General features: G+C 46.0%; 1 protein-coding gene across 1 annotated transcript; it reads right to left on the minus strand.

Annotated features, from left to right (window-relative positions):
* Window positions 1-9,691: 9,691 nt before the first annotated feature.
* On the minus strand, window positions 9,692-60,195 carry LOC118086731 (B-cell receptor CD22-like). Its single transcript, XM_060276440.1, has 22 exons — window positions 58,304-60,195; window positions 54,109-54,522; window positions 53,103-53,375; window positions 51,573-51,842; window positions 50,979-51,386; window positions 49,268-49,561; window positions 44,662-44,934; window positions 42,652-42,921; window positions 41,977-41,981; window positions 29,148-29,205; window positions 28,270-28,683; window positions 25,704-25,997; window positions 25,101-25,361; window positions 23,300-23,560; window positions 21,536-21,796; window positions 20,675-20,935; window positions 19,636-19,896; window positions 18,896-18,995; window positions 17,916-17,979; window positions 15,953-16,110; window positions 15,227-15,299; window positions 9,692-11,426 (listed from the first exon to the last, which is right to left on the minus strand). Exons 1-22 carry the CDS (start codon window positions 58,335-58,337, stop codon window positions 11,262-11,264), a joined length of 4,872 nt encoding a protein of 1,623 aa, XP_060132423.1. The 5' UTR covers window positions 58,338-60,195; the 3' UTR covers window positions 9,692-11,261.
* Window positions 60,196-60,948: the final 753 nt, after the last annotated feature.

The following is a 60,948-nucleotide window of genomic DNA, read 5'->3' on the forward strand; positions in this document are numbered from 1 at the left end:
GACGATATTTTTATTATCTGGACACATGGACAACAGACCCTGGAAACCTTCCACCAGACATTCAATGACTTTCACCCCACCATCAACCTAACAATGAACCAATCTATGCAAGAAATACATTTTTTGGACACTACTATAAAAATACAGGATGGACGTATAGACACCACCTTATACAGAAAACCAACTGACCGACAAACATATCTACATGCTTCTAGCTACCATCCCAAACATACCAAACAATCCATCGTATACAGCCAGGCCTTACGTTACAACCGCATCTGTTCCAACTCTACAGACAGAGAATCTCACCTAAGAGATCTACAGCAAACCTTTTTAGAACTAAAATATCCACCTGATGAAGTTAAACAACAGATCAACAGAGCCAGACAGATACCTAGAGAGAACCTGCTGCAAGACAGACCCAAAAAAGAAAATAACAGAACACCACTAGTCATCACATACAGCTCCCAAGCTAAAACAGTACAACGCATCATCAGAGATCTACAGCCTCTCCTGGACAATGACCGCTCCCTTTCTCAAGCTCTGGGAGGAAGACCTTTCATTGCCTACAGACAGCCACCCAATCTTAAACAACTCCTCACCCACAATAATACAACCACCAGACTTAACATGGACACTGGTACCAGAGCCTGCAATAAACCCAGATGCCAACTTTGCTGCCACATACACCCAGACAACACCATTACTGGCCCCAACAACATCCAACATACCATCTCAGGACTATTTAATTGCTCATCCTCTAACATTGTGTATGCCATCAAATGCCAACAGTGCCCTTCAGCTCTCTATATTGGACAAACAGGCCAAACCCTACGCCAAAGGATAAATGGACATAAATCTGACATCAGGAACCAGAAGACAGAAAAACCAGTAGGAGAACACTTCAATCTCCCAGGACATTCTATACAAGATCTCAAAGTAGCTGTCTTACTACAAAAGAATTTCAGAAATAAACTGGAAAGAGAAGTTGCTGAATTGCAACTTATCACCAAGCTCAAAACCATGGAGGGACCTGGTTTGAACAGAGATATCGGGTTCTTATCTCATTATACATGATAAGCGATCTTCAGCCATCTCAACCCTTGCTTTTTCATGCAAAACCATTTGCAGTCGTTTGCGGTCATCAACAGCTATCAGTCAGTCAATCACCCATTTCCACCACCCTTCTGAGTGATCCCCCATCCCCATCCCCACCCCTCCCCACCCCTTCTCTACATAAGTGCCTGGAAACTTCCATTTCACTGTATCTGAAGAAGTGTGCATGCACACGAAAGCTCATACCAAAATAAAAACTTAGTTGGTCTTTAAGGTGCTACTGAAGGAATTTTTTTATTTTGTTTGGATTAAGTTTCAGTTGCTGCTGTTATTGCTACTTTTAATACCAACTTTATCAATTCAATTTTAGCATATGTTGCCTTTTCAACAATACTATCCCCATCTGAGGTAAAGCCTTCCCAGCACAGCACAGCAGCAAGACCATTATAAAAGCTAGCAACCCACAGGGGCTAAGAGACTTCACAGCTTCTGGAAGCTTCCGGGCTAATCCCCAAAGAGTGTGCTCCACAGAAACTATGTACTTTGCTACACTATATTTAACGTGTGTGTGTGTGTGTGTGTGTGTGTGTGTTCCACCCTGTCAACAAAACAGCTTCTTTAAACCAGTAACACATTTACAGCAGGTCATCATGCTGAACGATTGCATGGCATTTAAAAAGAAAAATGCAAACACAATTGCATTAACCGATAAAAGTGTCTAAAGATCAGGATTGGTTGGAAGGGAAAGAGGACCTCTTAATGAAGTCTCTGACACATGCACAGCCAATGAAACAGGAATATTGACTTGCTGGCGTTTCATGGCTCTCCTGCTCGCAGCTGTTGTTTGTGTTCCCGCCGGCTTGTTGCAGAGGAGATCTAGCCTGCTTCTAGAGTGTTTGTTGGTTTGCTCACTCCTGTCCCTGTGAAAAGCCTATAAAACCCTTCCTTTGACAGGGCCTCCTGCTTCCCCATGCAAGAAGGGTATGAGAACTGCTCCCAACATGCATGTCCCAGTTTGCACACCCAACACTAAGACAGGCCACAAGAGGTAGATGGGAAGAAACAAGCAGGTGAGCTTTGCTGAGAGCTACATCCTGATTAAAGGTAAAGGGACCCCTGACCATTAGGTCCAGTCGTGACCAACTCTGGGGTTGCAGTGCTCATCTCGCATTATTGGCCGAGGGAGCTTCCAGGTCGGCTTCCAGGTCATATGGCCAGCATGACAAAGATGCTTCTGGCGAACCAGAGCAGCACACGGAAACGCTGTTTACTTTCCCACTGTTTACCTTTTTATCTACTTGCACTTTGACGTGCTTTCAAACTGCTAGGTTGGCAGGAGCTGGGACCGAGCAACAGGAGCTCACCCCATCGCAGGGATCTCTCCCTCATCACAGTTGATGAGGAATATGAAGACGAGCAACCAAGTCAGTCCTCTGGAAATATGCAGGTAACCTTGGAAGGGACAGCACATAGAAGAATCCCAACCAAGCCTATGAAGAGGCGTGTAGTGGTGATTGGGGATTCCCTACTGAGGGGTACAGAAGCAGTGATCTGTGGGCCTGACAAGATGTCTCGAGAGGTGTGCTGTCTACCTGGGGCCAAGATCAAAGATGTAACAGAACGGCTGCAAGGAATCATAAAACCCACCGACAAATACCCCTTCCTTTTGGTGCATGTGGGAACCAATGACACTGCAAGCCATAGCTTACAGAAGATCAAAAATGATTATGAGGCTCTGGGCAGGAAGTTGAAGCAATTAGATGCACAAATTGTCATCTCTTCTGTCCTCCCAGTTGAACGACATGGCCCAGGGAGAGAGGGAAAAATAGGGGAAGTGAACAACTGGCTTCGCAAATGGTGCAAACAGGAACGGTTTGGATTCCTAGATCACGGTCTGCAGTTTCTTGAAGATGGACTTCTGGCAAGTGATGGACTGCACCTCACAAAAGTTGGGAGGAATGTTTTTGCCACAAAACTCAAAAACCTCATCAGGAGGGCTTTAAACTGACTTATGTGGGGGAGGGAGACAGTGGTACTGAAGGTAGGAGTCTATCAAATGCTGAAGATGATCATCCAAATGTCAAGGACCAAATGGAGCAAGCAGCATGCAGACCTAGTGGTGGGACGAAAATATCCTTAAATAAGAGACATGGGGGAATGATCAACGGTCTTCAATGTCTGTATACTAATGCACAGAGCATGGGAAATAAACAAGATGAACTTGAGCTCTTGGTACAGCAAACTAAATATGACATAATAGGCATCACTGAAACCTGGTGGGATGAGTCTCATGACTGGAATGTAGTAATAGAGGGATACAATCTATTTAAGAGAAATAGACCAAACAGGAAAGGAGGAGGAGTAGCTTTATATGTTAGGGATATGTATACCTGTGAAGAGATCCAGGATTTAAAACTTCAAAGCCAAATTGAGAGTATCTGGGTCAAAATTAAGGGAGAGAAAAACAACAGTGATCTCATTGTGGGAGTTTACTATAGATCCCCAAGCCAAACTGAGGACACAGATGATGCCTTCCTGGAACAGATGGCCAAGCATTCCAAAGGAAGTGAGATAGTAGTAATGGGGGATTTCAACTATCCTGATATTTGTTGGATGTCAAACTCAGCCAAGAGCATAAGGTCGAACAGATTCCTCACTGGCCTTGCAGACAACTTCATTGTCCAGAAAGTGGGAGAAGCAACAAGAGGATCAGCCATTTTAGATCTGGTCCTAACCAATAGTGATGACTTGGTTAGTGGGGTAGAAGTGGCAGGATCATTAGGTGGGAGTGACCATGCTCTTCTGGAGTTTATTATCCAGCGGAAAGGAGCAACCAAGCATACTAAGGTCCAAATTCTAGACTTTAAGAAAGCCGACTTCAGAAAACTTAGGGAAACGCTGGGTGAAATCCCATGGACAGTAATACTAAAAGGGAAGGGAGTTCATGATGGTTGGGAGTTTGTTAAAAGGGAGATATTAAAAGCACAACTTCAGGCAATACCAATGAGACGGAAACATGGAAGGTGCCTAAAGAAGCCAGGCTGGCTATCTAAAGAACTTTTGACTGAGTTAAGATTTAAAAGGGATATGTACAAAAAATGGAAAAGGGGGGAAATCTCCAGAGAGGAATTCAAACATATAGCCAGCACGTGTAGAGACAAAGTCAGAAAAGCTAAAGCACAGAATGAACTCAGGCTCGCCAGAGAGGTTAAAAGCAACAAAAAGGGCTTTTATGGGTATGTCCGTAGCAAAAGGAAAAACAAGGAAACAGTGGGGTCACTCAGAGGAGAAGATGGTGAAATGCAAACAGGGGACAGAGAAAGGGCAGAACTCCTCAATGCCTTCTTTGCCTCAGTCTTCTCCAAGAAAGAAAACAACGCCCGACCTGAAGAATATGGAGCAGATGATTCAGCAGGGGAAACACAGCCCAGAATAAGTAAGGAGGTAGTACAAGAATACTTGGCTAGTTTAGATGTATTCAAGTCTCCAGGGCCAGATGAACTACATCCAAGAGTATTAAAAGAACTGGCAGAGGTGATTTCAGAACCACTGGCAATAATCTTTGAAAATTCCTGGAGAACAGGCGAAGTTCCAGCAGACTGGAGGAGGGCAAATGTTGTCCCTATTTTCAAAAAGGGGGAAAGAGAGGACCCAAACAATTACCGCCCAGTCAGCCTGACATCAATACCAGGAAAGATTCTAGAGCAGATCATTAAGCAAACAGTCTGTGAGCACCTAGAAAGAAACTCTGTGATCACTAAAAGTCAGCATGGGTTCCTGAAAAATAAGTCATGTCAGACTAATCTGATCTCATTTTTTGACAGAATTACAAGCCTGGTAGATGAAGGGAACGCTGTGGATGTAGCCTATCTTGATTTCAGCAAGGCCTTTGACAAGGTGCCCCATGATATTCTTGTAAAGAAGCTGGTAAAATGTGGGCTAGACAATGCTACCATTCAGTGGATTTGTAGCTGGATTACTGACCGAACCCAAAGGGTGCTCATCAATGGCTCCTCCTCATCCTGGAGAGTAGTGACTAGTGGGGTGCCACAGGGTTCTGTCTTGGGCCCAGTCTTGTTCAACATCTTTATCAATGACTTGGATGATGGGCTTGAGGGAATCCTGAGCAAGTTTGCAGATGACACCAAGTTGGGAGGGGTGGCTAACACCCCAGAGGACAGGATCACACTTCAGAATGACCTTAACAGATTAGACAACTGGGCCAAAGCAAACAAGATGAATTTTAACAAGGAGAAATGTAAAGTACTACACTTGGGCAAAAAAAATGAAAGGCACAAATACAGGATGGGAGACACCTGGCTTGAGAGCAGTACATGTGAAAAGGATCTAGGAGTTTTGGTTGACCACAAACTTGACATGAGTCAGCAGTGTGATGCAGCAGCTAAAAAAGCCAATGCAATTCTGGGCTGCATCAATAGGAGTATAGCATCTAGATCAAGGGAAGTAATAGTACCACTGTATTCTGCTCTGGTCAGACCTCACCTGGAGTATTGTGTCCAGTTCTGGGCACCACAGTTCAAGAAGGATACTGATAAGCTGGAACGTGTCCAGAAGAGGGCAACCAAAATGGTCAAAGGCCTGGAAACGATGCCTTATGAGGAACGGCTTAGGGAGCTGGGTATGTTTAGCCTGGAGAAGAGAAGGTTAAGGGGTGATCTGATAGCCATGTTCAAATATATAAAAGGATGTCATATAAAGGAGGGAGAAAGGTTGTTTTCTGCTGCTCCAGAGAAGCGGACACGGAGCAACGGATTCAAACTACAAGAAAGAAAATTCCACCTAAACATTAGGAAGAACTTCCTGACAGTAAGAGCTGTTCGGCAGTGGAATTTGCTGCCAAGGAGTGTGGTGGAGTCTCCTTCTTTGGAGGTCTTTAAGCAGAGGCTTGACAGCCATCTGTCAGGAATGCTTTGATGGTGTTTCCTGCTTGGCAGGGGGTTGGACTGGATGGCCCTTGTGGTCTCTTCCAACTCTATGATTCTATGATTCTATGATTCTATGATTTTATGAACCGCCGACCTTCTGATCATCAAGCAAGCCCTAGGCTCTGTGGTTTAACCCACAGCGCCACCTGCGTCCCCATCCTGATTAGGCATCAGCAAATTTGCCAATTTCAGTTTCTCTCAGTTTCTCATTATTTCTCATTTTGTCCTTTCTTATGTTTGGTTCTCCACAGCAGCGTGATGGTGGTGGTGATGGTTTTAACAGTCCTCCTGAAAACCCTTTAGTGTTTAGTGCATATTTCTCCCAATGTACACATTTTTTAACCGTGTTTTGCCTAACACACACATTTTTGCAGAGCAATATTCCCCAGTAAAATCTGTGTATGTTTGTGTGATTGTCACAGACATATGCATTTGTGTACACAATACTTGGTCAGAGAACTGCATTGCAAAATTCAGAATCTCAAATGATGCCTGTGTTTCTTATTACAGTATGCTCTTAGTCTTTAAACTGGCATCTCACTATAAAGCAAGGTACACAGCCACCCCAGGGGCGTAGGAAGATGGGGCGGTGCGCCCCAAGCAACGCGATCCCAGGGGTGCCATCGTCGCTCCCCGCCCCCAAAGCGCGCATGGAGCACCACACCCCAAAACGTGCGCCACATCAGTGCGCACTGCCCCCAAAACATGCACCGCGCCCCGCCCCCCAGAACATGTGCCACGTCACTGGGGGCAGTGCGCCTGTTCTCCGCCCCCAGTGGCGGAGCATGAAGCTCCACCGCTGGGCCACCCTAATGTGTGGATTAAATTTATGTTTAGATCCATACCGTGAAAAGTTCCACAGTCTGATTTTTGTATGTTAGATTTCTATAAAAGCGACAGAAGGAAGGCCCTTCATCACGTCCAGCATCTTTGTGCAGGTCCCACAGCCACTGACACCCAATGCCTCAGAGCTTCCTCCAGGAGACTGTGGTAGAATAAAATTTGGGCCCCTACATAGCTCTGATCAGAGTATTTCTGCTCCCAGGTCAGCCCACAGAGGCCCTAGAATGGAAGCCAGTGGCCAACCAACATTTCGAGCCCAGAATTCTAAAACTGTCATGGGCAACCCAAAATACGCATTTCACAGAAGGAATTTTGTGGTTTTCAAATTTCACACACAAAAAACCAAGGAAAATACCTACACACCCCAAAAGAAATACATAACAGACCAAGCAAAGCAGGACATCCCCACTTCCAAAATAGCTCCACTAACCAAAGGAAAAATAAATCATTAAGAGGGGCAAGGGGCATTGGCAGGTGCCAATAAGGTATCTGGGGATGCTGTAGTATTCATGAGTATCATGCTACGGATCCCAGGTGTAGGTGATGGTCCTCTGAAGTTTGGGAGAAGGCCATGGGTGGTGATGGGGTCCCTGCTCACTGACATCCCTAGCTGTTAAGATTTAAAACCTCTACCTGGGGTGGGCTGGGGGAGCATAGCTGTCAAGTTTTCCCTTTTCTCGCGAGGAAGCCTATTCAGCATAAGGGAATTTCCCATTAAAAAAGGGAGAACTTGACAGCTATGTGGGGGAGTGGCAGGCCTGAGTCAACAGAGGTGGGTGCATAGTCTTGGAAAAGTCTGAAGTCATCTTCCACTTGATTTCCCTGGAACCGAGACGTCACAGATTGAGTTATTGTTATTGTTTCATAACCTCTTGCTTTCAAAATACAAAACAGTGTCAAGCTGCTAACTGTACAGGCCAGCAAAGTTGTGAAAGATGGTCTATTTACCGAGGAAGGCAGGCATTGTAATATTGTGACACAGCTAAATAGCTGCAGTTGGGGAAGTAAGTTCCTAGAAGTGAGAGCAATGTTCGGTAACACACAAACACACACGGGGGGGGGGGACTGTAAAAGAGAGGGGGAATCCATTCCGTTCCTTTTCTTGTCATTTTGTAAAATTCCATGTATACATGCAAAGTATTGCACCGTACTATTTGTAGCAAAAATAAAAAATAAAACAAATCACATACTTGTGCAGCATAGGTGTTTGTTTTTAACTCCCTCCACTCCATGACGCTTACTGTAGGTTGTTAGGGGTTTGAGTAGGTCAGTTCTCTCACACACACCCCTCCATCAACTCACCCAGTTTCCTTCCCCATACGTAAAAAAAGCCTGCTGGATCAGGCCAATGGCCCATCTAGTCCAACATCCTGTTCTCACAGTGGCCAGCCAGGTGCCCATGGGAAACCCATAAGGAGGACTAAGTGCAACAACACTCTCCTCTCCTGCATTTTCAGACATCCAGTATTCAAAAGCATTATTGCCTCCATCTATGGAGGTAGAACATGGTAGCCAAGGATAGCCTTATCTGCAATGAATTTGACCAATCCTCTTTTAAAGCCAACCTAGTTGGTGGTATCACCCTTTCAACTGTCACCTGAATATTTTGTAGATCCCAAAAGAGTCATAGTCCTTGCCATATTTTTAAGAGGGTTTTAATTATCCACCACTATTTATTGCATTGTATCGCCCTTCCTTTTGTAGAACATCTTCCATGGGTATGTACCATGGGAACCTCTCAAGTATTTAGAAACAACTCCCTTAGTTTTTGCTGGCCCCAATTTGCTGCCAAACTGATAAGGCTGTCACTCAGCCTTCTATGTTGGCTGCTTCAGGGCAGGAAAGTAGCTGAAGACAAAAACCTGCTTTCCATTTTGATACAGGGGATTATATATACATATATAACAGTGTGTGAATTTCCATTACGTACCACTCAAACAGAAATGTATTTTAAATGAATTGCAGGATGGCATACGACACCGAGGAATGTATGCCAGGTATCTGATATATGCAATTCCCATTTGTTGGAAGCATCATAAGGAAGGAGGCGTTTATTGATATTACGTACATTTGCGGTGGACCTGTCCACTAGCCTTGACATTTTAGAACAAAATGAATGGGGTTATTGAGATATGATACCTGGATTCAAGCTGTTCTGGGAACCATTAGTATTTCCACCATGTGATACAAAGGATATATAAGCGGACTGCCATAAACTTCTTTCAGATACAATCAGTGCTGCTAGGAGAAAGTTTTGCAAAACATTGGAGACAACTGTTTGTTCAATCAATAGATTCAAAAGCAAACTCCATGGATACACTTACATGTCAAAACTGATGGATTACATCTGAGTGACAGAAGGAAGGCAAGGCTGTAGCAATACCATTCAGAACTAGATGTCTTGTCACTGACGATATAGGGCTCATAAGTCCACAAATGTGACTACAAGCTTAGTAATGGCTGTGGCTCAGCGAGAGTATATATGCTTGGTTGGTATGCAGGATCTCTTCAGTACATTTGTATCCTTTGGCCCAAGGAGGACAAATGACCAGTAGTTTAATCATTTATTGATAAAGTGCACACTTAATGTAGCTCCTAAGGGGCACAGAACACAGACACACAGTTTTGGCAACTAAATAGCTGGCATCCCCACCCCAGGCTTGTGCCCCGAACTAGGCTGTTGGTGCAATGGTGTAACCATGCGCCCCTTCAGATTTAAGTACCCCTTGCCTGATAGGGCATGCACAAGCAACTTGCAACCTACACATGATTCCTGCCTCTTCCAGCCCTCCTGATCCTTGGAGACTGTGGGGAAGGGAGCAGTAGGGATTTGGGCCCCCCCCTGTCCCTCAGCAACAGTCTTCTCCTCCACTTCTGACACATCCTGTGCCTCCTACCTCATCTCCAACTGCTCAGACTCTCCCTCTTCCTCCAGCCCTAGTTCATGCCTCTTGGGTGGCACAAAAGCCCATATATCACCCATCCCTTCCCCTGGGTCAGCCTCTGGCCCTCTTGCCTCTGCAAGAAGCTCCTGGCAGTATAGGTGAATGTGTCAGTTTTGGTTTCTCTCAGTTTCTCATTCTTTCCAAGCTCAGTTCTTCACATTTCTACATCAGTCCTCGTGAAAATTCATAACCCATTTTAGTGTGAATCTCCCCCAATATGCACATATTTTTCTGCAATTTTGCCTAATGCACATTTTGCAAAACAACTTCCATTTATATACATTTTCCCATGTTGTTTTCCTAATAGATGCGCACACACACACACACACGCACACACACGGGTGGTCCACTGTGGTCTTTCTCTCAAGGTCTCAAGGTCTTTTTTTGCAGCCCTCAGCAACATTTGATGTTCCTCCACAGCCCTTGCACTGCAAGGCACAGGGCTTTGGGAAGGAGGCACAAGGGCTCTGGTGGGGTCCTAGAGTCCTCCCACCTCCTTCCCAAAGCCAGCACCTTGCTTGCCCAGTTTTGGGAAGGTAGAATGAGGGCTGACAGGGGGTCACATGTTGGCCTTGTCCCCCCCCCCCTTGTGCACGACAAGGCTGTGTGTGGCCCACAGGTTTCATGTCAAAGTACCCTTGTGGCCTACTTGATATGAAAAGTTGGGACACACACAAAGAGATATATATGCCCACTTTGCATATACCTCTTTATACACATTGCATGGTTGGAGAACTGCATTGCAAAATTTGCAGAAGTGAGAATTTTGAGGGACAACTGTGTTTCGGTTTGTGTGCGGCTTTGGGAAATGAGAATTCTTTTAAGTTTACCGTAAAACGTGATCTGAATCAAATATCTTCCTCATCCCCTTCAAGGCACAGGAGGACCCCACCCAGCTTGGGAATCCCTGAACCGAATGCAACCATAGCTGAGTGGAAGGATCCACGCAGAGGTTTGATCTGTGACATGTCCAGTTCAAAGGATCAGGCAGCAGATGATAGGAAAGACCTCTGGGCCTGCAGAGCTCCTTCTAGCCAAGATGGATGATACCAGACTGGATGAATGAATGGTCTCACCTGGAATATACAGAGAGCAGTTTTCTATGTTGCAAGTATGGATTGACTTGTTGGAAGGAAGGAAGGAAGGAAGGAAGGAAGGAAGGAAGGAAGGAAGGAAGGAAGGAATAGCAGATCTTTCCCATATGATTTGATGGGAAAGACAAGACTTGGGGATACTGATCTCGATCACCAATGAAATGTGTTGAAAGGTGGAGCACTGTGCTGGCAGTGATGCACCATATCTATCTAAACCTCAGCCTTGCTTGTCTCCCAGTACAGCCAGATCATATGCACTACCCGCTCAAGTTCTGCTGCATTTGATTGCAAAGAGAAAGCTATAATACAGGCCCAGCCTCAACACAGAGGGGAAAGAGTCTAGGAGTAGTTCCTGATCTCTGCTAGTTTCAAGAGGATCAGTGCTTCAAGGATGCATACTGGATGCTCTCCTCCGATTCAGAGTCTGTTTCAAAGTCTACATAGGTGGGGTGAGGCCGTGGGCCCAGGTTCACCAAAGACGAGTAATGCAGCTCCTCTTCGCTCTTGTTCACCACGTTCTCGTAGTCAGGTTTGGTGTCTCCCTAAAGCAGAAGGAGATACAAGTTTAGGGGAAAGAGTGTAGCTTAGTGGTGGAGCAGAGGGTCTACTCTAAAGGCAAAAGGTCTCAGATACAACCTCTGGCATCACACAGGGCTGAGAAAGAACCCTGGCTTCAAATTCCAGAGAGCTGCCACCAGTAGACCATGGGTAGGCAATGCGGTACCCTCCAGATGTAATTAAACTCCAACTCCCATCAGCCCAAGCATGCAGGACCATTGGTCAGGGATGATGGGAGCTGTAGTCCAACAACATCCAGAAGGCATTCAGCTGGGGAAGACTGCCCTACCATGTTAGAGAGACCCAGGGTGACAATGAAATGAAATTCCAAAGAATGTCAATAAATGCCCATTTTTCAAAATGCAATATTTGGATTGAGTTGTATGTGGGGATCTCAAAATGTTTGATTGGATGACTGACCGACTGACTGACTGACGGACTGACTGAATTATTATGTAAACTGGAGTACATTTCATTGCATGTCATCTACCAACTTTAATACATCAATTGTTGGCTGGTATATTGCAGAAGCAAAACTGGTGGAGGCTGCATAGCAACTGTCCTGTGAGATGCTGTCAAATAGTGACCTCTATTGCACAGCTGAGGAACCTGTAGTCCTTCAGATTTTCTTGGACTCAATTTTCTCCCATCATCCTTGACCATTGGGTGTTCTGGCTGGGGTTGATGGGACCCGGAGTCCAACAACCTCTGCATCCTTGCTCTAATACTTATACAGACTATTTTAAATGGTCAAATATTAGCTGCTGCTAGATTATAGCTGTTAAATCATGCCTAATATCAAACAGTGTCCGCTGCTGCATGTTTGCATTGTCAGGTACTATCTTCTGCATGCCAGATGCTGTCAGAATCCCAACAGCTGCAGAGAATGTCCATTATCAAAATATGTAGAGAAGAAATGCTGAAAACAAGGGTGCTGTTTGTTTTATCTTTGCAGCGCACACATAGCAAGCTGCCTTCTGCTGAGTCAGATCATTGGTCCATTTAGTTCAGTGTTGTCTGCAACTCCTGTCTTTCCAGGGTTTCAGACTAAGAATCCTCCCCAGCCCTCCCTGGCCCTTCATCAAAGCTCAGTAGCATATAATCTGCCTTGCATGGCAGGTTCAATTCCCAGCATCCCCAGGGCTGGAAGAGACTCCTGTCCGAAATCCTGGGGAGCTTCTACCAATCAGAGTAGACAATACAGAGCTAAAAAGGCCAGTGGTCTGGCTAGGTTTAAGGCAGCTTCCACCCAAAGCTTTTGATATTTAGTAGGAAACCACCTACACATTTTTTAGGGTGCTCACTTCAAAATTAAGGACTAACAGCTTGGGGTTTTTTGTTTGTTTGTTTGTTTGTTTTTTGTTTCTCATGACACTTCATCTGCTCTCCCACCCTGCCAAGCTACAACTGGTATCCCTATGCAGTTGATAAAACTTTCACATTTTTGATTTAGTGATTAGGCTTCCTGGATGCAACAAAGCATCCTTCATCACCTCTGTGCCCTCCAGACATCATTGGACTGTAACTCCCACCAGCCCCAGCCAGAATGGCTAACAATCGGGGCGGTGGGAGTTGTAGCTTCATTAGAAGTGCCAATTAATACAGATCTAGGTTTGTTCTCCCCCCGCATCTTTAGGACAGGTCTTCTGCATGCCCCAACACTTTTATTAAAAAGTTGCTTGACCAGACCTCAAGAGATTTCTCTCTCCTCTCTCTCGTCTCACCACTATGGCAAGGAAAACCTCCTTTACCTATTGAATTTCTGCTTCTCATGCAGATAGCAGAAGGCACTGGCATACTGTAATGATAAAAAAAAGCACAGCTAGGAGGAGATGATGTTGACAGTACAGATCCCTGGGGCCGTGTTACGCTCTGCAGAGATTCTATCTGGGTCTTTCAAAGGAAACACATGCTCATCTTTTTTAGAAAAATGGTTTTCACTTCAAGGGTGACGATTTCTTGTAAATTGCCAACAAGGGGGTAGGACAGCATAAGAAACCGGAAGCTGAATCAGGACAGCATGGCCCTGTGCATTAGCAAGCCTGATGATATGAGATTCAAAGCAAATGAAAATTAAAAAATAAATGGTACCCGCTCAGTTCAGTTTTCACTTGTCCTAAAACAGGGGTCCCCAGACTACGGCCCGGGGGCCGGATGTGGCCCAATTGGCCTGCCAATCCGGCCCGCGAGGACCCCCGCCGCCCCCCGCTGCCGCCCGCTCTTACGGCGCGCGGCGCGGCAGCGCTCTTCCGGGTTGGGAAAAAAGCGCCAAAAATCCTTTGTGCGCATGCGTATGGGCCTCTCCCGACCCGGAAGAGGTCATTTCTGGTGCACTTCCGGGTCGGGGGAGGCCCATACGCATGCGCACAACGGATTTTCGGCGCTTTTTCCACCCTGGAAGCGTGCCGCCGCGCCAGTAAGCGCCCGTGCGCATGCACACGGGCGCACACTCCCCCGCCCTCCGGCCCGCTGCGCGATCGGCGCGGTGGGAACCGGCCCAAACGCCGGTAAATCTAGGGACCCCTGTCCTAAAACAAATGCCATGAGCAACAAATAACTATGAAGGCAGTTCATTATCTATCCAGAAGTGGATTCCCTGGGGAGGTTAGGGGTGGTTTACCTTTCTCTGGTGGTTGTGGCAGTAGCTGAGCTAATTCTGGCAACCTTTAAAGGTATCTGGAATTTTATTTTGCCAGATTCAGGCAAGGTCCATAAAAAAAAAACCTTCTCAAGTTGCTTTTCAAAAACATAAGGTGGAATTAAACCTGACTTTTTCATGACTCCAAAGGAGGGTGCTACTAAGGCGACTTCCCTAATCTGATGTTCTCCAGCTGCTTTGGACTACAACTCCCATCATTCCTAGTCAGCATAGCCAATCATCAGGCATGATGGAAGTTTTAGTCCAAAACAGGTGGAGGGTACCCAAGGGTACCAGGTTGGGGGAAATTGTTCTGTTCTTCTCACCACACACCTATTCTACAGCTGACCACAAAGTTGAGGAAAATATTCTAGTGACAGCTTGAATTCCCTGTACTAAACTGAAAGCCGTAATTCTCTCTCTCTTTTTAATATATATTTTGTATTTAATTTTCTGTTTTACAATTTAAAATACACATTTTACACCCTTGAGATATCCATGACTTCCATTCTTCTCTTTCCATGGTTCATTTTAAATATAATAAATCCCTGCACATTTTACAAAAACTATACCAATCGGTGTTCCGTTATTGCATCCATCAAAACTTATTCACACTGTTGAACTTATCTTAATGCTGACAGTGTTTTCAGTTGTACACAGTTATTTCCCATATATTCAATAAACGTTTATTGAAAGCCACAATTCTCTGTGATGCTTTAAAAGAGGCAGACATGTTGCTTTTAAACCTGTATCTCTACAGTGTGAGTCAAACTGCCGTTTGCAGTCTGAATGACAACCAAATTTAGTGCAATACCTGAAACATTGGTCATGCTTGTGCTGGGACCAGACCCCTTTGAAGCCCCTACCTCCACCTCGCATGGACCAAACCTCACAGCATTTTGGAGTTATGTGGAACCCCTTGAGAGAACACCCTCTGTGATCCTCTTTCCCTCAGTAAGTCTACCTCCTCCCCGCAGCAACTCCAGGGTTCTCTGGTCAGTGGAGAACCTGCTAGGATGTGGGCCCCTGGCATACGTCCAACCATATGTCCAGGCATGCCAGCCATAGGAGATCATGGGCTACAATACTGGGGAAGCCAGGTCATTCACACATCCCATGGGATTCTGTCTTACAATGAAGATGTACCTTTGTGTGGAGCTCGGGTTTCTTTACCACACTGTAGATCACGGCATCATCCAAAGGCTGTGGTGCTTTGACACTGTAAAGAATTGAAGATTCCAGTTAGAAAAGCATTTGGAGTGTGGAAGAGGAATTTAGTGCTTAGGCTGCCTGAATGCAATATAGCAGCCTTTGTCAACTTTGTGCCCTCCACAACTCCCATCATCCCCAGCCAGCATGGCCAATGGTGAAGGATGATTGGAGTTGTAATCTACATCCAGGATGCACCATGTTGTAGTAGATTGTTGGTTTTCAGTGGGTGGGTCCCCTACTAACTTTATACATTCTCCCATACACAGGAGATGAGCAACAGAAGTACCAGATGCAAAGAACAACCGGGGCTGCTGAATCTTTAATCATCATGCAAACAATGTGGTTTCAGGATGGGTGGGGACATTCTACCCACCCACCACATGAGAAGCTGTACCAACTGAAATCCCCTCTTCTTCACCAGTGATGAACTCACAGGAGCTCTGGTGACCTCCTATGTATCTGGTCCATCCTAGGGAAGGAAGGAGATGAAAAAATATGGGCACAGGCAGCGTATAGGAAGGGCCTATTCAGTGGTGGCTCCTTGCATGTGGAAATCCCTTCCTACTGCACCCATCACTTGTCCAACTCCCCCTTCTTCCAAAAAAAGGCAAGGTATCTACCACAGTGTCCTGCAACCCTCTAGTCTGCTCCCCATCATACCTTGCATAAACAGTGCGTTCCTCAGACAAACTTGGAGGGAACCTGAGCGCCGCATAAGAAATGGAAGTTTCTGCGCCCTCGTTCAGGAATCCGATGGAGCCATCTGCTCCACTTTCTCTCAGCCTGTTGTTACCATTGCACAGTTTTTCTCCCTTGGCCTAAGAAACAAAGCAGTGTTTATTCTCTTGCCTAGGACATCATTTTCTCTGCAGCGACATAATATCCCACCTACCCACCCACCCCTCCATGCAAAGGATGACAATCTCCTGTGCCTTCTGAGAGGTGCACATGAGAGGGAGTATTTCACTGGGTGCCCCATGTGTCACTTGGGGCTGAGAAAAGCCAGCAGCTCCTGAAATTCTCTGCTGCTTTCCTACATAGCAGTTACATCAAGGGTGGGGAACCTGTAGCTCTCCTGATGTCTACGGAATCCAGCCCCCATCAGATAACTGGCCGTGCTGCTCCATCAACATCTAAAAGACCACAGGGTCTCCTCCTCCTGAAATAAAGTATATCCCTGTTGAATGGATAAATCAGGGGGGATGCACAACTGAATGCCAGTGGGGCATAGTGGCTACAGCAGCCTGCCCTAACATGATGCTCTCCAGATGTTTTGGACTACAGCTCCCATCATCCCTTACCATTGGCCAAACTAGCCAAGGCTGGCAGCTTGTAGTCCATAGCATCCAAAGGGTAACAGCTTGGGAAGACTAGGCATATATTGGACTCAGGGCCAAACTCCATGTTACATGCAATCTGTGGTTATATTAAGCCTGCTTGCTTCCTCTTGGTTTGTTTTAACTGTATATTGTGCTATGCATTTATTTACTCTCAAGATACTTTGTTTGTGGTGGCTGGTGTCCATTGGTACTGGGAGGGAGGGAGGGAGTAGGTGGAGACAGTAGCACAGTGGGGGGGGACAGGTGCGGTTACCCCAGGTGCAAAATTGTTAGGGGGCACAAAGTTTAAACACCTGGTGCTGCCTCAATACAGCTGCACATTTCCGTCGCTGGGCTCTGTTGAAAATGGCTTCTCCGTGCAAACCAGGAAGTGACCTCTCCAGACAATGGAATTGCTCTTCTTTTCTTTATTTTTGTGGCTGCAATCTCCTGGGTGGCACAGACGCCATTAAGCAGTTGAATGTGCATGTGCACTCCGTCCGTTTCCCCACCTTCCCCCTTCTGCACAGCCTTGGGCACTGGCAACCCATGCTACACCACTGGGTGGAGACAGACAGGGTGGATTGAGGGTAACTAAGAAGGCAGGTAGATGAGAGCTAAAGCGAAGGTTGGTGGGACAATGCCCTAATGGACCAGTCTCCACTGCAACTTGTGAAAGGTTACTCAGAAATGTGGTGAGGTAAACATATGAAATAAAATACAGCAGATGCATGAGAACAGAAGAAGAGACCAAAGGTCCATCTAGTCCAGCATGCTATCCTCACAGTAGCCAAACAAATGCTTATGGGAAACCCACAAGTAGACCCTGAGTGCAACAGCATTTTCCCCACCGGTGGTTCCTGGCAAGTGGCATTCAGAGCTACCCTGCCTCTGACTGTAAAGGTGGAACATAGTCATTGTGGCCAGTACCCAATGATAGCCTTATCTCCCACAAACGTGTCTAATTCTCTTTCAAAGCAAGGGGACAGCAACCAAGATTGGGCCCATGGCTAATGAATGAACCATTTCCACTGCACCACAGTCCCAATCACAAGGCTGGGGGAATGACTCCCAGAGGTTGCTACTTGCCACAAGGGAGAAGAAGCAACCACTGTCATCATACTTGGGACTATGGTGCAGCTTCATCTAATTTGTCCTATTAATTCATGCTGATCGTCATGACTGCCAGCAACATCTAGAGAGGTCATTGGCTGGTCACAGAAGCAGCCATGTCACTTGTTATTTGCAAACAGATTCAACACCCTCACTCTCCCACAATGTATCAGTGGAAAATAAAACTTAACCTTCTTCACAAAAAATGAGCCTGATCTCCGTGCCCTTCCAGTGCCAGGGTCTAATGTTTTCTTCCTGCAATGTAGAAAAGATACAGTTCTGTCCTGTTAGTCATTCATTGGGGCAGTTCACCAGAGGGCTACCACCACTTCCAAACCCCTTCACCAAACAGAAGGTGTGTGTGATTTATAAAAAGTTGATAGGCTGGATTTATACTGTCAGACCATTGATCAATCTCTTCTGCTACATATTTTGGAAACTGGTCTGTCTGTCTGTCTGTCTGTCTGTCTGTCTGTCTGTCTGTCTGTCTGTTCTCTACAGGTTTTGCCACCTGTCAAGCTATCATTGATACCGTAAATTCAGCATGAGAATTCCCAAGGTAGGGTAGTAGTTTTTGTCATTGTTGGGATGCCAAATGCCCTTTTGAATCAACATGGCAGACTGAAGTGGGACTTTGCTCATTTTTTGCCCACCTCCCAAGATTTCATCACCAAACTTAGCAAGAGTTGTCAAGAGGTGGGAGCAGGAGGTCTCATCAAAGTTTGGGTGCCGGGAGCCATTGTGAAGCAAGATAGCAGGCCAAAATGTGACTTTGTCTGATTTTGGGCATGACGGGCCCAAACTCATAGACTACACTATCCATTTAAAAAACACTTTTTGTTTTTACAAATTCCTGAGCAATTTACAGTTTGTTGTTGTTGTTGTTGTTTAGTCGTTTAGTCGTTTAGTCATGTCCAACTCTTCATGACCCCATGGACCATAGCACGTATGGTATTACATAGTATGTAATTTACAGTTACATACTGCTTATATGCTTATATGCCAAAATGGCTTCTAAGCAGTTTACAAGCATTAATCCGATTATAAAATCCATACATAATTAAAGGCACAATAATACAATCCCAGCAGAACAGGGAAGCCTAGCTCCTTCAGAAACATCGCCGGTTAATGACCTGGCTGGATCAAAGAGGCTCTGCCCAGAACTACTTACCATCTCTGCACCACATAGGACAGCAACCCCAGGAGGAAAACTGCAAATAGGACACTGCCCAGGCCAATCAGGGCACGCTTCAACACTGTAGCTCTGCTGTCTACATGACACAGAAAGGGAGAAAGCTTAGAATTTGCGACACCAGGCTGTAATGGTGAAGAGATTGTTGCCTGATCCCAAGCAGGCTTTTGTTCAGTTGCACATCAAAGTTCCACCAGGTTCCTCTCCTTCACATCCATCTGCCTTGCAAGCAGTGAGAAGGGCCTGAGCTCAGCTGCAGAACATTGGCTTTCCATGCAGAAGGTCCCAGGTTCAATCTCTGGCATCTCCAGGCAGGGCTGGGTATACTCACTTTCTGAACCCCCCCACCATCTAGTGCTCTGAGTGGCTGGGTTTGCTGCCATATTTATTTCCCACAATAACTCTGACACTACAGCAGATCTGTATGGATTAGCAGTGGGGAACCTCTGGTCCTGGGCTCATATACAACCCTCCAGAACTATCTGTCTAGCTCTCAAGACTCTCCTTTGCCCATGCTCCTTGGTCAGGTCAAAATACCCTCCCAAGATCACAAGCTGTTGGAAATGCATTGGCCATTAGCCACCCTTAGCAGAAATATCCATGGATTGTCCTTCCACAATAATTATCAACATACAATTCTTGACAAAGGATGGCCATGCAGCTACTAAAACAACATTTTGCAGGCTAGAATTCTTGACCTGCCCTTATTAACTACTCACAGGACACAGTGATGTCCATGGCTGCAGAGTCCTGCTCAGAGATGCCATTGGAAGTTTTGCAGTGATAGGATCCTGACTGGTCAACCTGGATTTTCTTCAGCTGAAGTGTCCTGGAAGTTTGCTGGAGCCTCTGTTCATTCCAGTACCATGTGTAAACATCAGCTGGTGGATACGCATCATTATCGCATCTCAGTGAGACACTCATTCCCTCAATGATCGCATCCTGGGTGCTCAGGAGTAAATGGACATTACGAGGCCCATCTGCCAAGAAGAAAGGCAGGGAAGATCCATTCAGCACAGCCTAGTATTTTTCTTAAGGCTCTCAGTACCACTCAGGGGTTGCTGGCGCCCTTCAGAGTTTGTAGGGCAGAAGGCAGAGAGACCAACAGTAGGTGAAGCCAGAGCCATTGAGAGGCAGGTCCAACTTTTAAACTTTTATTTTGTCCCCATCCTTTTTCCCTCCTGCATTCTAGAAAGGAAACAATGAGACTAAGGATAAATCGGACAGCACTGGTTCTAGTTAAAAGGCAAGTGTTGAAGACAAGATCTTGGAAGCTTGTCCTCAGCTAGAAGTAATGCTTGGAGGACAGACAGGGTGACATGCCAGTTGGCGGGGTGAGGATGCTGCCTCAGGTAGCAGAAGCTGCCTAAGCAGACCCCACCTGACCCACTGCCTCTATTCACAGGGGGGAAGTGGGGCTGGTATTGACCCCGATTTCAGGTGAAATCTCACTGAAATTGCACCAGATCTTGTGAAGCCCACTATATCTTGCATGGTTTCAGGCAAGATCTTGCCCCAAATCGGGGAGATCTCCCCTGAAATCAGCACGGATACAAGGGCTGCTTCTCCACCAGTGAAGGAAATGGCAAGGTGGGTGGTGGAGGCAGCAGTGCCAACGGCAAGGCAGAGTGGCACTTCCCATTTTGCCTCAAGCAGTGAGAATGGATGGGCCACCCCTGAGGACAGAGTAAGGGAATAAGATACTCGGGGTGGGGTCCTCATCAGCCATCTTCAGGAGTCTCTCCTTTCCATACTCACAACGGACATTCAGCTGAACTGGTGAGGACTTTGCTGAGCCTACTTGGTTGCTCGCTACACAATAGTAACTGCCAGAATGCTCAGGGGTCACTTTCAGGATGGCCACTGTAGAGTCCAGCTGCAGCTGCTGCCCTTCTTTGTACCATATGTAGGTGAGTTTCTGGGGGTTGGCTTCTCTCACTTCACATCTCAGCTTCACAGAGCTGCTTTCAGTGATCAGCCCCAGAGGTTCTTGCACAGCTTTCACGTCCTTGGGGCCAACTGCAGGAGGAGAGACCAAAGGCAATGTATCACATAAGGTGCTCCACCTGCCCTCGCACCTGAACACACATGCAAAACCCGCCACACACACACAACAATCACTGAATACAGATTCCTCTGCAGTAAATCTGTGATCAACCTCAATTTTCAGCTTGAAAAGCACATGCCTGCTGCACTCAACAGTCCTGCTTTTGGCACTCACCTTTTATTAAATTGTGCCAACAGTGGGTGCTCACCACTTGAGGAGCATCAGAAAAAAAATTCTCCAAAATCTTTCTGCCATAACAGGTCTGCCTGTGTAAGTTGCGACTAACAATGGCTCACAATTTCTGTGGGCAAGCATCCCGGCTTCGGTCATGTATAAGGCTGCCATCAATTTGGGATCAGTCTAGGCTAAGAGGCTCTATATATGCTAAAGAGTACATCATTCTCGTGATTTGGCTAAGTTATTTAAGTTCAACCTGCAATTCTCCAAACAGGTAGTGGAGCCACATAACCTGTGCAGATCAAGTTTGCGAAATGAGTGCACCTGCCTTCCCATAACCTCTCGCTCTGCTTAACTGGTACATGTGTTCCAGGTCTTCCAGTAGCATTACTTACAGAGTGTTGTCACAGAGATGGGTGTAGATGCTGTACAGCTGATGTCATTGCAAACTTCACATTGGTAAATGCTGACCTTTTCAGCTGATGCAGTAAAGGTGTACAGTTCCTGAGTAGAACTTATACGTTTCTCTGACTTGTACCATATATACCATTTGCGACTGGGGTTACTGCTGCCCACAGAGCAGTTCAGTGGGACAGTGTCTCCTTCTGTTATGGGCTGACGGCTATTAAGGGTAAGCTGGACATTCTTGGGAGCATCTGGAAAATCAGATCAATGCTTTTTTTTATTCCTGAGAAACATCATCCATGATGTGCATAGTGGGGAAATGGGCACAATAACCAGTCACACACATTCACCAAAATAGCAAAGAATGAGCATAAATACCTATACAAATACAAATGTTGCACATTGACCAGTTAATATTGATAATATCCAAGTTGTTTATGTGCACAGTTGCTGGTCATTTTCCAGAAGTATTTCATTTCTACATTTATACTCACTTTCCAAAAGTTAAGAGTTATATTCACAATAACATGGAAAAGGTTGCAGCTTACAGATTGTAGTTCAATCTCTGACATCTCCCATGATCTACTGGGAAGAGTTACTGTGCCCACTAGGCCTGGAATCCTGAGCTGTTTGTTTCTTTGAATAAAGAGTTAACTTCACTGACATCATGTGAGTTCTTACTGACCAGCTCCTGGCGCCTGCCCTAACAGAATCGCTTCCCAATTTCCCAGCCCCACTAGCATGATCAGCATCATTCAAATATCACTAGCAGAAGCATGGGAGCAGTCAACACACATGGGCTGCCAGTCTGCAGCACTGTGGATGCCCCCAAGTATAAATTATGTAGGAGCACATGAGCAAGAAATTGCTCATACTGAAAATGCAGTGGTAGGCCTTGCACATTCTGATTTACAGCCTTTAAAAGGAAGGGCCATAGCTCAGCGGTAGGGCATCTGCCTTGCGTGTGGAAGGTACTAGGTTCAATCCCCAGTATCTCCAAACAGGGTTTGGAGCCATGGCCAGTTTAGACAACAGAGAACTAGATGAGCCACCTCTGTTCTTAACTGGAGGATTCAATGGCCTTAATTCACTCTACAGTAGCCAGCAAAGGAGAATCTTCCCTTATACCCCTGCCCAGCATGAACTTGGAGAACATCAATAGAGGAAGGTTGGTGGTGCTCAACTCTCTCCATAGCTCTGGGTCTATGATGACCAACAAGTAGAGGATTCATCCTCCTCCCCAGCCAGCATGGTATCCAAGGGCTGTGCTCAAGCAGGATGGGGACAAAATTCATTCAAGGTGGCTGGTGCTACTATCCCTTGTAGAAATCAAGCAGAGCTGCTCATTTGTACAAACAGCCTTGCTTGACCTCTCATTGCATCCCAAGGTAAGAGCTTCAGGACAGCCCATAGGGATCAGGCCAAAGGCCCATCTCACAGTGGTCAATAACCAAGGTGCTTATGGGAAGTCCCACTTGAGATTTCCAGCACATAGCCTCTGATGGTGGAGGTACAACAAAGCTGTCATGTCCAGCTGCCATTGATAACCTTCTCCAGTGAATACGCCTAACTCTCTTTTAAATTTGTATATGATATGCCACATACTTTGCATGCAAGTGGTCAATATTCCTGGTACCTCCAGGGTTTTTATTTTTAAAAGGATCAGGTGTCAGCTGATGCAGAGCACAGCTATGACCCTGCCAGTCAAAGTCCAAGCTACAGACCCTTCACTTCCTGAAACTGAGGTTACTTACACTGAACGTCCAGGGTGACAGATGAGGATTTTGAATTTCCAATGGCATTGCCAGCTATGCAGTAATAGGTACTGGAATCTCTGGCCTGGATCGCCTCAAAATGCAGCTCCTTGTCGGTTCCAATTATGACAGACTCACTATCTTTATACCAGCCATGGCGGTTGGTGGCAGGATTGCCTCGGGAAGAGCACCGCAAAACCACATAGTCCCCTTCTTTGATTATCCCCGGTGGCACGTCAATCTTCACATCCTTGGGTGGATCTGGGATAGAGATATTATGGACACTGAAATCAGGACTCTTGAGGCCAAGAAAATGTGTCTGCTTCCTTGGGGGACAAGAGAACTGAGAAAGAGTACCGTGTGTATTCAGTGATTGGTGAAGGTAGCAAAACTGGCCCCACCATATGGAAGGGTGAGTCAGCCCACTCCAGGAGGGACATTTTGAGATACTGTTAAGACAGATCATTACTATGCTGATGATGACTGTTGTTGGCATCCATCTGTCTTGAGAGACAACAGAGCGCGCTTCCGGGGGTTTAGTCAAATCACTGCATTAGCAGCATCAAAGTGACCTCCATATGGTGCGAGCCTGGGCAGTGTGTATGGAGGTCCTGGGCTGCCCAGATTACAAGACCCCCTTCTCCGACATGCTGATGTGGTCCACAAGAAAGCAGAGCAATATGTTTGGCACCAGCTTGGCTACAGGAGTTGCCAGAAGGAGGCGTACATGGCACCATCCAACCTTCATAGAGACTCCACTCTGGATCAGAGTTTTCCTTCTCCTAGATGGGTTACCTTCCCAGGTTGATGAGCCCATCTGCCCCTCACTCCCCTCTACAGCAAGTGCAGAAACTGTCTTCTTCACTATTGGACCCACTTTGGTCTTGTCTGTTCAATCTGCCAGAGCCTGTCTTCACACACAGGGGAAGTCAGAGTATGACTACACTTTTATCATCATCATCATCATCATCATTCACCACCTCCGCTGCTACCACCATGTCACAGAATCACTACTGCCACCTTTACTATATCATCATCAGTTAATTAATTGGTGGTGATTATTATGTTTACTGCTGTGCTACAAATTTGGCCAACTATTATTTATGTATATATTTTCAACCCACCTTTCCTCCCAGGAGCGTGTGGTTCTCCACCTCCCCATTTCATCCTGAAATCAACCCTGTGAAGTAGGGTAGGCTGAGAAATGGTGACTAGTCCAAGAATTCCCAGTGAACTGCATGTCTGAGTGGGGATTATAATCCTGCTGCTGAAGATCCTGGTCCAGCATGCCACATTAAGCAGGGTGAGTCAACCCAACCCCAGAGGGAGATTTTGGGATAGCATTATTTTCTCATCATATCTGTTGTTTCTCTTTTGGGGGTACTGAGAAAGTCCATATATACATAAACATGTTCAAACACTGCAGTTCAGCACCTACAGGGTTAAGTGAGGCCATGTCTATGGCCCCTCCAGACCCAACCAGCCGCCAGATCACTAGCATGCCCTGGATGCTACCCTGCCCATCTTTGAAGGTGACCTGATATAATATTGTATTCTAAAGGTGCATTTTATGCAAGACCAGCAATGCTGGTTTACAAACTACATTGGTGAGTGTGTAGAATTGGCATTAAAGAAGCTATTTCTTGCTTCCCGTCCTGATAGTCACACAATGCATGAAAATCAGAAGGGAAAAGTAGTTTTCTTCTGAAATAAGAAAAGTCCCTCAGAAGAGGAAGGAAGAGGCGAGCAATATCTGAAAATTCTGATGGTCATCATTCACCAGCACAACAAAGAAACTCACACTGGACATTGATGGTCAGTTCTGAGCTATCGAATCCAAATGTGTTTTCAGCTTTACAGCGATAGACACCAGAATCTTGCTCTCCTACAGAATCAAATTCCTTTATTGGGCTCGTCCATTCATACTTCCAGGCATCCTTCCAGTACCATTGGTATGTAACTCCAGGGTTGCTACTGTTGACTGTACATGCAAGAGAGAGTTTTTCCCCTTCTTGGACTGTGATTCCAGGTGTAGCGCTCAGCTTAACTCTTTTGGGACCATCTGAAATAAATAAAATAGGGAAGTCGTAAGTACCATAAGAAATGGACAGAAGCTGCAAGGCTGGAGGTCCTAGAATATAAACAGGAACCCTTAATTATAACCCCCTCCCCTCTTGCAGGGATTCCCATCACATTTTGCACTCAATAGCAGATATCCTTCCAAATGCGACAATCACGTGCTTCTTGCTATTGCAAATGCCTAAGCCACACCCCACCATCCCTCACAAGGTTCAGAGTTCAGACGATGTCTTTTCAGAGGAACAGAATCTTGTGTAGTTCAGGCGGAATTTTTTTTTACAGATTTTCCCCACATAGCCCAGTTTCATCCCCCCTGAATACTCACATTTCACATCCAATGTCATAGTGCTCTGGGATATCTCTGTCCCATTGTGGCTTTTCAGAGTGCATGTCAGCGTTTTCCTGTGATCCTCCCAAGTTGGAGTAAAACTCAGAATAGTTTGGACTTTTCCATATTTGTTGGTTGTTTTTTGGGAAGACATACGACTCTCCTCCAAGCCGCTGAGAGTCAACATAATTGGCTCATCAGGGCAGTGGTAAAATACCCAGCAGGTCACTCTCACTGACCTCTGTTCCCGGATTTCTGCAATGCTTTCTATCTTGGGTTTGGGTGGTGACACTGCATGCAGAAAATAAATAAAAAAAGGAAATGGCAAGTCATTGATCAGGCAAAGGTGTAGACCAGAGATGGAGAACTTGTGACTCACTGCATGTTCTTGGACTCCAGCAGCCATCAGCCTCAGCCAGCATGGTCAGGGGTGATGAGGGTTATAATCCAGCAACTTCTGGAAGATCAAAGGTTCACCACCCCTAATCTAAAAGTAAGCTGTTGAGCAGATAAGAGCCTTGATCATCTATCCAAAAATGGCAAGAAGCATCCAGGCCTACCTTTTCCCCCTTCTGTGATGCAGCATGTTAGCATAGTTATACCTGCCTCCAGCTGGAGCACAGAAAAAATGTTCTAGTTACAGGTAGGTAGCCGTGTTGGTCTGTCGTAGTCAAAACAAAATAAAAAAATTCCTTCCAGTAGCACCTTAAAGACCAACTAGGTTTGTCATTAGTATGAGCTTTCGTGTGCACGCACGGTATCTGAAAAAGTGTGCATGCACACAAAAGCAAATACCAATGACAAACTTAGTTGGTCTCTAAGGTGCTACTGGAAGGAATTCTTTTTATTTTGTTTCCACAGAAAGAATGGTCACTTCTTCCAAGTTATGTATTCGTGGAGGCTGGCCAATGAGGACAAATGGGGCACTTACCCGCCGTCTGCAGTCTGCCCTCAGCCAGTACCCCCTCTCATATGCCTCCTGACTTATAACCAGTTGAGAGGGGGCTGACACTGACTGTTACCCTCCTCCTCAGTCTCAGAGATCCCCAACTACAACTCAGAAGGGAGGAGGACAGAGACAAAACTAGAATCAGTTGGCTTTGCCTGTCATTGGCTCTGCTGCCACCTACTATTGGCCTCTCTGTCTATCATCCTACCAGTCCCTATGGGCACCAGCCAGCACTGGTGGCTCTATTTGCATGAGGATCTAGGGTACGCGAGAGCCAGTTCAGCAGAGGGAGGAGATGCCTCTCTTGGTGGAGCCGTCCAGCTGCCAAGTCTCCTTCCCTGCAGAATGGGAACAGTGCTGCATGTGACAAATGCGGAGAAGGGTGGAAAATAAGGACATCCTATACGCCCAGTTGGCTGAAGCACTTGTTTTCAATTACTATGGCTTTCTGAGTTGATATTTGTCAAATGGACAATGGCAGAAATGATTTTATTCTTTTTTTGTAGAACTTGTAGAGGTGGTTTTCTTGATTTGAAGTTCAGATGAATTATTTTATTGTTTTTAAAGCTGAACATGTGTATATACAATCCCCATATTGAACTCGTACAACAATTCAGGTCCTTCAGGCTATAAAGAGGATTATAAATTTGTTAGGTAATAAAATAAATAGGTGGTTATTTTTGCATATCAAAGTGATGTGAAAAACTCCGCACTAGATATTGGCAAGGCAAATAAGAACACAGTCTATTGTATCTATAGTTAATCTACTTAGGTCCATTATTTTCAATGGGTCTCCCCTGAGCCAGCTGTCTGCGGACAAACACTGTCTCCCTCGGCCAGTAAAGCAAGATGAGCACCGCAACCCCAGAGTCGTCTGCGACTGGACTTAACTGTCAGGGGTCCCTTTACCTTTACTTCCCCTGAGTGGACTAACGTTTGATGCAACACAATGTAAGGGGCTGCCTGATGAATGGCACATTAGTTTCGCACAAAGATGTGGTGAGGCCTCCTAGCAAATACATTATTAGTGTCATTTAACAAACCCTTATAAGAGGGGATTCCTGAAATGTTATTCAGTTACCAGTCTACCATTACTCTTAGTCTACTCTTGGGATTTCTTCCAGTTCCATAATTCTGTGATTTGTATAGAATTACAATTACAACCTTAGAAAATTGACCGTTTAGAACCTCACCTGAAGACCTATTTATTGAGCATTCATCTTTATTTGCTTGCATGAAACTTACACAAAGTTAGAGTATATCCTTGTTGAGCTTTTGTTCTGATTTGATCACAGGGCAGTTATGCATCTGTTATTCATCATGATTTCTTTATGAGGCATTTACACATCTTCCCACATTAGTCATTTGCTCACTCCACACATTTCAGTGCATGACCCTGTCTGATTCTTTTTAAAGGTGGATTCTTTTTAGGTGATTCTTTTTAAAAGTGAATCTTGCACTAGGGCAACAGAGCATTTAAAAGTGCATAAATCTACATTCGTGGTAAGCCCTTGAATCCCTCCCACAAAACAGTGACAGCCTGAAGGTGCCCTTAGCTTCCAGACTACTTGACTAGCAAGAGCAGAGGACAAATCATCTCTGAAAGTTGCTTACCATTAATATTAACAGCAGCCTCAAGAAACCACTTTTCTCGTTCACGCCTGTTTATAGGAGAGCCATAAAGTCTTGCTCCATATTTGCCACTGTCATTTTTCTGGAGATGAGAGATCTTCAGGCTGCAGTTTCTGTTCTTTAAATTCCCAACAAAGCTCACCCGATCCAGAAAGTGTGGCATTGTTGGAGTCAGGTACTTCTTTGAGGCCGTGGAGCCATTGTATAACATGATACCAGAATAATCTTTAAGTGTCTCATTATACACGGGGTCAAAATACCAAATCAGGAAGAAGTTGTCAACCCGAACCTTGTTATATGTTACGCCAATCATGCATGGAATAAGAATACAGGATCCTTCCCACGCAGCCAGATTATTCAGGGCAATAGTCAACATCTTTTCATTACCCAAGATACCTAAATCGGAGAACAAATTGTTATATTTTGATCAGCTCCCACCATACATTCAGAAGGATGATGAAAATGATCTGAAGGCTGTGCTCTCTAATCAAAACTAAACTCAACTTCTTACAGCCTCTCCAGCCTGGTAGCTTTTTTGCAGAAATATTCTGAAACATGTCAATAGCATTGCATTAGTGTGTGGGGGGGGGGGTTATACTGGACCATAGACGCATCATCAGAGGCCTTTTGGGGTGGCAGGACTGGTGAGCACTACCCTGCCAGGGGGCATCAAGACAATGTTTCAGAATGGAGCTAGAGAGGTTTGGTTTGTGGAATTTAAGTGTCACACAGGGCACCGCTAAAATCTGAGACCCAACGTCCACTACTGCCTTCTCCTCATTCTTTTCTAAAGACCAAAGAGAGCAGAGGTGCTTAAAAGAGACCAGAAGCCCAATTTGCACAAATCAAACCTGAATTACCTGGAAGGAAGAGCAGAAAAAAGAAACTCCTCATTGTGGATTCATGCAAGGGCCAAGTCTGGAAGCAAGGGGGTGGAAATGGATTATTGATTCATTCAGTTATAGTTATTTACCATCAAAAATATTTTCTCCGAGTCATAAGAATGTGTATGGACCATAGCTGCCAAGTTCTCCCTTTTTTTAAGGGAAATTCCATTATGCTGAAAAGGCTTCCTCGCGAGAAAAGGGAAAACTTGGCAGCTATGGTATGGACATGTGCTCAGAGAGAAGGCTTGTATGCAGCTTGGTGGAAGGGAGAGAACCTGTCACAAGCTCTGCTCCTGTCAGTTGAGATTCTTCTCCCATAGTACTCCTATGGGAACGGCCATGGCTCAGGGACAGAGCAGATGATTTGCATGCAAAAGGTCCCAGATCCAATGCCTGTCATCGCAAGGCAAGGAGAGATTCCTACCTCAAGTCCTGGAGAGCTGCTGCCAATCAGTAGGCAATATTGACTTGAATGGACCAATGAGCCTGTGTGGTGTAATGGTTAGAGTGCTGGACTATAACTTGGGAGACCAGGTTTCAAATCCCCACTCAGCCCTGAAGCTCACTGGGTGACCTTGGGGCAGTCACAATCTTTTCACCTAACCTACCTCTCAGGGTTGTAGTGAGGATGAAACAGGGGAGGGAACCATGTGTACCACCTTGAATGCCTGGGAAGAAAAAAGGTGATATATACATGTAATAAATAAAATTAATGGACTGATTCTGTACATGGCACTTTCAATGTCCCAGGAAGACAGTCGTCTCCAGTAAGTATTAAGGATAGGGAGGGAATTTTTTAAAAAATTACAAATTCAAATCCATTATGTTCACAGCAGCCAGAAAGGTTTGCATGCTGCTGGGAGTTGTCTTTGAATTTCATCCTTGCTTTTATAAACAATAAAAATCACAAAACCAGTACAAAAGAAACTGAATATCTTGTTTCTTTAACCAGATTATTGGGGGGGGGCTGGTTTTCCCCAAAGCAACTCCCCAAACCGTTTTCTACCAATCAGCTAATGTGGCGCCCTTCCTATTTAACAGGAGTGATTCCAGAGATTTCAAGAGTTGTTGTCCAATCATTTCTGCAAAGACCATCTGACACTTTGTCAGAAGTCCTCCGCCTGAGCTGAAATGAGCTCAGCTCCTTATATCCTCTCCAACATTTTGTTGTTTAGTCGTTTAGTCGTGTCCGACTCTTCGTGACCCCATGGACCATAGCACGCCAGGCACTCCTGTCTTGCACTGCCTCCCGCAGTTTGGTCAAACTCATGTTCGTAGCTTCGAGAACACTGTCCAACCACCTTGTCCTCTGACGTCCCCTTCTCCTAGTGCCCTCAATCTTTCCCAACATCAGGGTCTTTTCCAAGGATTCTTCTCTTCTCATGAGGTGGCCAAAGTATTGGAGCCTCAGCTTCACGATCTGTCCTTCCAGGGAGCACTCAGGGCTGATTTCCTTAAGAATGGATAGGTTTGATCTTCTTGCAGTCCATGGGACTCTCAAGAGTCTCCTCCAGCACCATAATTCAAAAGCATCAATTCTTCGGCGATCAGCCTTCTTGATGGTCCAGCTCTCACTTCCATACATCACTACTGGGAAAACCATAGCTTTAACTATACGGACCTTTGTCGGCAAGGTGATGTCTCTGCTTTTTAAGATGCTGTCTAGGTTTGTCATTGCTTTTCTCCCAAGAAGCAGGCGTCTTTTAATTTCGTGACTGCTGTCACCATCTGCAGTGATCAAGGAGCCCAAGAAGGTAAAATCTCTCACTGCCTCCATTTCTTCCCCTTCTATTTGCCAGGAGGTGATGGGACCAGTGGCCATGATCTTGGTTTTTTTGATGTTGAGCTTCAGACCATACCTCTCCAACATAGTCTCTAATAAACACCTTCATTTGAAACAGTTTCATAGGAGTCATATACCATTTTTTGCGATACCTTCAATGCTTGCTCTTCTCATGGTAGATAAAACTGATGTCAACAGGAACCTTAACCACATTTAGTCCAACAATTGTCTTCAATCAAAATATTCCACATCCATTTCAAGCCTTCTGCAGAGCCCATATCAATGCTCAGAAGTAGGATATAAATAGGAGACACCAACCTCTCCTCTTCACCCTCAGAGCTCAGAAATACTAGCTTGAATGGCATGAGAGCAAGAAGACTTCTTAAGAACATTTCCAAAACAATGCCGTTATATTGCAAACAGAACTTACGATTCTAAATGAAGAGAAACCAAAATGGACAGATTTCACCAACCATAGGGAACATGCACTGAGTTTGCCTTGCAAAATTGAAAGCCCCTTTTCAAACTCCTGTCTGTTTCAATCTGGCCACTGACAGCTACTGCTTTTTCGCCATGCTGAGATGCTGCTAGAAGTACAGTGAAGCTTGGATCAGCAGACTGTTCCTGTCTCTATCTCCTCTTTTTCGCAGAGGCAAGACTCAGCAGATTGAGCTGTTCTACTAGAGTTCATCCTCCCCTTGCAATAGACTTTGCAACCTGTATGCTTGCCCACCCCAGTTGTATTGGAGAGAGCAGAGCAACCCTTACAGAGTCAATGGGAAATGCAGCCATACCCTCCAACAGTCCTCAGATGGAAACAGGGACCTTCTATCAGTATCATTGCTCAAGCATTTCCTCCTGATCATGTACAAAAGTCATTAGAGGAAACAAACAAAATTGTAATATTTTAAGCACAGAAATCTTTGAATTTATGTATTGCGTTTGGGGAAGCCGGAGGAAAAAGAATAAAAAACCCCAAATCAATAAATACAACTAACTGTGTGTATATATATACACACACACAACATGAACAATAAATGCAACATTGTAAAAATAAATAAATACATATACACATACACATACACATACATACATAGAACACGGGTGAAAAGAGTTCTGAACGGAACTCAAACACTGCTTGTGGTTAGACCTCCCTAGGGTTGGGAGCAAAGTTTGGTTCAGTCTATATTTTAATGCAGAACTACCTACTTCTCATTTCCTGAAATAAAGTGTTGACCAAAATGTAGCTATTCTTTGATTCTTTGGCCATTATTGAAATGTACAAGACTTCCATCAAAACATGTGAAATGCATGTGGAAAGGGGAGTATGCATTAAAGTGGTGAATTTGCTTCGGAAAATGTATCTATGAGGCAAAACGCCATACAAAGGTGTGCATTTTTTAAAGGAAGAGAGCAAACTAATGTGGAAATGTGGCGAACCGAAATTAAGACAGGATACATGAGAAATGGAGTGAAGCCAACTACCACATGCCCTCCTACCAATCTTTCTAACACATGGGCCAAAAAACAGTTTGTATTACCTGTGTTGCTGTACCTTTAAGTGAAGGGAATGGAAGGGTTTTTCCCCCCTGCATATATTGACAGCACGATACTGGACCCAGACTGGGACCCAAGAGGCAGGGAGGAGTGCCTGTTAGAAGGCTTCAACTGCTTGCTTCAATTCTCAATGAGAATTGAGAGCCCCACACCTACGCAACTGAGATAAACAAAATCTTGTTTTACTATGCCAATTGCCGGTGAAGAGAGGCCACAGTGGGGGGTGGGGGTTAACACTACCTTGTTTCCTGATTGGGTACCCCCACAGTGGCAATCTGTGTAAACAAACACACCTGCATTGAAAGGCACAGCTATGTAACATTTGCATGTCGTTTAAGGAGTTTCTTCCAGCAGGGAAATGATGGGAAATGTTCCCCCAACTAAAACCCCTGTTCACTGGGCTGCTGTCTGGAGGAGACAGTTTGCCCAGGGACCTGCCAAACCTACAGCCAGCCCTCCATGGATCACAAATGCTAGTTGCCTTGCTCACGCAGACGACTGAACAGAGGTGCCAGCTGCCTCTACACAGTACAAGGGTTTGCATGAAACAGTTCACATGCGTTGATTTGCAAAGCTCAACATAGACTGTACTCCCACTGAACATTAGATGTGAATAACTGCGAGTGTGTACAGCTCAGGTTTTTACCTAGCTACACAGGTACACAGACTGTACCCTTGCTGTGTGTCACCTGTGAACATCCCTAGTGAGACTTCCCCTTATGGATCATTCATTTAAAAAAAACCCTTGGGAGATCAGCGCTCTGGAGTAAGAGTTATTTCCCTAGGAATCATTCATTTGTATTCCTACCTGATAGTGAAGATGCAGGCGAAGGCTGAGGAGCTCAGCTTAGCTGTGTGAAGAGCACCCTTTCAGTGCTGAGTGCAGCTGTTTGCCAGGGTCGGAGTCAGCAAAGCTGTGATGGCCCAAAATAACAATAAACCCAGAAGCAACTAAGACTGTGCATCTGTCATAAGAACTTCCCTCTTTCTGCCCTGAGCAGAAGATCTGGGGGCATCTGCTTCTGCTGCTTCAAGCTTGGCTGAATCCCTGCGGTTCAGGGTGAGGTATTTTTGTCAAAAGAGAAGCCTACCCACATTGCTGTGCGTTTGAGACCCGAGCAATGCATGGCCGGTCAGCAGGAACCCCTGACAGCAGAGGACCATCCAGTGTTTCATTTAAGGAAGGGGTGGGCCCAAACATCCACTGCAGGCATCTGCCGGATTTCATGTGGGTGGCAAGAAAGAGGGAAATGGGTGGCAGAGAGAGGGTAGCAAACGTCATCACATACTGACCAACATAACATTTGTAAGCTTCTTTACATAATATTTGTGTTTTAGCTCATATTATTTGAACTCTAGTTAAGATTAAACTGTTTCTGTGTTAACTGGATTAATCCTCAAGAAGTATGTCATAGTTTGAATGCTTTCTTTTCACAATATTTTAAAACTGATGTGACTAATATAACAATTTTGGAGCCTCCAGGATTTCATACACTCCAAGTGTCCCTATTTAACAGGGAGAGTCCTGGATTTACAGAAGCCGTCACAGTTTCTGATTTGATCCTGGGACGAAATTATGTTATTGCCTGCCTACCAGAGGGATTGGACACATTCCAATTTGCCTATAAAATGAAAATATCAACAGAGGATGCTGTGGCAATTGCCCTCCATGCTGTTCTTGCACATTTGGAGCAGCGGGGGAGCTATTCCAGACTGCTTTTTGTAGATTTCAGCTCGGCATTTAATACCATTCTACCGCGATACCTGATGTCTAAATTGGGAAATAGGGGCTCCTGCTATCACTCTGTGGGTGGATATTGGACTTCCTGTCAGATCACTCCCAGAGGGTCCAGTTGGGCCCTTATACCTCTGATATGCTTAGGACTAACACAGGAACACCACAGGGATGTGTGCTTAGTCCGCTCCTTTACACTCTCTATACATATGATTGTGTCGCTGCTCACCCATTTATTATCCAGCGGAAAGGAGCAACCAAGCATACTAAGGTCCAAATTCTAGACTTTAAGAAAGCCGACTTCAGAAAACTTAGGGAAACGCTGGGTGAAATCCCATGGACAGTAATACTAAAAGGGAAGGGAGTTCATGATGGTTGGGAGTTTGTTAAAAGGGAGATATTAAAAGCACAACTTCAGGCAATACCAATGAGACGGAAACATGGAAGGTGCCTAAAGAAGCCAGGCTGGCTATCTAAAGAACTTTTGACTGAGTTAAGATTTAAAAGGGATATGTACAAAAAATGGAAAAGGGGGGAAATCTCCAGAGAGGAATTCAAACATATAGCCAGCACGTGTAGAGACAAAGTCAGAAAAGCTAAAGCACAGAATGAACTCAGGCTCGCTAGAGAGGTTAAAAGCAACAAAAAGGGCTTTTATGGGAAGAACAAGGAAACAGTGGGGTCACTTAGAGGAGAAGATGGTGAAATGCAAACAGGGGACAGAGAAAGGGCAGAACTCCTCAATGCCTTCTTTGCCTCAGTCTTCTCCAAAAAAGAAAACAATTCCCGACCTGAAGAATATGGAGCTGATCATTCAGCAGGGGAAACACAGCCCAGAATAAGTAAGGAGGTAGTACAAGAATACTTGGCTAGTTTAGATGTATTCAAGTCTCCAGGGCCAGATGAACTACATCCAAGAGTATTAAAAGAACTGGTAGAGGTGATTTCAGAACCACTGGCAATAATCTTTGAAAATTCCTGGAGAACAGGCGAAGTTCCAGCAGACTGGAGGAGGGCAAATGTTGTCCCTATTTTCAAAAAGGGGAAAAGAGAGGACCCAAACAATTACCGCCCAGTCAGCCTGACATCAATACCAGGAAAGATTCTAGAGCAGATCATTAAGCAGTCTGTGAGCACCTAGAAAGGAACGCTGTGATCACCAAAAGTCAGCATGGGTTTCTGAAAAATAAGTCATGTCAGACTAATCTGATCTCGTTTTTTGACAGAATTACAAGCCTGGTAGATGAAGGGAACACTGTGGATGTAGCCTATCTTGATGTCAGCAAGGCCTTTGACAAGGTGCCCCATGATATTCTTGTAAAGAAGCTGGTAAAATGTGGGCTAGACAATGCTACCATTCAGTGGATTTGTAACTGGCTTACTGACCGAACCCAAAGGGTGCTCATCAATGGCTCCTCCTCATCCTGGAGAGTAGTGACTAGTGGGGTGCCACAGGGTTCTGTCTTGGGCCCAGTCTTGTTCAACATCTTTATCAATGACTTGGATGATGGGCTTGAGGGCATCCTGAGCAAGTTTGCAGATGACACCAAATTGGGAGGGGTGGCTAACACCCCAGAGGACAGGATCACACTTCAGAATGACCTTAACAGATTAGACAACTGGGCCAAAGCAAACAAGATGAATTTTAACAAGGAGAAATGTAAAGTACTACACTTGGGCAAAAAAAATGAAAGGCACAAATACAGGATGGGAGACACCTGGCTTGAGAGCAGTACATGTGAAAAGGATCTAAGAGTCTTGGTAGACCACAAACGATGGTAGACCTGGAAACGATGCCTTATGAGGAACGGCTTAGGGAGCTGGGTATGTTTAGCCTGGAGAAGAGAAGGTTAAGGGGTGATATGATAACCATGTTCAAATATATAAAAGGATGTCATATAGAGGAGGGAGAAAGGTTGTTTTCTGCTGCTCCAGAGAAGCGGACACGGAGCAATGGATTCAAACTACAAGAAAGAAAATTCCACCTAAACATTAGGAAGAACTTCCTGATAGTAAGAGCTGTTCGGCAGTGGAATTTGCTACCAAGGAGTGTGGTGGAGTCTCCTTCTTTGGAGGTCTTTAAGCAGAGGCTTGACAGCCATCTGTCAGGAATGCTTTGATGGTGTTTCCTGCTTGGCAGGGGGTTGGACTGGATGGCCCTTGTGGTCTCTTCCAACTCTATGATTCTATGATTCTATGATTCTATGATTCTATGATTCTATGAAATCGGGTTGTCAAATTTGCAGATGACACAGCCGTGATCTGGCTCATCTCTGATAAGGAGGGTGAAACGGACTATAGAGATGAGGTGGAGCAGCTGACAGAGTGGTGCAGAGTTAATAACTTGCTCATAAATACAAAGAAAACAAAGGAGCTTGTGGTGGACTTTAGGAGACAGAAGAACGAGGTTCAGCCACTTTTGATTGACGGAATCTGTGTGGAGAGGGTAACAACGTTTAGATTTCTAGGCACAGGAGGATCTGTCCTGGAGTTTTAATACAAAGGGGCTTGTGAAGAAGGCGCAGCAGAGACTGTACTTTTTGAGAATTCTAAGGAAAAACCATCTTCCACAAAAGCTGCTGCTTGCCTTCTATCACTGCGCCATACAGAGCGTGCTCACGTATGGTTTATGTGTGTGGTATGGAAGCTGCACTTCTCAGGATAGGACAGAATTATTAAAACAGCAGAGAGCATTATTGGCTGCTCGCTTTCCACCTTAGAACAAATCTATACCACCAGGTGCCATAGAAAAGCACTAGACATATCAAGAGATCCAATGCACCCTGGTCACTGTTTCTTTGAGCTCCTGCCATCAGGAAGGAGATATAGAACAATGCAGGCAAGAACGAGCCGCCTCAAGAACAGTCTTCTTCTCTAGAGAGATTTTGGCCTTAAATGGAAAGTCTGGACTTTGAAGTCATCTTATTTTACTTGTTATATTGTATTGTATCGTATTGTATTGTTTTTAATTAGTGTTTTGTAGTAATTTTGGATTACTGGTATGTGGAATATCTGAGCTTTATCTGAGTGGATGTGGTAACCGAGTAATTTTGTTGTTCCTGCAAGGGGACAATGACAATAAAGATTATCTTATCTTTAGAACGTCCCAATTTTCATGGGAGAAATATCGGAAGGCATGGAGTTATGGAACACCCAAGCCAAGGAGATGAGTAACTATACAACCTTAGATGACATCTGAAGGCTGAAGCTGAAGTATAGGGAAGTTTTTTTAATGTTTAGTGACTTATTATGTTTTCATATATGTTGGAAGCCGCCCAGAGTGACTGGTGGGCGGGCCAGAGGCAAAAGTGGGCGGAGCAAGGAATGTAAATTATACCTTTGTATAGTAGGCGAACACTCACTCACCTTTCTGTATTCTCTGTATTCTCCAAGACACATGATCAGAGTTCAAGGACACATTCCAGCCAAGCAAAAACACTAAGGGGGCAAAGTGTGTTTGTGGCTGGGGAGAGCTCTGAGGGAAAGATAAAGACACCCAGGAAGGCTGCATTCAGCCACCGGGACTGACGTTTCACACCCTTGTTAAAGACCACAGTGGCAGACCCATGTCTTCAAAGACAAATCGACAATTTAAGTACAATTGAAGACACCAGAGGGATGCAAGGACAGGGTACACTGGACCCTTTGCCCTAGCCCTCCACCCTTAACTGATGGTCAAGCAGAATTCCCACCCCCAATTCTCTTCCCCAACTCCATTTGGGCTCTAATACTAAAGGTGATCCAAGCTGAAAGGAAAAGCACCTTCAGCAGGAGTGAAGGTTGAGCAAGAGACAGGGAGATGGTGCCCCTTGGAATTGCAGGTCTACCTGAACCATTACTGCTTGAGGCTTGTTTGGAGCAGAGTTCAACTGGAAGACAAGGTTTGGAGTGACCAGATGAAGGTGCAATGGAGGCTAAAGAGGCTCCTGCAATTTCAAAAGCTTTGTAGAAGAGGGGTCAGCATGTTGCTTGTGTGACCCGGTCATCTTTTTGCATCTGCCTCCCCCTTGCTTATAGGCTCTCTCACAGTGTCTCAATGCTGCTGAGGAAGGGAGACTTACAATTCCTTCCCAGAGCCAGCAGGTGGCCCAGAATACCTTGGAAGCTCTGTGTGTTTGCCTAAGAACCTCTCATGAACAAGGGGATTCTAGCTGCTGATGTGACTCTGACCAAAACTAGCCTGATGAACACGAAACTGCTCCTCCTACTGACTCTCAAAGTGATAGCATGAGGGGCTCAAAATTATGTACTCTTTGCTACAGTTCCATGACAGCACCCTGGAGTCCAGACTTAACCTACTTATCTAAAGGAGTGTTCTTTTCTTTTTTTTAACATGAATTTTTTATTATTTTTGAGAAAACAGAACAAAACATACAGAGCAACCCAAAGGAAGAATACAGCATTCAGTTAAAAAAAAAGCAAAACAAATAACAAGCCAAATCACGCAGACTAACAATTGCTTTGTACAGCAGTATGTTTAATATGTAATTTGAAGACACTTTGATCAGCTCAGAAAGGTACAGGAGGAAACTAACAGCTAAGAACAGAATTGCCAAATGAGGATTAAAGTTGGATTAGAACAGATGTGGTCAACCTTATTCATCCCAAGGACTGCATTCTGTTCTGGGCACCAGTGGTGGGTGGGGCCAGAGATTAAGTGGGAGGAGCAATGAATGTAAATTTCAGTTTCGAACAGTAGGCTGGTTTTCACACACAGTCATTAGAATCAAGACAACAGCTGTTCAGAAAACACAACAGTGCAGGGGCGCCAAGTTGAATAAAATACTGTGGGGGCCCAGGTAAGCCCTGCCACACATAATCAGTCACATGACACAGCACACATGTGGACATGTGGATTGACCCTGGACTTAGGGACTTGACTCCTGACTTGCCACAAGGTAGGCCTTGGGTTCAGGACATCAACAGAAGAAGCCGTCCCCCCTGCCAATTCATGGGGATACCTTTATGTTGTCCATAAAGCATTGATACTGGCCATTCTATCATCTTTATCTCCTGGCCTCCATCACTTGTCTTGGGAGGAGTACAAGTGTGTAACCTTTTGCCCTCCAGATGTTGCTAAACTGCAACTCCCTTCAGCCCCAGCAAACATGATCAATAGCCAGGGGTGATGGTGGGAGTTTGAAAAGTGACTTCCATTTTTGCAAGGCAAATTCAGTGCATGTTCATGAGGGTCAGAGAAATCTGCCCATTTTGGTTTCCCTCTCTTTCTCATGTTTTTCAGTCGTACGTTCACCGCATTCTTACATCAATTTGGGGAATGTTTTTGAGAAGATTCAAACACATTTTCATGCACAGATCTCCTAATGTATGGATTTTTTTTGTATGCAATTTTGCCTAATAAGCACATTTTTGCCATTGATATTCCTTAGTGCAATGCAAAATTTGGTGAAGTAGATTTCAAAGGAGAGTTGGGTTTTGGTTTGAGAAGGTTAGCTTAGGTGAGTTTGTATGCAAATGAAAGTATCTCTTCCCTCCCTTTGCCCATCTCCAATGTATGCTAGGGAATACTCTCTTCCTGGCAGTTAGGAACATGGAAAAGTGCTGGATTCTGAGCTCATCCCATTGGTCTATTCAAGTCAGTGCTGTTATTGGCTTCCAGCACCTCTCCAGGGCTTCATACAGGAATCTTCCCCAGCCCAGAGCAAGAAATAGCAGGGTTTGGAACCTTTTCCGTTAAAAGCAAATGCTCTGCCATTGAGCGATGGCCCTTCCCAGACAGTATGCAGAGACAGTTCACAAAAGGGAAAGGCAAAAATGGGGAGATGAGGAGGCAGGAACCTGAGATTTTCCAGACTGGCCTAAGCTTCGAGTCCAACATAGCCAATGTGCTACCCTCCAAACATTATTTGATTCTAAATGCGGATTTAAACCAAGAGATGTTTATCAAGAATTCATTCTCTTACAAAAGGGATGTGAATCACAGGACAACATTTAAGAAAAGAGTGGAAAGCATGGCAGAAGAATCATCACTTGTGAGAAAGGAGTTGGGATCTTGATTCCCTCTCCTCATATGTGGCTTCTTCCAGGTTCTCTCATCCAGACATATCCTTTGTGGCTTTGCTTAGTTCTTTTGTTCTCAGAAGGCGGTCACAATATTGATGACTGCTTGTTTCAGTTCTTTGAAATCCCTACAAATCAGGCTTTGGGGCAAAGAAAGAAAACCTACTCGGCATCATATTTCGGAGATGTCGGAGAATTCTGACAAAAAAACAGAAACAGGAGAAGAAATTGTCTATGTTCACTTAATCACCCCAGGTCATTTTGAACAACCCAGTTCAACGAATATGATTGATTCACTGTTGTTGTTGCTTTCAGACTGCAAATGACGTGTGTTTTGTTTTTGCTCCCATTTGCACTCTGTTTCCTTTATTTTGAAATAAATGAGATGGAATAATGCAGGGGTGGAGACTCTGATCTACTCACAGAGTTAAAAACTGGGAGTGATCTACCCCCTTTTGGGGGGTTCAGGTCAAAGCTGTTGAGTTTTTTTAAGGAGGGGAAGCCCTATTTTGGGGGGTTTAGGTCAAACTTGTTGAGCTTCTTTTAGGAGGGAGGGAGGCCCATTTTTGTTTAGGGCTTTAGGTCGTAGTTCAGCTTTTTTTAGGGAGGAGGAAAATTTTGGGCGAGCTTTTTTTAGGGGTGCCAGTGATCTAGCAGTGATCTACCACAGACATCCAGTGATCTACTGGTAGATCACAATCTACCTGTTGGACGTGCCTGGAATAATGTAATGACACCATGGTTAATTACATACATTGTATAAGCTACATGAATTTGCCACAGTGGACAGGAAGACAAATAATGTAGTTTTGGAGGGAGAACTGCAGCAGCATGGAAACAGTGCTGCATGTGATGGGAAAGGATGCCTTCTTACATCTGTAATCCCACCATCCCCACAATTAACAGCCACTCTAGCATTATCTGCATCATTCTGTAAAGTTGCGCACCTCACTCTCAGATCTCTCAGGACATCTCTAGGCCAGACATAATCCAAGGGATTCTTATGCATATTGCTTTTGAGGTGGTTACTACCAATTCTTGCACAAACTGGGTAGTATTCAACTAAGTGTTACTCAGAGTAGACTGATTGAAATTAATGGATCTAAGATAGCCATGTCCATCAGTGGACTAGTCTTGAATACCACCCACTGAAGGTGAGCTCTGCAGTTTACCCAGCTCCAGACCTCATTCCTAGTTCATTTGAGGTTCTATGCCTTTCAAAACCCCAAGGCAAATTTTGGAAAGCAAAATGGGAAACATTATGAGATGCAAAATTCAGAAGCTGAATATGGGGGTGCATAATGTAGGCAATATTTCATTTTAGCCCCACAATCCTATTAGTGAATGAAGCTGGCTTTTTGCCTGAAGTGTGACCTTCTACTAGAAATGACTTGGTTTCTATCAGCTGGGGTGGAATGGGCATCCATGACCTCTGCTTGAAAATATTACATAAAACCAGCACCAGGAATTTCCAGGAGGCTGAAGAAGAGGAATTACCATCATTATCCTCTGTAGCATTTCCATTTTGCTGCCCTCAACCTCCTCTGGAAGAGAGATATTATAATCCATCGATCAATCAAGCAATCAATCAATTACCCACCCTTCACCTTAAGATCCAGGGGTGAGTTACAGCACTAAAACAGTATTAAAAACAATTCAAAACAACTTTAAGCCATAAAAACAAAGCAGATCCTAAAAGTGTTTACCTCAACTGTTAAATGCGAGGGCAAAGAGGTGCATCTTCAGCATCCTCTGAAAGTTGTATAATGAAGGTGCCAGGTGTACCTCTGTTGGGAGGGAGTTCCACAGCTTAGGGGCCACCACAAAGAATGCCCTCTCCAAGGCCCTCACCACATTCAGCCTCTTAGGGCAGAGGAACTACCAATAGGGCCAATCTCAGCACCCAAGTGAGGCTGTAGAGAAGGAGGCACTCTTTCAGATATTTGGAGCCTGAGATGTTTCAGGGTTTTAAATGCCAATATGAACACCTTAAATTGGGCCTGGAAATGAACTGGCAACCAATGCAGCTATTTCAAATAGGGGTTATATCATATCTAAATGGAACACCAGCCAGTAATCTGGCTGCTGCATTTTGGACCAGCTGAAGTTTCCAAATCACCTTCAAGGGCAGCCCCACATTGAGCGTGTTGCAGTAATCCAGTCTGGAAGATACCAGACCATGGAGTACAGTGACCAAGTCATCTCTATCCAAAAGGGATTGTAGCTGGAGAACCAGCCAGAATGGAAGAAAGGCATTCCTAGCCGCCACCCCCTGCAATGCTTTGCATTTTGGCAATAAGGGAATGTTTGTTGTAAGCCACCTTGGGCACAGCTCACTGTGGAAAGGTGGCATATAAATAAGCTCAATCAATCTTACTCACAACGGACATCTATAAGAATGGCTGGGGAGCGTGATGGGCCTGCGCTGTTGCTTGCTTCACAATGGTAGGTCCCAGAATCCTCTGGTTTCACTACATGGATGGTCAACACATTATCTGCAGAGTCCTGCAGGAGCTGGTGCTCATCTTTGTACCACGCGTATTTGAGTTCTCGAGGGTTAGCTGCTCTCACTTCGCACGTCACCTGAAAACGGCTGAACTCATGGACCACCTTTTCTGTCATTCCCAAAATGTATACCTCCTTGGGAGCGACTGCAGAAAGGGAGAACAAATGCAAAGCATCACACAAAGACACAAACAAATGAATGCAAAATCATCATCATCATCATCACTGCAGCACCAAGGGTTCTGCTGCGCTGTCAGAGAGGGACTGGACACTGAGGAGTGGTGGTTGGATGCTAAGGAGAGGACCTGGGAAAGGGGGGGTTGAAGTCAGAGGCATGAGAAACTGCAGCATTGGAGAGTGAAGAACAGGTACAGAAGGAGAAAGAGATAGGTCAGGCTGGTGTAAAGGCAAGGACCCCCACGCCGCTGCCTCCTCCTGCCCCCACCTCTCCTGCTCCACTGTCTCCCAGGATCAGAAGAGAATTGAAGTTGGAGGCACAGAAACAGGTTACACACAGACGTAGTCCTTGTCTGCTTGCACACAGCTCAGGCAGTGGCAGAGGAAGAGGAGTGCAGGGGAAGTGCACCACCTCTGGCCACACGATCCTAGTGGGGTGCCATCGTGCCTGCCCCCTCACCCACGCTGAGCACCACGCCCCCAGGACACCCACCACGCCCCTGTGGGCAGCGTGCCATGCACCCGGGATGCGCGCCAGCCCCACCCCCGCTGCCTGCATGAAGCATGAAGCTCTGCCACTGAGCTCAGGTAGGGGAGATACAGTGCTTTTTTCGGGGGGGGGGGACACAGAGGTATGCATGTCCCTAAACATGTTGTGAATCTTTGTACTTTTGTCCGTTTACTGTATTTATTTTCCCCGAGCTGAACTATAAAATGGTGGTTTTCTTTAGTCAAAATGAGAGTATCCCTAAATATTTTTTTTAGGGGGGAGGAAAGCACTGGGGAGATACATACACGGAGGTCATAGAATCATAGAATCATAGAGTTGGAAGAGACCACAAGGGCCATCCAGTCCAACCCCCTGCCAAAGCAGGAAACACCATCAAAGCATTCTTGACATATGCCTGTCAAGCCTCTGCTTAAAGACCTCCAAAGAAGGAGACTCCACCACACTCCTTGGTAGCAAATTCCACTGCCGAACAGCTCTTACTGTCAGGAAGTTCTTACTGTCAGGAAGGTCGAGGGTGACAGCTCTTACTGTCAGGAAGGTCGAGGGTGGGGCCTCTCCGTCGCTGCAACTGCCTCGTCAAGTGCACACCTAGGAGTAGCTGAGAGACGTAGTACTGATGGACATGCCTTTTCCTAACTTGCAAGTGTACTTCTAATAAAGAGTTAATTCATCACTCTGGACATTCCTTGCCTGACAATGCCATGACATGCATGAAGGTCAGTTGCACAAGATAGGAAATTCCTGTACTGTCCCCAAAGACACATACATACAGAATGGGGCAGCCCTACTCCAGGCACACATTTCCTTCTTGTGCAATCAGTGAGAGCTTGCTGCTTACATCATCGTCAAATTCTCCAAAGCATATTCTCCCCCCCCCCCCGGTTGGTCTTTTTGTATAAATTGTAACTGACAATGGCCCCCAGTTTCCATTGACATGTTTCAAAGCAAGGCCTACGAAGCACCTGGAATCCACAGTGTACCAGCCATCCACAAATGGACAGAAGATTTAGTTCCTTGAGCATTCAGGCTGTAAGCCCTGAATTTGCTTCATGGGCTGTGCAGTGTGTCTTGGACAGGTTAAACATGTTGAATAAATACACTTGCCTCCAAAAGCTTTCCCTCTCCCTGTGAGCAAGTACGTTTGTCAATGATGAGTGCTTCAGGGCTTCTAGAAAGCAAAAAAAGTAGCATTACTTACAATGAACATCCACAGTGACTGTTTGGGATGAGGTACAGCCAACAGAGTTGCACACTTCACAGGTGTAAGACGTTTCAGATCCAGGTGTCGCAGGGAAAGCCAATACATTTGAGCCACTATAGTTATGTTCAACTGTATGTGAATCTGATTTAACCCAGTTGTACCAGTTGTTTCCAGGGTTACTTCTGCCCACAGAGCAGTTCAGCATGACGGCATCTCCTTCCTTTATTGGCAAATCATTCATAATGGTAAGCTGGACATCCTCAGGACGAACTGGAAAATCAGATCAATGTGCCTGTTTGTGGATTGCATACATAATAACAAACTGAGGTGATAAAGGGTCTGGAAACAAAGCCTTATGAGAAACAGTTGGGGGAATAATTGGGCATGTAAAGCCTGGTAAAGAGGAGAATGATAGCCATCTTCAAATATCTAAAGGGCTTTTCTGGAGGCAAGGACCCAAACCAGTGGATTCAAGTTACAAGAAAGGAGATTCCGACTAAACATCAGGAAGTGGACTCTCCTTCCTTGGAGAGCTTGGATGGGCCTTTGGGTGAAAAGGATTCCCATTTTCACTGGTGCTGCCCAGGACTCTCTCCTGCTGTGAGTGCCCACAGGCCCTGTCCCTGCCTCCTTCCACCTGGTCTAGGGCGGGGCCTGGAAGGCCTCATAAAGGACTGCTGCCGCTGCTCTGCTGCTGGTGCTGCCCAGGACTCTCTCCTGCTGTGAGTGCCCACAGGCCCTGTCCCTGCCTCCTTCCACCTGGTCTAGGGCGGGGCCTGGAAGGCCTCATAAAGGACTGCTGCCGCTGCTCTGCTGCTGGTGCTGCCCAGGACTCTCTCCTGCTGTGAGTGCCCACAGGCCCTGTCCCTGCCTCCTTCCACCTGGTCTAGGGCGGGGCCTGGAAGGCCTCATAAAGGACTGCTGCCGCCCCTCTGCTGCTGGTGCTGCCCAGGGGAACTTGAAACAGCACAGAGTCCTTTTTAAAATGCTTTTTAAAGAATTTTTAATGTTTTTATCTTCTTTGGGGTGGTAGGTGGGAGGGATTTTTAGTTGGGTGTGGGAATCTGTTAAATTTTAGTGTATTTGTAATTTTTATTGTTTTTGGTTTTATTGTTTTATTGTGTTTGGGGTGGTAGGTGGGAGGGATTTTTAGTTGGGTGTGGGAATCTGTTAAATTTTAATGTATTTGTAATTTTTATTGTTTTTGGTTTTATTGTTTTATTGTCTTTTTTGTGTTCTTCTTTTGTTGAGTTCTTTGCTGTTTTTTACAGAGGTTTTATTTTGTTTTTAAGGGGAGGGGTCAGGGCTGCCCGGGAGGGGGTCCCAGCAAGCAAAATGGCTGGGGCAGATTCCACAGGGGGGTGTGCACTGGAACAACCGATCTCAGTGGTCACGGGTAGGAGGAGGAGTTACGCTAAGACCAGACCATGTCATTACCGAGGAGGCAGACTTAGTCGTTGTCTGAGGACTATCCCTGCCTCCAGGTCTGGTCCTGACCGGACGGATATTGGAATCAGCAAGGGATACCCACATGACCTGAAGGTGCTGCTGTGCAATGCCAGGTCGATGATGAATAAGACCACCGCCATTCACGACCTGATTGTGGATGGAGGATTTGACCTGGCATGTGTGACAGAGACCTGGTTGGAGGAAGCCGATGGGCCCGTTCTTGGCGCTGCTTGCCCACCAGGTTTCTCTTATGCACAGCAACCCAGGCCATCTGGGCGGGGAGGGGGGGTTGCAGTGATTTTTAGGAAGTCATTAGTTTGCACCAGGCGTCCTATTGGGAAGACCCAGTTCTCTGAGTGCATGTTCTGGAAGTTGGGCAATAGAGGCAGTACAGGATTCCTTTTGGTGTACCGACCTCCCCGCTGCACCAAGGATTCCCTGCCCGAGCTGCTTCAGGTCGTGTCGGATGTGCTCCTGGAGACACCTAGCTTGGTTGTCTTAGGGGATTTTAACATCCATGCCGACACGACCTTACAAGGAGCCGCTCGGGACTTCGTGGAAAGCATGGCCACCATGGGGCTGTCCCTGAATAAGTCTGGCCCAACTCATAGCCGCGGACATGCCTTGGACTTGGTGTTTACCTCTATGGATGTTGGTGATCTGACATTAAGTAAAAGCGAAACAAAAGAAGTGCCATGGTCAGATCACTTTCTGGTGCAACTGGACTTCTCCGCAACCCTTTCCCTCTGCAGGGAGGTGGGACCGATTCGGATGGTCCGCCCCCGCTACTTAATGGATCCAATTGGCTTCCAAAGAGTGGTAGGGGATGTTTTATCCCATGTCGATGGCCTTTCAGCTGATTCCCTGGTGGCCCGCTGGAATGCGGAGTTAACCAGCGCTATTGACTGTCTGGCTCCGAAGCGCCCTCTCAGATTGCATGGAGCCCGGACAGCCCCGTGGTTTTCCCCGGCGCTGAGGGCAATGAAACAGTCGTTGAGACGGCTAGAGCGCCGGTGGCGGAAAACTCATTTTGAATCAGACCGGACACGGGCTAGAGCTCAACTTCGAGCCTACCAAGTGGCAATGGCGACGGCGAAGAGGACCTTCTTCACCGTCTCCATCGCATCTGCAGAAAACAGCAGCAGGAGACTCTTCCAGGTGGTTCGCAATTTAGCGGAACCACCTGCTCCATCCGGGCCCAGTACGGGCCACATGATCTCCTGCAATGATTTTGCAAAGTTTTTTGCAGATAAAGTCGCTCAGATTCGGGAAGAGGTAGACTCCACCGTGGGAGCAGGGCCGGGGCGGGGGAGTGCTAGAGTCCTGTCTAGTCAAGTTTTGTGGGATCAATTTCAATCTGTTACCTCCGAGGATGTGGACAGGCTGCTTAGACGAATGAAACCAACCACCTGTCTCCTTGATCCTTGCCCATCCTGGCTTATAAAAGCTAGCCAGGAAGGGCTGGGCGATGGGCTTCGCGGGTTGGTAAATGCTTCTCTCCATGAGGGAGCCTTCCCAGACCCGCTGAAAGAGGCGGTTATTAAACCGCTTCTTAAAAAACCATCTTTAGATCCGGCCAATATGGCCAACTATCGCCCAGTCTCAAATCTTCCATTCTTGGGCAAGGTGATTGAGCGAGTGGTTGCGGAACAACTCCAGGCACGCCTGGAAGAAGCGGACCATTTGGATCCCTTCCAGTCAGGATTCAGGCCTCATCATGGGACTGAAACTGCCTTGGTCGCACTGGTCGATGATCTCCGGCGGGCTAGGGACAAAGGTAAGAGCTGTTTCCTTGTTCTGCTGGATCTCTCAGCGGCTTTTGACACCATCGACCATAACATCCTTCTGGACCGTCTAGAGGGCTTGGGAGTTGGGGGCACTGTCATGCAGTGGTTCCGCTCCTTCCTCCTGGGCCGTGTTCAGAAAGTGGTGGTGGGGGATGAGTGTTCAGACCCCTGGGCGCTCACTTGTGGGGTGCCTCAGGGTTCTGTCCTCTCCCCCATGTTTTTTAACATCTATATGCAGCCACTGGGAGAGATCATCAGGGGGTTTGGGCTGGGTGTCCATCAGTATGCTGATGATACCCAGCTCTACCTCTCTTTTAAATCAGAACCAGTGAAGGCGGTGAAGGTCCTGTGTGAGTGCTTGGAGGCGGTTGGAGGATGGATGGCGGCTAACAGATTGAGATTGAATCCTGACAAGACAGAAGTACTGTTTGTGGGGGACAGGAGGCGGGCGGGTGTGGAGGACTCCCTGGTCCTGAATGGGGTAACTGTGCCCCTGAAAGACCAGGTGCGCAGCCTGGGAGTCATTTTAGACTCACAGCTGTCCATGGAGGCACAGGTCAACTCCGTGTCCAGGGCAGCTGTTTATCAGCTCCATCTGGTACGCAGGCTGAGTCCCTACCTGCCCACTGACTGTCTCTCCAGAGTGGTGCATGCTCTAGTTATCTCTCGCTTGGACTACTGCAATGCGCTCTACGTGGGGCTACCTTTGAAGGTGACCCGGAAACTACAACTAATCCAGAATGCGGCAGCTAGACTGGTGACTGGGAGCGGCCGCCGAGATCACATAACACCGGTCCTAAAAGACCTACATTGGCTCCCAGTACGTTTCCGAGCACAATTCAAAGTGTTGGTGTTGACCTTTAAAGCCCTAAACGGCCTCGGTCCGGTATACCTGAAGGAGCGTCTCCACCCCCATCGTTCTGCCCGGACACTGAGGTCCAGCTCCGAGGGCCTTCTGGCGGTTCCCTCATTACGAGAAGCCAAGTTACAGGGAACCAGGCAGAGGGCCTTCTCGGTAGTGGCACCCACCCTGTGGAATGCCCTCCCACTAGAGGTCAAAGAGAACAATTACCAGACCTTTAGAAGGCATCTCAAGGCAGCCCTGTTTAGGGAAGCTTTTAATGTTTGATGGATTTCTGTATTTTAGAATTTCTGTTTTTTTTGGAAGCCGCCCAGAGTGGCTGGGGGAACCCGGCCAGATGGGCGGGGTATAAATAATAAATTATTATTATTATTATTATTACCCCTGGTGCATTTTATTGCAGCCTTTGTGGTGACGTGGCTAATTGCATTAGTTGGTTTTTTTCCCACCAGGCAGCACCTTCTCAATCCACAAAAGGACCCCTCCTTTCCCACTGTGCACTCACATCTCACATTCAGTTTCATGGTACTGTGGGATATCTCTGACCCATCCAGATTGCTCAGTGAGCAGCCCACCGTTTTCCCGTTGTCCTCCCATGTGGGTTCGAACCTCACCATCTTCGTGATTCGATTCTCAAGCATGGTTACTTGTGGAGACAAGTGATGCTTCTCTAAGCCACTGAGAGTCAAGAGTACGAGCACATCAGCGCAATGGTAAGGCACTGAGCAGATCACTTCTGCAGTGTTCCCTTGGTGGACTAACACAGGGACTATTTCCAACCTGGGTTCTGGAGGTGACTCTGAATCCACAGAAGAAAAGGAAAGGAAAATCGCAGTCCCTAATTAGGGCAAAGTGACGATAAAAAGTTACTGGATAAACTGATTGATACTGCTGAGAACCTGGTGCCTTGGCCAACAATACACAGGAAGATGTCATATACTGAGCCAAACTACTGGTCCATCTAGCTCAATATTTTCTACACTGAGTAGCTGCTGCTCTCTCCAGGATTTAAGACAGGAGTCTCAATGTTTAAAACACCCTTATACCACTTTAACAGTCATGGACAATCCTAGGAACTATGGTTTGTTAAGGGTGCTGACCTCATGGAGATATTACTTCCAAAACCACAACAAGCAGTGCTATTTTTCTAGGGGGGGGGGTGTTGGCGGAACTCACCATGAACCCTTCCTTGTTCTCTTATAATGGCAATGGTGCTCACCTGAGAGGTACCAGAACTCAGTTCTGGTGAGTTCCAGCTGGGGGGGGGAGCCCTGGTAACAAGCAACATTGTCAACAACTTTCCGTGACTGTTAGTGGTATAAGAGTGCTTTCAATGTGTGTGTGTGGATGAAGCATCTGGAGATGCTGGGAACTGAGGCTGAGACCTTCTGCATGCAAAGCAGCTGCTCTACCACAGAGCTACAGAGTTTCTCCAAGACATCAGTATCCACCTGTGTTTTACCACGGTTCCAGGACTTGGGGGGGGGGCTGTTGGACACAATACACTGTGGGCTGACCAACCTCAGTGGGCCCCCTTGCTTGTCTCTTTCTTGGGGCCCAGTCAGCTGTACCAACAAGATTGCACTCGTACTTTCTTGATACATTGATCTAGGAAAGGATGGCATGTCATAAAGTACCACCAGTTCCATTTTCAGCATCATGTTCTAACTGCTGCAGATGGCTAGAAACTGCTAAAGAAAAATTAAAGCAGTCCATCTCATTAAAAAAATGTATGCAATCGAAGAATTATCATTACATCTTCAGTAATTTGATGTGATTCACCAAGTGACATCAACATTCCATCAGCATTCCATGGCCACTGAGCATGCTCAGTTCTCTTTGGATTCTCACTTGCAAGCCCAGCAACATCTGCAGGGGGGCAGGGGTCACACAGGTTCCCTAAACCTGTCTTAGTATTATTATTTTTCAAAGATCACTTGTACTTATGCCAACCTTGAACTGACCTCGAGCCTGCTAATACTCAGCACTTGGTGAATGGGCTGGTGTTATTTTGGCTACACAGAAACCTCCCCTCTCCTCTGAAGTTTGGAAATAGAGGGAATGATTCACTGCAAGCATCATTTCTGGCCTGAAAGCTGACCATTCAAAAACTGCTGATGATACTTTGAAAGGGAGGGTTCTGCATCTCAACTAAAAGACTGCTTTTATACGGGATGGAGAGAGAGAAAATCACAGCTGTTCTGCCAAGCTCTCACCTGTAACATTAACTGTGGCATCAAGGAACCACTTGAGTCTCCAAGGATAGTTTCCAACAGAAGTGACAACTCTTGCCCCATACCTGCCGCTGTCACTTTTCTGGAGCTGAGTGATCATCAAGCTGCAATCTCTATTACCTAAGTCCCCTGAAAATGTCACCCGACCCTGAAAGGCAGCACTTCTTGCATTGCCTTCTGTGAATTTGGAGCTGTGGTACAACAGGGTACCATTATAATCCTGCATTTTGTGGTCCCAAAAAGGCTCAAAGTACCAAGCCACAGCTGTGGCGTTGACTGTGGCAAAGTTAAATGTTCCACTGATCTCGCATGGAATCAGCACACAGGATCCTTTCCAGGCCACCAAAGAGTTAGCATGTTTCCTCAGTCCACTTTCATCAGACAAGAAACCTGAAATGGGAAAAGTTCAAGGGAGATGGTCATCAGCTTGCCCCTGTCCACCTCATTATATCACATAATGATGTATTTATAATAATAGTCATATTCAGAGGTTACAACACAGAAGTCAAGCTCTAAAATTTTATCATTACTGTAGTACAATTTCAACGTCTCTCTCTCTCTCTTTATCTTACTCACCAATAACACTGAGCGTGACTGGTGAGGAACGCGATGTGCCCGCACTATTGCCGGCTTCACACCAATATCTGCCAGAGTGTGCTAAAGTAACTTCTGGAATAGACAACTCTTTAGTCGCAGAGTCCATCTCCAGCCATTCCCCGTCTTTGTACCATGTGTATGTGAGATTCTGGGGTTTTGCCTTTCCCACTTCACACTTCAGCTGAACAGACTTCCCTTCCTGGATCTTGCCTGCTGGCATCATTTTTATTTTTACACCTTTGGGGGCAACTTCAGGAAGAGAAGAGGAAAAGAGAAACCATCATAGGAAGACCCCCCACACCTGGTCAATTGAACCCGGGAAAGTCATGTCATCTAAGGATCTGTTGCATATCAAGTACACAGCAATGAAGTCAGGGGGAAAAAATAATTTATCAGCCCTGCAACTCTTGGTGCTCTTTTTTTCCCCCTTGGGCCAACTGTGAATGCTCACAGTTTACATTGCCCTCAATTTCTAGGAGCATGGGAAAAGTTCACCAAAATGTTTTTGCCTCAGTGGATCTACCTGACAACTATGGGCAAAGGTCCAAACTTTCATAAAACACAACACAATCAAGTATTTGACACCCACAGTGTATTATCTAGCCACAAATAAATTTATTATTATTATTATTATTACACAGGGCCGTCTTAAGCATGCCCGGCGCCCTGGCGCCGTGGTGCGACGGTTCCCTCTGGCGCACCGCCCCGTTTCCCAGCGCGGCGGGCGGGCGGGTGCAGCTGCACTGCGCCACCCAGCCTGTCGTAGGGCCGGCCCTGGGCCAGGGGGCACTGTCCGCCCCCTGTTGCGACGCCCCTGTGCATGGCGGAGGCGGCCTCAGGGCCGCGCGCCTCCAGAGAGCAGCCTGAAGCCGCTGAACAGCGGAGGCGCACCTGGGGCAGCCTCGGCCGCACCTCTCAGCGGGCGCAGCGGTGCCTCTGGTGGCCTGGCGCCCTGGCGCCCCGCACCACTGGGGGTGGGCCTAGAGCCGGCCCTGTTTATACCCCGCCCATCTGGCTGGGTTTCCCCAGCCACTCTGGGCAGATCCCAACTGAATAATAATAATGATAATAATAATAAAGGCGATAAAAAAATCAAACATTAAAAACTTCTCTAAACTGTCTTCAGATGTTCTTCTAAAAGTCAAATAGTTGTTTATTTCCTTGACATCTGATGGGAGGGCGTTCCACAGGGTGGGCACCACTGCTGAGAAGGTCCTCTGCCTGGTTCACTGTAGCTTCCCTTCTCGCAGTGAGGGAACCGCCAGAAAGCTCTCAGAGCTGGACCTGATGCTGGAAGAAGAAAGCTCTGATTGCAGGAACCTGGGCTTCATCCATTTGTATTCAACCTGCAATCCCTGAATGGGCTGCATAAATAGGTAGACTGTGCATTTATGCTATGTACCTTGGATGGACCAAACATGCTGAGTGACCTGCTCTCCCTCTCCTTGTGGATTTGTCGTTGCAGAATGCCTTAGGGCCCCAGCTAGTAAATAAAGTGGTGTTACTCACAGTGTACATCCAAGGTGACCATTTGGGATAAAGTACAGCCAGCATGGTTGCATACTTCACATTCATAAGATGTGACCGGTTCAGAGGTCGCAGGGAAGATTAGCAGCTCTGAAGCACTATACTTATGTTCAACTGAATGGTGATCTGACTTGACCCAATTGTACCAGTTGTCTCTGGAGTAATTTCTGCCTGAAAAGCAGCGCAGCACAACCGTGTCTCCTTCTTTTATGGGCAGATCATTCATAATGCCAAGATGGACATCCCTGGGGCTGTCTGGAAAATCAGGTCAAAATGTTTCTTTCTGGGTGATACATATCACAACATTATTACAGTGCATCTGCATACTCAGGGGAATAGGAGAATGTGGCTAAATCAATGTCCAGGCTTATATCCAGCTAACTCCTACTCAGAGTAGGCCCACTGAAACTAATGGACGTATCTAAGGCAACATTCACACTATATATTTGAGCAGCCATGGCTTCCCCCAAAGAATTCTGGGAGCTGTAGTTTATTAAGGGTGCTGAGAGTTGTTAGGAGAGCCCATTCCCCTCCCAGAGCTACAATTCCTAGGATTCCCTGCAAAGAGGGATTGATTGTCAATCTACTCTAGGAACCGTAGCTCTGGGAGGGGATTAGGGGTAAGCAGTAATGCATCCTAATACCAACTGCTAGAAACCACAGGAGGGAAGAGGGATCTTTTGCTCAGATCCTGGGTTGGGTTTCTCACAAGTCCCTATTAGAACAGGGTGCTGGACTAGATGGGCCATTGGTCTGACCCAGCTGGCTCTTTGTAAGTTCTTAAGTATAAGAGGAAGAGAATCTTCGGGTGTCCTACAGCCACAAGCCTACACATATCCTTTAGCTAGTTTGCAACCTCCAGGCATCATTTCTGGGCTGAAACTTGCCATATTAAAGCTGCTGTCAACACTTTGAAAGAGAAGGGCCTGGGTGCCACATCCTTCATAAGCGATGAAGGCAAATTAGAACTGCCCTGCAAAACTCTTACCTATAACGTTGAGCATAGCATTACGAAACCATTTGTTTCTCCAATTGTAGTTTCCAACAGAAGCAACAACTCTTGCCCCGTACGTGCCGCTGTCCTTTGTCTGGAGCTGAGTAATCATCAGGCTGCAGTCTCTGTTGCCCAAATTGCCTATGAACTTCACCCGGTCCTGAAAGGCAGGACTTACTGCCATTACATTGCCTTTCCTCCTTTTGGAACTGTCATACAACAGACTGCCGTTATAGTCAAATGAACTGTTATCCCAAACAGGCTGGAAAAACCAAGTCACGGCTGTGGCACGGACTTTAGCAGAATGATGTGTTTCACTGATCTGGCATGGAATCACTATGGAGGAACCTTTCCAAGCAACCAAAGTATCAGGGCTTATTCTTAGGGGGTAATCGCAATATATATAACCTGAAACGGGAAACCAGATACGAAAGGTTGGTCAGTTACTCACTTACTATGAAAATTCACTTCCAGCTCCTTGATGTCCCCCACGAACTGAATTTGCCTCCAAGAACTGAGAAATTAACCAAGACCTCTTAATGTTTTTATCATCTCCCTTGACCACGAAGAGAATGCATAAGTTTGCATCAGATGATAAATAATAATAATAATAATAATAATAATAATAAAATTTTATTTATACCCTGCCCTCCCCAGTCAAAACCGGGCTCAGGGCGGCTGACACCAACAAAAATGTAAAAAAGAAAAGCAATTAGTTCAAATACAGGTTAAAATACATTTTAAATTTTAAAATTCAGCCTCATTTTAAAATGGCCCAAATCAAAACCATAAGGGAGGAGAACATAGGGGTCAGACTGAGTCCAGGCCAAAGGCCAGGCAGAACAGCTCCGTCTTGCAGGCCCTGCGGAAAGATGTCAAATCCTGCAGGGCCCTGGTCTCCTGTGAGAGAGTGTTCCACCAAGTTGGGGCCAGTACTGAGAAGGCCCTGGCCCTAGTTGAGGCCAGTCTAACCACATTATGGCTCGGGATCTGCAAAATGTTGTTATTTGTGGACCTTAAGGTCCTCCGCAGGACATACCAGGAGAGGTGATCCCGTAGGTCCAAGGGTCCTAAGTCGCATAGGGCTTTAAAGGTCAAAACCAGCACCTTAAATCTGATCCTGTACTCCACTGGGAGCCAGTACAGCTGGTGAAGCACTGGATGAATGTGGTCCCATGGCAGGGATCCCGTAAGGAGCCTCGCCGCAGCATTCTGCACCCGCTGGAGTTTCTGGGTCAGCTTCAAGGGCAGCCCTGCATAAAGCGAGTTACAATAATCCAGCCTGGAGGTGACCGTCGCATGGATCACTGTGGCCAGATCAGGGCGAGAAAGGTAAGGGACCAACTGCTTGATATGGCGGAGATGGAAAAATGCCACCTTTGCTGTGGCTGCAACCTGCACCTCCATGGAAAGGGAGGCATCGAAGGTTACACCCAAATCTTGACAGAAGGCGCTGGCACTAATTGGGCCCCCGCAAGAGATAATGCAAAAGTACAAAATGGAGTGGGCTGTATTCTCTCATGGCCAACTTTCTAAGGGCCACATTCTAGCAGTGGGTGGAGCCAACACAAAAGTGGTCATGGCCAGAGAGAGCAGTGAGTGGGGCCACCCCCCACTATCTCACACTGCATAAATCCATTCACACCGTGCATGCACACAGGCACATACCCATACTCATTATTCTCTCACAAACATATACTTTGAGTCTTATGTTCTACCCTTCTCACCCTACTGTAGTCAGGCTGGAAAACACCTTCTAGTCAAGGGGAGTAATTTTTGCCAGAGATGTTGCAGCACGGAGAGAGAATTAAACCTTTCCTTCAGAGCTGTGAGCCCCCTCCCCGTGCTCCCCTGTACAACAATAAGGCTTTTAAAAAAAGTATTCTATACGCTTTAATAGATGGCCTTCCTGTCATGTGACAAAGGTATTGGAGAGCAGAAACAGTAAAGGAAGCAGTAAAGGAGTGTAGAAATGCTGTGAAATGCTGAAAAGCTGCACAATCACTCAGCATGCTGAATCACTGTGACTGATCTTGAGGATGACTCATTCTCTGTATAAGTATTTTATCTGCTTGCAGGCAGACTCAGTCTCTCTCTCTCTCTCTGTCTGTCTGTCTGTCTGTCTCTCTCTCTCTCTCTCTCTCTCTCTCTGTGTGTGTGTGTGTGAGAGAGAGAGAGAGAGAGAGAGTGTGTGTGTGTGTCACAGTGTGGTGGAGCCTGTGCACTGTGAAGCCTGTGCTCAATGGAGACTCAGTGTGACGCAGTAACTCTGTGTATGCTCTGAAGCTTGTTGAATCTCCTGTTTACTATGCTGTTAGTTTATTTTAACTCAGTAAAGCTTTTATTCCTTTACTGAAGAAGACTGTGTTATTAATTTACGCTGCACATCACTTCCCCCAAATCTAATTGCTGGAGCTGGGCGGGCAGGATAAGGGGGTGCTATGGCCAGCTCATAGGCCACTGTTTCCCTGATAAATGCCTCTCTGTTGTTTGTAAATGCAGTGAAGAACCCCGTGATTTTAAGGTTTGCAAGGAGGCTCCGGATGCCCACTGTACAAAACATCCATCTCTCCACCACCCATTGTCGCATGGCCAGATATTTAGGAATCTGAGAGGAGTTTTGCACCTGTGTTGCAGCACAAGGAGGGCATCTGCTGTGCAAAGCAAAAATGTCCTATTAAGTGTGTTCAAGTCCCGAGAGTGACTTTCTAGCTAGGGGTTTAGCCTTTTCTCTTTTCTGCAAGTGCTACCGGTACTTCTTCTTATCAAGTCTTCCTTTGTCAGTGTCATGGCTGGTGCCCAGTCCCATGGGGAAGGCGGGGAAGCAGCCATTTCAGGACCATGGTTAGCTCAAAGTGACAATGGACAATGGACAATGACAGCTCCCTTTCTCAAGCTCTGGGAGGAAGACCTTTCATTGCCTACAGACAGCCACCCAATCTTAAACAACTCCTCACCCACAATAATACAACCACCAGACTTAACATGGACACTGGTACCAGAGCCTGCAATAAACCCAGATGCCAACTTTGCTGCCACATACACCCGGACAACATCATTACTGGCCCCAACAACATCCAACATACCATCTCAGGACTATTTAATTGCTCATCTTCTAACATTGTGTATGCCATCAAATGCCAACAGTGCCCTCCAGCTCTCTATATTGGACAAACAGGCCAAACCCTACGCCAAAGGATAAATGGACATAAATCTGACATCAGGAACCAGAAGACAGAAAAACCAGTAGGAGAACACTTCAATCTCCCAGGACATTCTATACAAGATCTCAAAGTAGCTGTCTTACTACAAAAGAATTTCAGAAATAGACTGGAAAGAGAAGTTGCTGAATTACAACTTAGCACCAAGCTCAAAACAATGGAGGGACCTGGTTTGAACAGAGATATCGGATTCTTATCTCATTATACATGATAAGCGATCTTCAGCCATCTCAACCCTTGCTTTTTCATGCAAAACCATTTGCAGTCGTTTTCGGTCATCAACAGCTATCAGTCAGTCAATCACCCACTTCCACCACCCTTCTGAATGATCTCCCCTCCCCATCCCCACCCCTCCTCTACATAAGTGCCTGGGGACTTCTATTTCACTGTATCTGAAGAAGTGTGCATGCACACGAAAGCTCATACCAAAATAAAAACTTAGTTGGTCTTTAAGGTGCTACTGAAGGAATTTTTTTATTTAGCTCAAAGTGAGTTAAGTTACTCTAACAAAGGCTGGGAGCACTGAGGCCTTTTAAGCCGCTGTCTCCAGTCTAACTCCTCTGGGCTCCTTTCGCTTGTGGAGAACTTCAAAGCCTTAAAGGACACTCCTCCTTTATTTCATAGCCTCTCTACTGGTGCACTCTCTGCACTGCTTGACTAGTGAAGGGCAGTGGGAGGTATCTGGGTCTTCTGCAGCCTCCAACTCTTTGGATTGCTGCTGGATTCTGGAACCATGGCATGCAGACCATGGCCCCACACACTCTTGCTTGGGAATAAGTCCCCACTGATTTTGATCTGAATGACTCCAGAGTCAATGCATGCAAGTATTGTTGCTTGCTCTCTCATGAGCCACTCATACATTCTTCAATCCTTCCTCCAAATGCTACCCCACAGACCCAGGAGAGCAATGGGGCTTGAGACATCCCAGACTGCTTTCCTTAGCACATACCGAAACCTGCATGCATTACCTGCAAGGAGCAGCAGCCAAAGGAAATGCTTCATTGTGAGTCCATGCAAGTGCGAAGCCTGGGAAAGGAAAAGTGGATTATTAGTTAGAGCCGGAGGAGAAGGAGGATGGAATGGAACCAGTGTGGTGTAGTGGTTAGGGTGTCAGACTAGGACCTGGGAGATCAGGGATCATCGGCTAATTAAGACAGCAGTGTGGAATCTAGACACATATAAAAATGCTGTGAAAATGCATTTTTAAAAGAGTTTTGAAAAATATATTGAATTTGCCATAAGCTCCCCATCACCATCTAGTGTCACATTTGTATAATGCACTTAAAACATTATATTTGCAACTGTATAGCTGAGTCCCAAGTAACTGGGGTCTCCCCAGCACTATAATTTGCAGGGTGCCTGGGGGGGGAAATACTTTTTTGTTTTTAAAGGGAGAGGGAGCTGCAAGAGACACCATTAATTGTTGTTGTTGTTGTTCTTGTTATTTTTGTATGTCACCCATCTGACTGGGTTGCAGCTCCCAACAGAATATTAAAAACATGATGAAACATCAAACATAAAAAACTTCCCTAAACAGGGCTGCCTTCAGATGCCTTCTAAAAGTCAAATAGTTGTTTATTTCCTTGACATCGGATGGGAGGGCGTTGACTACCGAGAAGGCCCTCTGCCTGGTTCCCTGTAACCTCACTTCTTGTAGTTAAGGAACTGCCAGAAGGCCCTCAGTGCTTGATCTCAATGTCCAGGCTGAGCAATGGTGGTGGAGACGCTCTTCGGGTATATAGGGCCAAAGTCGTTTAGAGCTTTAGAGGTCAGCACCAACACTTCGAATTGTGCTCGGAAACGTACTGAGAGCCAATGTAGATCCTTTAAGACTGGTGTTATATGGTCCCAGCGGCTGCTCCCAGTCACCAGTTTAGCAGCCGCATTCTGGATTAATTGTAGTTTCCGAGTCACCTTCTCTATGCTTACACTAAGAAGTGTATTGTCCAGATAGATAGTCCAATTTTGAGAGCTAGGGAGGCAAGCTGCATGCAAAGCAAGAGTTGTCAGGAGTTGCTGAGATTTGTGGAAATCTGTCCCATGTGGTAAATCACTGAACTGCAGATGGTGAAGTACTCTCAGGCCCTGGGCTGACTCCACCACCCCAGTCTGGGCATTGGAAACTCTGGGATCTAGGAAGCAGTATCAGAGGATTTCCTGTGCCAAGAGAGCCTCGCTCAAGCCATGTTGTCTTCTTCAACTCAAATATGGTCCTGTATATTTGTTGCTCCTGACTTGTGCCTCAGTCCTGGTTTGTTCTTTGATCGTCTCTGGCAGGCACAGAGAAGAATCTTCCCCTGGCCGTGGCTCACACAGCAAGTGCAACTCTTCCTGGAATGGAGATGAAGGGATGGGAGCAGCTCCAGCAGCTAGATAAGCCATAGGACGCAAGGGTCACTATTGCCAATGCAACATTCTCCAGTGAATCATTAATAGAATCCATTGGGAAACAAAACCCCTTTAGAGTCGATCGTCTCTAATAATAAGCCATCCATTTCCCCTGCAGCTCAGGGTCTTAAAGTGCCATTGCTTAGCCTAAGGTTATCTGTCCATCCAGACAGGGGGTTCCCAAGTGACCAGAAACCCCCAGCCCAGCCTGCCTCTGTACCTTTAACAGTGACTGTTTATACAGGAAACAGGATCGCCACATTTTCACACATGGAGATCAGCATCATCACCTGCTAATGTCCACAGTTCAAGTTTCTGATTGAGGCCTAGGAGCAGAACCCAATTTCTTAAAAAGCTGGTGAGCTGCTTCTAGATTGGGAGGTGAACTTGGCAGCCTGGAAACAAGGTGCATGTGGGGTTTCTCTCCCCCTTTCTTTGCTTAAGAAAGCAAACCCAAGCTATCCTGAGCAACAGCAGCAAAGGGAAACTCACCTGTGAATATATAAGCTGAGAACTGGCAGCTGTTCTTGCCTGGAAATGAAGAAGTTGCTAAGTTGAGGTATGTCACATGGAGGAATCAAGCATCAGTTTGTCCCTTTGGTGTGTGTGTTTTTCCCCAGATCAAAGGTTTGTATACGTGTTGGGGCTGGTCCAGGAATAAGTCAAGGACGGTTGTTGGCATCTCAATGGTTTGTATTATAATTGCATGGCCAAACATTCTTATTTTCCTCTTCTCCAACAAGCAGCTTCTGTACTGGTGCAACCAGACTTGTTTTTTGAGGAGGCTGCACAGAATTGGAGCGCCAAGTCTTCACAGTTTTGGCTGCTTATGTCATGTATCTCTGTTTCGCTCCTAATCTCTGTGTTGGAAGCCACTATAAACCTCCAGATCTTTCTGAGGCTATCCTGTGTGGTTAGTTACCAGAACTACAATGTGGAGCCTCTTCCTGACATAAGGAGATGAGTTAGACCATCTTGCTCAGTGTTGTCCATACTGGATGGCAGTGGCTTCCAAGGGTTTCAGGTAGGGAACCCTGCCTGGAGATGCTGGGGGTTGAACATGGGGGTGCGGGTAGAGCTATGGGCTAAAACACTGAGCCTCTTGGGCTTGCTGATCAGAAGGTGGGCGGTTCAAATCCCTGCAATGGGGTGAGCTCCCATTGCTCTGTCCCAGCTCTTGCCAACCTAGCAGTTCAAAAGCACGCCAGTGCAAGTAGATAAATAG

The sequence above is a fragment of the Zootoca vivipara genome, chromosome 6 (genome assembly GCF_963506605.1).
Source record: "Zootoca vivipara chromosome 6, rZooViv1.1, whole genome shotgun sequence".
Lineage (NCBI taxonomy): Eukaryota > Metazoa > Chordata > Lepidosauria > Squamata > Lacertidae > Zootoca > Zootoca vivipara.

Bases quoted from the DNA above. Each gene is read 5' to 3' on its own strand.
- LOC118086731 (XM_060276440.1), bottom strand. From the start codon at position 58,337: ATGAAGCATTTCCTTTGGCTGCTGCTCCTTGCAG. The intron at 54,523-58,303 runs GTAATGCATGCA...TTCCCGTTTCAG, and splicing joins TTGGCTGCTGCTCCTTGCAG to GTTATATATATTGCGATTAC. The intron at 21,797-23,299 runs GTAAGTAACCTC...CTGATTTTCCAG, and splicing joins TGTCACCCTGGACGTTCAGT to ATGCTCCCAAGAATGTCCAG.